Source organism: Lactuca saligna, chromosome 6 (assembly GCF_052625555.1).
Source record: "Lactuca saligna cultivar CGN05327 chromosome 6, ASM5262555v1, whole genome shotgun sequence".
Lineage (NCBI taxonomy): Eukaryota > Viridiplantae > Streptophyta > Magnoliopsida > Asterales > Asteraceae > Lactuca > Lactuca saligna.
This window is the reverse complement of record NC_136422.1, coordinates 176,304,130-176,376,113: the sequence shown is the minus strand read 5'-3', so window position 1 is coordinate 176,376,113 and position 71,984 is coordinate 176,304,130. Positions and strand designations below refer to the sequence as shown.

Genomic DNA, 71,984 nt, shown 5'->3' with positions numbered 1-71,984 from the left:
AATTATCTCCCCCTTAGGATGATTACGTCCCAGAATCATCAACGAAATAGGACTTGTATAATGATTCCATACGTTATCTCTTCATCCTAGGTAGTAATTATAAGTTCTATGTTTCCTCAAAAGAGGATCTAACTCTTGGACTTCTCGATAGCAGGTAGTGCTTAATCCTACATCTGCTCTTCATACTATGTTTGACTTTCAATCGTAACCTTCAAGTTACAAAATAAATCCTTATTGAGGACTCCTTCTTCTTGTTAGGATAAGTACTTTCCCTTATCTATTGTAACAGACCGATGAGTCATGTTCTAATGACCTCTCATCGTATGATGCAACGCTTTGACTCAAGTCTCTTAGAGTCAAATTCCAGAATGGAATATGTTGGAATAGTGTCTAAGGCTGTAACTATATTCGGTTGTGCATGGTCCTTTTGGGTTGCCTTCACCATAGCAACTTGAAGGATGATTTGTTAAGAGAGAGTAAATATTATAAGAAATAATATTTAGCTATTTGATTAATATAAGTCATAAATTAATTGGTATTAATTTGGTGACTTAAAGAGATTAATTAAATAAGAGGGTATAAACTGTCAATTGTTTGATAGTTAAGCTTTAGACTGTAAATCCATTAGGGTTGACCTTGGACGGATTCTAGGAGCTTTAGGATAGCTCAAAATCGTCCATAGGGTTATCTATGGAATGGATTTGGATAGCCTTAAGAGAAGATTATCCAATTAGGGTTTAGGGTGAAACCCTTAAGGAGTCTACAAGTATAAATAGACCCTATGGGTGAGGGAATTCGACACACAACCTTAAGCAAGGATACTCTGGCCGAATTCCTCCCCTCTCCACTCTCCTAAATCATCTTGCTTGCTATTGGTGTTTGTAAGCCATTAGAGGAGTGACAATTGTGACTCTAGAAGCTCCAAGACAAGAAGATCAACAAGGAACTCAAAGGTATGATTCTAGATCTGTTTTAATGTTGTTGTTTAATCTAATTAGCCATTAGAAGTCTTGGATTCAAAGCATGTTTATTAGAAATCCTAGATCCAAGCAATAGGGTTTTGCATGCGCACATAGGAAAGTTCTTATGGCTAAAACCCAACAGTGGTATCAGAGCCTAGATTGGTTTTCTTTAAATTGTTGCTTGAATAACTGAAACAAACCTGCAAAATTCGAATTTTTGGGTTTTGAGTCACTGACTCGTCGAGTTCCAAGGTGGACTCGTCGAGTAGGCCTGACTCGGCGAGTCCCTTTGTGCACTCGGCGAGTCCAAGCGTCAGGAAGGGCCAAATTCGGGATTTCTTTGTGTTTATCTTATCCAAACTTTCCATAAACTAATTAGATCAATATGAATCCGTTTTCTTGATAAATATAAGTGTTATCTTGATCTAGTTAAAGGTAATTATCAACTAATTAAATATTTAGTTTCCTTATATGATAATTAATTAATTATTTTGATTATTTTTGGTAATTATCTTCAAAGAAATCAAAGATAAATCAAATAAAGATAATTAAGATATTAATTGTTAATTGAAATTATTTGTTATTTGATCCTCCATGTTTTAAATGTTTAAAACCTACCCTATAGTTTTGAAATTTATATTTGTGATTAAAAGTTCTAATTTAGACAACTTAAATTTCAATCCCTAGATTTTAAAAGTTTAAAATACAACCCTATACTAATATGATATTAATAGTATAATATATATATATGTATAACTAAATGCTAGTCTTACCGTTAGTAAGCCTCATTCACGAAGCCGATCTATAAGGTGGGTATAAGGTTGCGGCCTATAAAATGGCGCTTAATGGGTGTACACTCACACCCACCGCTCGCTTGATTGGTGGAGGGTCGTTAGCCGAACGGGTAGGATAGGGCAACCTCATCCTCTCATTAAAAGTATAATAAGAAATACGAAGTAACTAAACCTTTTTTTTTTAAATTTCCCAATCTTAGTTACTTTAGGAAAAGTGAATTGATGCAATCCCATGAAATTACACTTTGCACCTTGCTAAGATGTTAGTGGAGCGTGTGTGGTTTACCGGCACACTAATTGGTTCTAAGCGAAGGTGGCAAAGGGTGATTCATTGTTTATCATAGTTCGATGGAGCGTGTGTGGTTTACCGGCACATCGAATAGGTGATCGTAACAATGAAGGCACCATGTAAATTTGCATGGTAATTCACACCCGCTTTGTGATCCTCGGCATCCCAGTCACAAAAAAGAGGGGCATATCGAGATTTAAACATGCCATTGAATAGTTCAATGAATCTCATCCGAACCTAGGAATTCTCAAAACACTTAGGACCAAAAGTTTAAGTTTTGTGATGGAGAATTAGTGAATCGTCATTCACTTACCTTCAATTTATTTGCATGTTGGACTACGGCATCCCTTTTCTAGTATGTAAATGTTATTGTTGGATCCTAGCCCTAATTTTTCTTATTGGGTGATAATTAGGGATTGTTGTTCTAATCTATCTTTGTCCTTTCTATAGATGTCAAACGCAAACAACGCTGCTGCTAGTTCTTTCACGTTGATGAGCCTTTGCCAAAAGGTCACCTTCGATGGAACGAACTTTGGCGAATGGATAAGATACATTCGCACCATTGCTCGCTATGAGGATAAAGAGTATGTCCTCGATGAGAAGCTCGAGAAAATCAACCCCGAAATTGCTACTCCCGCCGAAATCACCGCGTTTGAAACTCATGAGCGAGATGCGATGAAAGTACATTGCATCATGATCGCCACCATGAACTCCGAATTCCAAAAGTCCTACGAGGACATGTATCCATACGAGATGCATCAAGACTTGTTGGAGAGGTACCACCAAAACGCGAGACAAGAGCGTTACGAGATCTTCACTAACATGATTTCCGCTAAGATGGGTCATGGAGAATCTCTTACCGTGCACTTGCAAAAGATGCAAAGGTATGTCGACCGCCTTCGCAAGTTAAATGTTGACTTCGGCGAAGACTTGGCGATCGACATGGTGCTTCACTCTTTGCCTCCAATGTATAATCAATTTAGGATGACCTGCCACATGAACAAAGAGGAGGTCACTCTAAGTAAACTCCAAGGTCTCTTGAGGGTTGCTGAGAGCAATTTCAAGGACAAGTCTGTTGCACCAACTCCCAATCCGTCTGCTGCTCCTGTCTTGGCTATTGGTCAAGGGAAGGGAAAGAAGAGGAAAGATTCTTCAAATAACTATCGAAAGGTGAAAGCCCGAGATGGTTCCTCTTCTAGTGGGACCAAAGTTGATCCCTCTAAGCCCTGCTCTAACCCGAAGGAGGCAGAGTGCCACCACTGCCACAAGATAGGACATTGGAAGCGAAGCTGCCCGGACTACCTGCAAGCCATCAAGGAAGGAAAGATCAAGCCATCTTTCGCAGGTATATATGCAATCAAATCTAACGATTCTAATCATGCTATTTCTTGGGTTCTTGACACCGGTTGTGGTTATCACATTTGTTCTAATGTGCAGGGACTAAGAAGAAGTAGGGATGTGGAGCAAGGAAGGATCAATCTAATCATGGGGAACAGAAGATCGTCGCCTGTGACCAAGATTGGAGTGTATTCTTTAGTGCTTAAGAATAGTTTAGTTTTAGATTTGAACAATTGTTGCTATTCGCCAGAAATAGCTAGAAACATCATTTCATTTCATGGTTTATATAGACAAGGTTTTAGATTTTCTTTTAATAATGAGAATGGTTCTATTTTGGCTTATCTAAATGGTGTCTTTTACTTTGAAGCTATACCATGTAATGGAATATATGAAACTGTTATGATTGTTGATAACTTAGGAAATGATGTTTTGAATATTGATTCTTCCACTAGTATGGATAAAGCATCCTTGTGGCATTGTCGTCTTGGACATGTCAACAAGAAACGCATAGCCCAACTCCAAAAGGATGGAGTGTTGGAGTCATTCGACCTTAGGGAAGATGACACATGCGAGTCTTGTTTGCTTGGAAAGATGACTAAGTCACCCTTCACGAGCACTTGTGAAAGGGGTGAGGGACTATTAGACCTAATACATACCAATGTATGTGGACCTTTTAGATCAACCACGAAGGGTGGGAACCGCTTCTATGTGACCTTTACCGATGATTATAGTAGATATGGGTATATCTATTTAATCAAGCAAAAGTCAGAAACCTTTGAAAAGTTCAAAGAGTTCAAGAATGAAGTGGAGAATCAATTGGGCAGGAAAATCAAGATGCTTCGATCCGATCGAGGAGGAGAGTACCTAAGTCTTGAATTCCACGATTATCTCAAGGAGTGTGGAATAGTTTCGCAATTAACGCCTCCTAGGACACCGCAGTTGAATGGTGTGGCAGAAAGGCGTAATCGAACCTTATTGGATATGGTTCGCTCTATGATGAGTCGTGCTTCACTACCTATCTTCTTTTGGGGGTATGCCTTAGAGACTGCCGCCCATATCCTTAACCGAGTCCCTACCAAGAAGGTTGCCAAAACACCTCACGAGATGTGGACGGGGAAAGCTCCCTCGTTGGCACATATCAAGGTTTGGGGTTGCGAGGCTTTCGTAAGACGAGATACTCACGACAAGCTTGAACCTCGAAGTGAGCGATGTATTTTCATCGGCTACCCGCAAACTTCCTTTGGATATCTCTTCTATAGACCGAAAGATAATGTTATCTTTGTTGCGAGGAGAGGAGTTTTCCGAGAGCGAGAACTCATAAGCCAAGGAGACAGTGGGAGGCAAATCGAACTTGAAGAGATTCAAGAATCGATAGATGAAGGAACCTCTACCGCTGTTATTCAACCTGAGGAGGAAACTCCGGTTGAACCGATTGACGAATCCTTACCTCTTAGACGTTCCGATAGAGTTAGAGTTCAACCCCAGTTTTATGGTTTTCATATTACTACCGAAGGGGACACGTATATTAGTGATGGTACACTAGTAAATCTTGATGAACCTAATAGCTATAAGGAAGCCATGGCAGGCCCGGAGTCTGCGAAATGGAAAGAGGCGATGGATAGCGAGATCCAATCCATGTACGATAACCAAGTTTGGAATTTGGTTGATTACGTGCCCGAACGTAAGACCGTAGGGTGCAAGTGGATCTCAAGAAGAAGACCGACGTGGATGGGAACGTACACACATACAAAGCGCGATTGGTTGCGAAGGGCTTTACTCAAACTCCCGGAGTTGACTATGATGAGACCTTCTCACCAGTTGCGAAGATTAAATCTATTAGAGTGATGCTAGCGATTGCCGCATTTCATGATTATGAGATTTGGCAAATGGATGTCAAGACCGCTTTCCTTAACGGAAAGTTGGCTGAGGATGTTTACATGGCTCAGCCAGAGGGGTTTGTGGATCCGAAGCATCCGAATAGAGTGTGTAAGCTTGAGAAGTCCATTTATGGACTTAAGCAAGCGTCTCGCAGATGGAATCTTTGCTTCGATGAGAAAGTCAAAGAGTTTGGATTTGTACGAAGCGAAGACGAATCTTGTGTATATGTCAAAGCCAGTGGGAGTGTAGTAAGCTTCCTCGTTCTATATGTCGATGACATATTACTCATAGGAAACGACATCCCGACTCTGCAGGAGGTTGAGTCCTGGCTCGGGAAGTGCTTCGCTATGAAGGACCTCGGAGAGGCTTCTTACATTTTGGGAATAAGGATAGTAAGAGAAAGAAGTAAGAGACTAATTGGACTTAGTCAGAATACTTACTTAGAGAAGGTACTAAAACGTTTTAGTATGGAAAACTCAAAGAAGGGAGAACTACCGATACAAGGAAATGCCAAGTTGAGTAAGACTCAAAGTCCGAGTACCGAAGCTGAGATAGCAGAAATGAGCCGAGTACCATACGCTTCCGCAGTTGGCTCAATCATGTACGCTATGACTTGTACTCGCCCTGATGTAGCCTTCGCTTTGAGCATGGTTAGCAGATATCAAGGGAACCCTGGCAAAGCACATTGGATTGAGGTGAAGAACATCCTTAAGTACCTTCGGAGGACGAAAGAATGGTTCTTAGTCCTTGGAGGGAGTGATGACTTGAAGGTGCGAGGGTATAGTGACGCCAGCTTTCAGACCGACAGGGACAACTACCGTTCGCAGTCGGGCTGGGTCTTTACCCTAAATGGAGGAGCAGTGACATGGAAAAGTTCCAAGCAGGAAACCGTAGCTGATTCAACGTGCGAATCAGAGTACATCGCAGCGAGCGAAGCGTCGAAGGAGGCAATATGGCTGAAGAACTTCATCGGTGATCTTGGAGTTGTGCCGGCCATAAAGGAGCCCGTGGAGATTTTCTGTGATAACGAAGGTGCGGTTGCCTTGACCAAGGAACCGAGGGATCATGGTAGATCTCGACATATCGACAGAAAATATCACTTTATTAGACATCGTGTAGAAGAAGGACAACTCATAGTGAAGAGGATATCATCAGAAGACAACCCAGCAGATCCGCTTACGAAGGGACTGAGTAGGGTTAAGCACTTGCAGCATGCTAGGAGTATTGGGCTGAAGGATGATATTAGTATAGATTAGATAGTATTAGAAACGTATAATAGATAAATGTAATTAACATTTGATGATTAAATAAAGGAGTTTTATTTATGAGTAAAGTTACTATCACATGTTAGTTGTTTAACTATTGTTTCACTTTGCATGTTTTGACTTCCAGAATAATTGAGTTTATTAGGAATAATCGAATTATTCAAATGGTCCACAATCGTTCATATGTTGGGAGTAGGTATGAATTAAGATTGTCATGAATTGGTGTGTAGAATGTCTAAATGGTGTTAGACATAGCAAGGGTTGCTGCAACGTTCATGAGTGCTTATGAACTGGTTTTGAGCATTGGAATAAACCCGCGCTTGCTGGAATCACCTTATGGAATACGATATAAAAGGTGATCGCGAGACGATAATATCATATGGTCTTAAAACCTAGATATATGGTTTATTATTTGTTAATTGATTGTGCATTGATAATGCGAAAACGCATCAGTAACTTGATGTTATAAAACGCATTGTTGTGTATAGTTGGTTAATGAATAAGTAAATGTATATAAGTCGAAGTTTATCTGTAAATTTTATCCTAAGAGGATAGAATAGATATCTTGGCCACTCGATGATTTGATTTGACTTATGTGCCGGGCCCGGTCAGAACTGAATTGATGTGTTCGATTAAGTTCTATGTCAAATAAATCGAAGATCGAGAAATCTAAATGCTGGACTAACCATTCCATAGGATTGTCAGCATGATATCTAACAGAGGACTGTACGATCCCTTATCTAAAGGACAAGATTGATTAGATCAGAGTTGACAGCGTCTTTGAGAGCTACGATTGCAAACCGTATTATACTTGTATAGTTACTAGACTTATCCAAGTGGGAGACTGTTGGAATAGTGTCTAAGGCTGTAACTATATTCGGTTGTGCATGGTCCTTTTGGGTTGCCTTCACCATAGCAACTTGAAGGATGATTTGTTAAGAGAGAGTAAATATTATAAGAAATAATATTTAGCTATTTGATTAATATAAGTCATAAATTAATTGGTATTAATTTGGTGACTTAAAGAGATTAATTAAATAAGAGGGTATAAACTGTCAATTGTTTGATAGTTAAGCTTTAGACTGTAAATCCATTAGGGTTGACCTTGGACGGATTCTAGGAGCTTTAGGATAGCTCAAAATCGTCCATAGGGTTATCTATGGAATGGATTTGGATAGCCTTAAGAGAAGATTATCCAATTAGGGTTTAGGGTGAAACCCTTAATGAGTCTACAAGTATAAATAGACCCTATGGGTGAGGGAATTCGACACACAACCTTAAGCAAGGATACTCTGGCCGAATTCCTCCCCTCTCCACTCTCCTAAATCATCTTGCTTGCTATTGGTGTTTGTAAGCCATTAGAGGAGTGACAATTGTGACTCTAGAAGCTCCAAGACAAGAAGATCAACAAGGAACTCAAAGGTATGATTCTAGATCTGTTTTAATGTTGTTGTTTAATCTAATTAGCCATTAGAAGTCTTGGATTCAAAGCATGTTTATTAGAAAGCCTAGATCCAAGCAATAGGGTTTTGCATGCGCACATAGGAAAGTTCTTATGGCTAAAACCCAACAGAATATACCTTCTTTCATATTCTAATGTGATCTAATCACATTTTTACATGTAGCATTTATAGCTACAAGCTTCCTTAACAACGAGCGCAATGCTATAGATCGCATTGATTTCAATCTTCTGACTTGAGTCAGATGCTACCTCGAACTTGGTTCTATGAACCACGTAACAACCTCATCGTAGTCGGACTCAATTTGATATGACCGCTAGGGTCAGAATATCAATCATCTTCTTAGTCACTACTGAAACAATGGTAACGACATACTTGAATAAAAACGGAATCAATCACTAGCTTCTTGGTAACCTTGTGACTTTCCCTGATCCAAGCATGAGTCTTATGATTCCAGTAGTATAGATATCTACTACTATTCACACCTACTCATACTCGTCCCAACTATTGTCTCGCAGTCCCCAAGTCCTAAAATCACCAAACAATTTAACACATACGAATGTGTCCAATTAATCATACAAATTCTCCTAGACTCTACTAGGACTTCTTCCATGCGTATCTTCAATCATTAATTCTACTTCAACTCGGTTGGTGATAGAAATTCCAGACGATGGGGCATCTTCAAGAATTACACCAATTGTTCCATCATCCTGCCAATCGAAGGTGTACTTTAGACGTACCGTACTCCTCTAAACGTTCCGTTATTTTATCAGACAAACTAAAGGCAAGACACCACTCTTACGATATCTTCCGATAGGTGCCATTCACTATCATAAGCCTTTCATTTCCTCCATTGACTCAATTCTCTAAGAGTCTACACCATAATGTTTTGTACACCCAAGCAGACGTTCGGTGTACCGGGTAAGAATGTAAGATAAGAAATCTTTATTTACGATAGACGTATAAATCCCCTTATCACTCCAAAACGTTTACATGCTATTTCTAATACCGTATTCGTACGCTTAGAATCCTAAACACATAAGGTTTCCAGACCCGGTCGGCAACAGACCATAGATCCGAACAATCAATATCATATATGGCAAACATATAACATTTAGCACATAAAAGCATTTTAGGCATCTTTCCTAAAATATACTAGTTCTTGTGTCTAAAATATGGTAGACACTCATCTCACAATCATCGCTTAGCAATTTAAGTTTAAGTCTAGAAATCCTACAAATTCCTAGTTCGCTTAAACTAATGCTCTGATACCAACTGTGACATCCCCATTTTTACGGCCAGAAAAGACCGATTTGTTTATGCTTGTTTTAAAATCAGAGTAATCGTTTACAGAAAACAGTTCTGGAATTTGTTCCCAAAACAAAATATGATAAGAATTTATCAAATCATTTCCTTAAAGAAGCACATTTTTCATTAAATAACAAAATTTCGGGATGTCATGTTCAAATACAGACCAAAAGCATAAACAATATAAAATAGACCTTACAATAGTTATTTATAACTACTGATCTATAATCCAAAATCTCTCATCAAGTCCACCAACTTATACCCTTGTGCCATTACCTGTAATGCAAAGAAAACTAGTGGGTCAGGCTTGGGAGCCTGGTGAGCATATAGGGTTTTCAACACACATTAATATAATTATTATATTTAATCATCAAACAATCAACCCAATTACCCATCCCCATTATCTTCGTTTAATCTTCCCTAAAGATATTATCCTAAGGGTCATCTCCTATATCATATTTACCTCTCATCTCCTTACATCTTATTTCCTTATATGTTTGTTCCTAAGAACTTTTCCTAAGGATCATCGCCTACATCGCATAGATAATACTAATTCGGGGATCAATCCCTCAATATGTGTCTAGTAAGGGTTAGGGTATCATCGCATGATTACGTAGCCACAACATCGTCTGGACTCGTAAATCATAATAAGGGTTAGACTATGATCGCATGAATACGCAACCACAACATCGCCTGGACTCGTAATTCATAATAAGGGTTAGACTATCATCGCATGAACATGCAGCCACAACATCGCCTGGACTCGTAATTCATAATAAGGGTTAGACTATCATCGCATGAATATGCAGCCACAACATCACGTGGACTGGTAATTCATAATAAGGGTTAGACTATCATCGCATGAACACGCAACCACAACATCGCCTGGACTCGTAATCCATTACCTATCTATCATCACCTAATTATCATCACCATTATATCCTCACGTATCTCTTATCACATTATTTCGTCACATACCAACTATTTCATCTACCCACGTTCTACCCAACATATTTATAGATATAAATTACATATACAGTTTAAAACTATTTAACAAAACCTGTATAAAACATTCATTCAACATTCATCTCAAGTAAACAACAATATATAAACACATAACATGTATTTCATAGCAAATACTTCATATCTTTGTGTTAGAAAAAAATAACCACACACTCACACATATAAACAACAATATATATATACACATAGCACGTATTTTATAAAACACTTCATATCTATGTGTAAGATGAAAGTGACTATACACTCACTTGATCAGAAGATGACCAGACAGCACTACGGCTCTAAGAGTAGTACTTCTTCGGTGAAACCGGGATCACTTCGCACATCGGGCTTCTCGCGGGCAGAGCTTCAGCTCGAAAACTCTTTTCTTCTCGGGATCTTCGGGCTTCGGGACTTGATTCGGGTATCGGGATGATACCAGGGATTCGGGAGGTTAAAATAGGGCTTAGAGATGGTATCGGGAGTGGGAGAGAAGAGATTGAGCAACCAAACTTGGTTGGTCCTTGAATTCTATTTATAGGGCTGATTTTATGGATTCACGTCGTGAATCTCAAATATTCACGTCGTGAGTTCAGTCGTCACTGCATGCTTCATCGCAAGTTGCGTCTGTCAGGCTCCAGAAGTCATAAATACTGAGTTCACGTCGTGAACACGGTATTCACGTCATGAACTCTGATAGTTTTGGGGTTTCGCGCCTCGAACTTCAGAAATTCATAAATTTCGCATACGAACTCCGTTTTCAACGTTCTTTATATCGACGCGTAGGTAAAAACAAGATCTACAACTTTTATTTAGACTTCGCCGGCTAATTTTGAATTTATTTTTAATATATTATTTTTAGTAGGTCGGGACAGGAAAACTTCGTTCGAAATTCATAACTCCTTCATATGAACTTCGTTTTCGTCTGTCTTTTTAACGTTGGACTACTATTGATGAGATCTTCAATTCTCATTTAGAAAGTTTTGGCTAAATATCACTCGATCTCAATCTCGAGTTTCGGGTTGCATACTGCAAATGCTGAAACTTCAAAAAATCATAACTTCCTCATACGAAGTCAGATTTAGACGTTCTTTTTATGCATGCTCTTGATTTAACGTATTCTATGACTTTCATAGAGATCGCTAATGCCAAATATCGCTCTAATGTAAATTCACTATTTACGTCGTTCAGCGTCGTGTCGGTTCTGGTGCGAAACTTCGACAGGTCGTAACTTCTTTGTTATAAATCGGATTTCGGTGTTCTTTATATGTACGAAATCCTTGTAACATATACTATAACTTAGTTAAGATTAATACTTCTAATTAATATTCTATCAAAAAGTCATTTTTGATGCTTATCGTCTCTAAATTGACTACCAGGATCTACGGGCGTTACACCTTCCGTTTGGAATTGGAATTACCTGAAAACATAAACATAAAACCATAAACACATAGCTTAGTGAGTTCCCCAAAATACCACATACCATATATACAATTGGGCATAGTCCGTACATTGGGTCTAACCCATACAATGGGTCTAGCCCTTCCTAGTCAACGGGCCCAGCCCCGCATACAAATAGGCCTAGCCCAACATACAACGAGCCCAACCCAATCATGCAAATAGGCATAGCCCTACATGCATTTCAATGGGCCCAACCTAACACATCAGTGCATGAGTCACAAAGACATCTTACATCCTACATAACACATTCTAGTGGGTTGATATTGGTGCCTTCGACCCTAAACATACATTGATGAGACTTACCTGAATATGCAGATAACTGATCACACACGCGTTTTCGCTACAAAAGCTCCTCAAACTGAATATATCAAAACCAATCCTAATCAATAATTAGGGTGATATCCCATCATCAAAGTCCATTTCTTATTCTTTTTCACTAAGGGTAAAAGACCATTTTACCCTTCCAAAGCTACCCCCTCCCTAACTTGGCCCAAAGCCCAAAATGACATATTTCTAATCTTGGGAGTACGCCATGCGTACACCATAACTATGCCCTGCGAACCACGAATCTACAAAAAAGAAAACAGGCATAACTCGTTACACCCTGCGTAATCCAACTAATGCAAAATCGAATTTTTAAGTTATTACCTTAAGACATCATGTCCAACTCTTAGATCTGACTCTAAGGGACGCCTAAAGTCATAAAGTTCCTGAATTTATGAGTTTTCATGATTAGGGAGAGCCCAAAACCAAGCCCTAGTTTCATAACTTCACAAAATGACCAACAATTCATGCATGGGTGAAATGTAACCATCAAAGTCCGATCTTTAAGCGGTAGGAACCTCAGAAACATCAAGAAATGCTGAACCTAAGCTCCGGAGTAGCTTCTACTCACAAGAATCAAGCCATGGGACCAAAAGCACGAGACTTTCTAAGCTAACCATGATCTAAGCAAGAGAATTATAAAGTTTCAAGCTTTATACCTCCTGAAGCTTGAAAATATAATAAAAGTTCTGGATTTTCAAGCTTCAAGTTCATCAAGGCTTCTCTGATGGATTCTTTCTTCACAAGAAACCACACTAAGGCCTTAAACTCTCACAAATAGGTTTAGGGTGACGAGTTGACAGAATGAGGGAGTAGAGGTTGAAGGTAAGGCAAGTCTCAAGGACTTAAGGTCCTTTAAGTAGTGTCTAAACCCTAAAAATTAGGGTTTTGGGTTAGCTCGAGTACCCCCTGCGTACTGCATGAAACTTGCGTTCATTTAATGATGTATGTCCTGCATCCACCTCATGTACGCCCGACGTACTACTAACTTTCATTTCCATCTTAACTTTGAATAACCATAAATTCTTTATTCCAACTCCGATTTTGGCGTTATTTATATCCATGGAAAGGTATTGAAGATCCCCACAATCCTATCTCATTACTTTTAATTTAAAACATATTGAACTAAAATTCTTTATACACACAAGAATCCTGATCTATAACTTTTCCCATTTCTTCCCTTTCGGATCCAACATACAAATCAAGGGATTAGACCTTACAACCGATATTATCAACCTTTAATAAGCCCCAACTTTACTTTCTCAAAGCCCAAAGCCTTTACATTATCGAATTCCAACCCACAATCCCGAATTTAGAAACAACCTGAAACAGGGTGTTATATACATGTTAAAATCACAGACAACCATTACATTTTATGTAGCATATCCCTTTCAACCAATGTACTTCGCTTCCTCATTTTTTTGGAACTGATGCCTTTATATGTGTCCCATCTATAGCACAACTGCAATCATTGAAAGAATGATATCGAGGATTGTTTTATATATATTTGGGAACATCATCATTATAATTTTCGGCTAGATTGATAATGTCGCCACTCACCTTAAGCATGGATGCCAAAACTAAATCGAAATGCATATGAATCATTTCTCCAGAATGATTTTAAAATTCTTGAACAAATCTATTGCTACATCCATGAGCCAAAGTCATCAAGAACATGCCTACTGATTCCTCAATAGACATATTTCGTGTTTGTTCTAATCCGTAATTTGTAACAAGATGTGTGCATAATTGTCTAAAAACATGCCTACGAGATAGTAATATCCCTTTTAGAGCTAATCCACATAACATTTTGAATTCTATATCCTCTTCCACCTACACTTCATTATCATCAGATGGATTAGAGTCATCACTATCCATCCTACATTAGTAAAAAAAATGTCGATTACATTATGGAAACAAAATAACCTATAAAATAAAATGTCGATTACATTACGTCAAAAGATAACTGAGAACACATAATGCCAAAGGATAACACATAAATTCATAACACATAAACTCAAAACACAAGATGTCAAAGGATAACACAAGTCATTATTTTATTATTAACTTAAGGAACTCCATCTTCGCTTCATCAGTCGTGACCACCAGTTCTATTCCCTTTATTAAATTAACGATAACACATAAAGGATAACATAAACACATAAAATAACCCAATCTTATTGAAGTGACCATCGATTCTATGCCCTTTGTTAAATTCAATCACACACACATCAACAAAATCCTTGAAGGTTTGACTATCCCATACACATTTTGTTCTATTCTTTTCTTTAGATGGTTCATAATCAACAACATTAGTGTAGTACTTTTTGTTCATTATCTGAGAACTACTTAATAAGAAGATGTAAACAAACTAATAGTTAACACAACTAACAATTAACAAACCAATGTAATTCACACACATATAACCAATTTCATAGTTAACACAACTAGTAGGTAACAAACTAACAATTAACATCAAACCAAGGAAATTCACACACATATAACCAATTTCACAGTTAACACAACTAACAGGTTCATCAATTTCACAGTTAACATCAATAATCCCTCTCCAATTTCATCAATTTCTCAAATTTCTCAGTTTAACTTATTCCAAAAAAAAATGGGGGATACAATACCCACTATGGGTACCGAACCAAGAAAAAAAACAACAATGAAACTGTTTCTTCACCATACCCACAACCCACTGCATTTTAAATGGTGAAAAACCATACAAATCGAATATGGAGTTGATGAACAAAAAAAAAAAAATCGGAGATGCAATGTCCAAATGAATCAAATATGAGATGCAATGTAAATAAGAAAAAATCGTAGCTTTTACCAAATCGGAAGTGGAGGTTGAATCCGAAGTCGACAACGCTGAACTAGAGCAGAATTCAGAGGAGGATCGTTTCTGAACTGGAGCAGAAATCGGAGCAGAAATTGGGTGCTTTTCTGGTGAAGAATGAGAGACACATGGGAGAGATGAGATGAAAGAATCTTAATATGGGTGTTTTGACCTGTAAAATTGAATGCGATGGATGAGGGTATATTTGTAATTTTGTGGTTAAAAAGCTAAAACGCTCTAATTCTTTAGCTTTTAAAACCCTTTCCATTTTGCCTATTCAAAAAGCTCAAAAAAATTGTTTCAAAAGCTATTTTTTAAGATCCAAGCACATTTTTAACTTATTAGGTTTTTGAAAAGCTAATAAGTTAATAAACTATTTGAAAATCTATCCCAAACACCCACGATCTACCCCTCTATTTTTTTAAAATATTTTGTAAAATTTTTCCAACCATCTACTTTTTAAAATGTCAATTGACATTTCCATTTTTAATTTTGTAAAATATCAATTCCACGCCTTCCTATTTCTAAAATTTCATGTTTATTCCCCCTATTATATATAATATGATTTTTCTTAGTAACTTTTGATTGTTAATTAAAAAAAACTAATCTTTTAGGTGCATACTTTTATATACACGTCGGTATAAATTCAAGGCAGTTAACATTTCGATGTAAATTTAGACTTTTTTTTGTTATTTAAAAAAAAAACTAACTTGTTTTTTTACGTACATGTTGGTATAAATTCGAGTTTCGACGTAATTTTTTTACGTATCAATGCTTATTTTTGTTTACTCTTTGTCGCTTCTTACGTATGAGCTGTGTCACATGTAAGATGTTTTTTTATTATTTGATATTCTATTCGTTAACTTAAAAAAAAAATCTTATTTATTTATCTTTATGTAAATGTTGGTGCAAATTTGAATTTCTTTACGTTTCAACGTCAATTTTGTATATGTTTTTTGTGCTTAATTTTATGTAAGTTTCCTACGTATAAGTTTAGTCACATATAATATGTTTTCGGTATAAAGTTGGGTGAATGTTTTCACCGATATTTGTCACCCTTCGACTTTGTGAAATGACACTTTTCAACATTCTACTTTGTACAATGTCACTTTTAGTCCCCTTAACTTAAAACTTACTAAAATATCACTTTTACCCATCCATTTTCTAAAGTTTCGTGTTTAACCCGCATAGTATACATAATATAATTTTCCTAGAGTTAACACTCCTCAACGTTGTCAAATGTCACTTCAACCCCTTTTTGCCTCTGAACTTTGTATAATGTCACTTTGACCCCTCGACTTTCTAAACTTTCGTGTTTATCCCATCAACCGTTAGTTTTGTCAGTGGTACCGACCGTGTATATGTATTCAGCAACAAATGCAACTTTATCTGACTTTTATCAATATAATTGTCATAATTCAATTTACAAAACGTATCAGCGTCAGCACAACATGCAGTGGGCAAAATACTAGTTCAATATAAAAAGAAATACCATACATATAATACTCGGATAGTGGTTACATTAGAAATAAGAATAAAAGGATTTCTTGTGACATGCAACTATACAACAACAGCAAGGCCGCCTAAAATGGCGTTTACCCTCTTTACAAAAACAATATTATGAGATGGCAAATCCACGATTAGAGCAAGGTTGATCAAAGTATATTGGTATATTACATATCCTTGTAAACTGTAATTGTAATGACAATCATTCTTCGTTTTAAGATACTATTAGAGGTGAGCAAAAACCGAACCGACTAAAGAAAAACCGACAAAACCGCAGTACACCGCAACCGAAAAACCGAAACCGTTGCAAAAACCAATGGTGCGGATTTAATTTTTGCAAAAACCGAAGGTCAACGGTGCGGTGCGGTTTCTATCCTAAAAACCGGTCCATCAAAACCAAATCGCACCGCAAGTGTGTATAGTAATAAATCAATCAATGTATATTATATACATTCTATTTAAAATAGTTATAAACGATAATATATTTATTATATGTTTATTTTGTGTTTGTATAAAACTATAGGAGGTGCAAAAGAAATGTTCTATTGTTAGCCAAACGTACTAATCGATTACATGTAATAAGCTTGTAACAAATTAACTCAAAATCAACCAACCTTCAATCATTAATTAGTTTGTGAGAGTAGTGACAAGTTGTATTTTAAGCGACTTACAATTTTTGATTATGTAATTTTGTTTTGAGCTGAAAATGAATGTATTAAAAAAAAACAACACAATACAAGCTTACATGCACATGGTTTTCAGTTCTTACAGTTTTAAAAAACCGCACGAAAAAACATAAGAAAACTGCACGAAATTCTTAACACGGTTTAAAAACCGAAACCGCACCGATACAAACCGAAACCGCATTTAAAAACCGAAAAACCGAACCATTGCAAAACCGCACCCAACGGTTTTAAGAATGCAAAAACCGCACCATGCGGTTTGTTGTTCGGTTTGGTCTGAAAACCGCACCAAACCGCACCATGCTTACCCCTAGATACTATATTTGTTTTGTTATTTGTTTAATTATCTTAGAAAAAAATATTATATTGAGAATATGTGCGGTTTATTATTGTTATTATTTGAAATTAGTGAGTGTAAATTTCATGACTAAATATGTTTAAACCACATGAATTTAATTACAAGCCCATGCCAAGCAAGAGATTAGATATTAATTTTTAAGTGGTTAAAAAAAAATTAAAAAAAAATAGATTAAAATGTTCACTATGTTTTGTGTTAAAAACTAACATATTTAATGATACGTTTGATGTTTCTCCAAATTAATGTGGGGGTGCTTTAGTGTGTCAATAAGTTGCTAAAATACTTAATGTAACACTAAGGTTATTAAGATTTTTGAGTATGTTCGGTTTTTTCAGGTTACCATGATATTAAATTCGCAAAAAAAAAAAAAAAAAAAAAAAAAAAACCTCATATTTGCCAAAAATATTTGGTTTTACCCTTGACACCGCCACGGGCTCTGCCCCTTGGAACCATGTATCCAAGGCGCTGCCCCAAACCCCCGTATTCCTGATTCCACATTTATCACTCTGAGTGTCCACTCCACATGTTCAGTCTCGGTGAGTAAAGTGAACTCATCATGTCTCGATAGTAATAATAACTACAATAAAATATATTGGTAACACTAAAATCATCAACATAAACTGCACTAGGAAAAAAAATTAACCATCGGTATTTAGAAAGGCTAGGATTTAATATATTTTATGATGGAACAACAGTCCAAATAGTTAACTAACACACAAGGAACAATAAATTTACATAATCTATCCTTGGCCAAAAAGTTACATTCTTAAAGTTGTGCATGATATATATGTATATTTTTGGTTTAACTGAGATCGAACTTGGAGGAATTTACATGTTGTAGTATTTATTATTATTTTTTTTTTAAAACGACAAACATTCACCCTTTACACTACTTATAGGCTACTAACATTGTTAAGACTTAAATCCTTAATCTTTCGTTGAAGACATCACTTGATACAATCCTGATAGCATTTATTTTAGAAAAGTCCAAATCCAAATCCTTTTTGAGAATTGGCCCAATACCCAATCATTGGACCAATCCACTAGGCCTCGCGCAGAATTCATTTTCATTGTGTTCAAGCTTTTTGAAGATGGTCCAGGAAAGTATTTTTAACCTTTGAAATTAGGAGGAAACAAGTCGTGTTAACAAAGGGGAAAAATAATCTGTCTGGTTTTCAAATCTCAAATTCAAGAAAGAATGGCCGAAAGCAAAGAGATATCATCTGCGTACGATCTTAATGCAAAGTGGGATGCGTATCTTGATTTGGGTGTTCGTCGATTCGTATACTCCTCTGCCACCGGCGCTCTTGCTGCCCTACTCCTCTTCCGTAAGTTCTCCGCCAGTCTCAATTCTCAATTCCTTCAAACCCATTTCCCCCTTTTGTGATTTCACTGATGTTTGCCCTGCTTTCACTTTCACTTTACTCCGTATAATTGTTGGATTTCTAATGACCAAAATCCACTAGTAATAGATGCATATCGACTACATTTTGTTTGCTAATTGAATTGTTAGTGTGTTCTATAAGTATCCATAAGGGCTTTCTGGAGAGACAATTTTGAATTCCACGCATATCTTACATGAATAAGAGAAACTAAATTAGCAAAATTGACCTCGGTAGTTGATGGAGGCTCAAATCGAATCAACGAGTAACAAATTCGTATTTGTAGATGTTGATTGTTCTAGAATTATCGCCTTAAAATGTGTGATTTTTATCGCCTTATATGTATAATTGTATCCAAATCCCATCAAGTGTTGAGGTAAAGAGTTGAATTCCTTTGTATTTTCATATCATTATAAATGATGATTTTGTAACAGGTTCTCCTGCTACACGTTGGGCATCTGTTGCTTTTGGTGCAGGAGTGGGTATTGGATCTGCATACTCAGAGTGTTCTCACAAGTTTGATGAAGGCCAACAACAATCTCGTATCTAAGGTTTGGGTTTTTAGTAATTTTATGATTCAATTATAAAGAAACTAAATATATTTTTAACTAGTTTGTTGTTATAGTTTCATTATTTACACCAAAAGCTTTAGTACTTATGAACACAGGTGTACTAAAGTTATCTTTTTTGCCAGGATGGATGCCCATGAACTTGTCAGGGATATTATGGTAATTACCTTGTGTTCAATGCCTCAAGAATTTATTTAGCAAACTCTGTTGAGATCTTGTAATTTCTTATCTTAATCATTGTGAAATGCAACTGGTGTATGTTTGTTGCGTGAGTTACAAGATTGGTATAAAAAAAAAAAGGTATTTGATATGTTTTGTGTAGGTAGTTATGTTGATGTTGATTATGGTTTTTTTTTTTTTTTAATTGTTTTCAACAACAAAAATCATTAAGAGACTCAAAAAGAGAATAAGTATGATTATAGCAACATAAATCAGCTATATATTAAAACTAAAATTATATCTACAAAAAAAAAAATCAGTTAAATAACTAACTACCAAACTTCACCATCTTCAGCTTCTTTTTGATCATCATACTCACCACGTCTATTGTGATCTCTCTTGTATCTCTTATGTCTGCTCTCATACTCCACTGATGATTGTTGCTCCAACTAACACAAAATAGAAAAATACTTTCATTCATTCATATAACATAATCCTTCTTCAATAAATTAAAAAAAAAAAAAAAAGAATTGAATAAGAGAAGAAATTACCTGTTTTACCCTTTTGCGTTCAAGACTATGTCTGTAAGAATCCCTAGACCGATCTTTATCATCCTCATGATCCAAACTCCTGTCACGTTTTCTATGCTTCTTTTCTTTATTATTACTATTATTATTATTTTCTCTTACAGACCTTCTGTTACTATTATTATTATTATTATCATCATGACTGAATGAGTCTCCAGCTCTTTCCCCATTATCACTATCTGAATCATCTTTTCTACGTTTATCTTTCTTACTACTTCTATCTTTCTCCCTTCTTGATTTCTCCATTCTCCTATCCAGACTCTTTTTCGCCTGATTACATTAATCGATTAAGACGTTTTTTTTTTTAAATAAACTTTTTGTTTATTCAGACGTTACCTTATCCTCCCTGTGCTTCCTCTCGTCTCTTGCTTTCTTTAATTCTGTTACGTGTTTGTCAAATATCTCCTTAAAAAAACTTTCTTCTACTGTAAACCTGTATAACAAAAAAGTTACATCAAAAAATATATCATATTTATTCCTTTTAGAACCCAGTTTTATAAATGTAAGAAAATACCCGTTTTCTTGTCTGGCTTCAAAGTGTGGCTTAAAATCATCCCATCTTGAAGATGAAGTAATTTCCTGAAGGAATACCATGTTTAATTAAATTAAAACGAAACAAATTCCAGTTTCATTTGACATATTATTTATATAAAAATCTAATCAAACCAAAACCAAACCTTGGAATTACTCAAAGATAAATAAAAGTCATCTCCAAGACGTTTACGCCTTTTTGCTTCTTTCTCTTCCCTCTCACGAACTCTCTCTTGTAACTCATCAAATACAATCTTTTTTTAAAAAAACAAAAAAAGTAAAACTTTTTTAATTATTATCCACAACCATCAAAATTAGTTTATGCTGGAAAAAACACACACACACACACCTTTAAATTAACAGCTGAAACTGTAGGTGAAGAAGTAATGTCTTCAGCAATTGCATTCTTGAATTCTTCAAGAGTCCATGAAGAGGACATGGACACCTTTCTCATTTTCACTGCTTCTTTTATTCGATCCCTATCCTCAATGTACTATTATTTTATATAACAAATATCAGTAAACAATTCAAAAATATAGAATATATTTATGTACACAATTAATTCAATAGAGTTTTTTTAAAAAAAAAATACCTGTTTCTCTAGCTCCTCTAATACATCTTCAAAAAGATCTTTTGGGGTGGCACCTGAACTGTTTGATGAAACTGCTAAATACGCAGGTAATTCTTTTACCTATAATAACACAACATTAATCTTAATGTCTTTTTTATTAAAAAAAAAAAAAGATAAAAACTTTATTGACTTACTTTATTGCAGTATTCACGCCAATGAGATTTTGAAGTCAGCATTCCTGAAGCAATATGCCCTTCCATCAACTTGCGAAATTCATCACGATTTTTTCGCTCAGTTTTTCTTATTTCTTCCTGTATATATATAAAAAAAAAATAATCACAAAAAAAAATTAAGGATTATTATTCATTAGTGAATTTAATTTTATACCATTCGGAGTTTCCTTTGCTCTTCCTCATCCTTCTCTAGATCATGTATATATTCCTGAGACATAACGAATAATTTAATAAAACGAAATGATTCCTTTTTATATTTAAAAAAAAAAAAAAAAAGTTTAAAAGATATACTTGAAAAATTTCTAGGCGATCGACTTTTTCAAGGCGCAGACAACTTTCATCAGCTTCTAAACGATCTTGCACTTTTCTCCATTGACTACTTGCCTAAATATATATATGTAAATTTTAAATAAAAAAGGAATAAAGAAAATATATATTTTCAAATAAGTTAGAGAAAATACTGTGAGAAAGTCGCAAGATTTCAGAAATTCAATGTATTCCTTTTTGTTTTTCTTGTGCTCCTCTAAAGCCTTAGACTTTTCCTGAGAATAAAGTCATGCCATATGCATATTTAACATACATACATATATATACAATTATATAATATAAATAAATAACAAAGAATCAAAAAAAATCTTTGACCAATTGACCTTTTTCTCAAGTTCCATTATATGATCCTCAAATAACTCCTCACGCTCTTTAAATCTTTCAACAGCTTTGAAACGATCATCATCCTCAAAGATTGCAATTGCTTTGCTACATCAAAGTTTCAATCAAAAGTCAATAATAATAATAATAATTGTTTTATAATGAATAATATATCATTTAACATTTACCTCCATTTAGTGGTATAAGTAATCTCTTTAGATTCCTGTGAATAATTTCATAAAAACAAGATTGATTGTAAACAAGAATAAAATAATTTTATAGATACAAAACAATATAGGTGACTTACTTCTAGCATTTTTTTAAACTCCTCACGTGCCTTTTTCTGTTTATTCCTCCTCTCTTCTGCTTCATGTTTTTTCTTTTGTCCAATAAACTGAAGCATTAAAATTAAATCAAAAATATATCTTAGACAAGTTTTAGTTTTACTTTACCAATTATTAAAAATTAAAATCACCTCATTGAAAGCCTGCTTTCGTTCTGAAAGTGATCTAAGAGCACTATATCTTCTGTCATTTATAATCACTCTCATTGCCTATTACAACAAATAAAAATCTTTAATATATATATATAAACACAAAATATAATTTTTAACAAACAGTCAACAAGTACCTGATCCCATGTCCAATCAGAAGCTACATTTGCATTTTCCAAAAGAGCCTTGAATGCATTCTTTCCTTCCTGAAACAAAAATGTATAAAAAAAAATAAACATATGACTAATATTTTTGAGTAAAAGTAAACAAATAAATAATTAATTAAATACCTGTTTGGTTTCATAAACTTGAGTTTCCTGATCAACTGTTTTTTCTTCTAAGTTAGTTACACTGCTCTTTTCAGGTTCCTGTAAATCATTAAAAAAGAAAAAACTATATCAAATAAAATACTCATAATAACTAACATCAACTGTAAAAAAAAATGAAAAAAAATTACCTCTAAGTTACCAATAGGAGTTCCATTTTCAGCATCTTTCACTGAAACATCCTCAGTGTTATTATACAATGATGTGGCAACATGATTGGGAAATGTTTCTTCAGAAGCTTTCACTTCTTTAGAAGACTCTGTGGGTCCCGTTGCCAGCTCAGCAGTCAGCAAAGTTCCTGATTGGACTAAAACTGGGCTTGACACTGGTTCATGAGGATGAGAAGATGGGCTATTTTTTACACTAGAAACCAAGGGTTCAATTTCATGTTCTTTATCAACATCTTTTGTTTTTGTTAACTCTTGATCAGTGGTTTTACTTTCAGTTTTCACTTGTTCACGAGCTAACTGCATATTCATAACTCAATTTGTCAAATCAGTAATTAAAAAAAAAAAAAGGTGTATAAAGGACCATGGATTGTTGAAAATTGAAAAAGAGAAAAGACCTTGAGTTCATCTGGTATTTTCCACTTTGATTGCTTTGTAACCTTGTTGTAGTAATATCTATCAAGATTTTAAAAAAAAAAAAAATTAGAACTTGATAACTCGTAGATAAAAGATAAATATAAATAAAAAATGGAAAAGAGGGTTGTGGATTATATATACTTTCTTCCATCAGGAGCAATGCATTCCTTCCAATCTGTAGATGCATCAGCCCTCTGTTCATAATTGAGATTATATAAAAGTTTTAACATATAAATTATAAAGAGGAAGCAATAACTCAAATCATTTATTTACATTTTACACACCTCAATTGGGCTCATTAAATCAAGAGGCTTCTCCCAGCTAGACATCTTTGTCTTTTTATTGTGATAATATCTGAAACAGAAGCAGTTATTGATACTTTATAAATGATCTAAAGAAAAAAATATATAGTTTTTTTTTTTTTATAAAAGTATCAAAATCATACCTTTTTCCACTGCGAGAAGTATGTTCAATCCAATCTGATGGAGCCTTTTCAACAGGTTTCAGTAGATCACTTGTCACCTAACATTTTAATTTTTATAAAAATGTCGAATCCAAAAACATTAAAACGAAAAAGAATCCTTAATTTGATCCTTACTGAAACAGAAGGTGCATCTGGTGTTTTTTCAACAGGCTGCAACAGAGGAAAAGTAGGTAGAATGTTGTTTAAGGATGATGTTGGCTGATATTGGCTAGTTGCTTCTGCACTTATATGCACTTGTGAAGTTGCTGATGTCTGTTATAAACAAATAAATTCAATTAATTCAACAACATATGATTTACAATTTCAATGATGTTTGGTTGATCTTAATTCTTACATTGTATGTTATAGAAAAGGCCACCCTTGAGCCATCAGGGACTGAAAAAGCTTGGGCGGCAGGTGGTGGTGGGGGAGGTGGCACCATGCCATGTGGCGGTAGATGTTGCATTGGCCTCCCTACAGGAAGAAACTGTTGGGACACCAATGGCATGTATTGGGGTGGGGCCCTTGGTGGACCTGTTGGCCGAAACTACATCAAAATAATAAAATATTACTTCAGATTGTTAAAAAAAAATGGAGAATTTACAGAAAGAATATCTGAATTCTGAACATGAAGACTTACTTGCATTGGGACTGATGGATATGAGTTTTGAGGTGGGCCCATTGGAGCAACAGGAGGTCGAGGAGCCTGTTGTTGTATCATAAATCATAATGAAAGTGGAAGAATAAGATCATTGAGGGAATAGAATACTTGTTTAATTTTATAAGATTGATTTTTTTTTTTATAACTTTATAAACTACTGCTACTACTACCTGTATGCCAGGATATTGAGAATTATTGGCCATCTGAGCAAATAGAGTTTCTGAAATGTCATATGGTAGCAAAATATTAACAATTGGATAAAGTTTGTATCTTTGACATTTCCTAGAAGATTTTGGAAGCTGTGAATTAGGAAATTTGAAACAAAAGTATATGAACTAAGCCCTTTTTCTGATACATGATCAGATAGTTTCAGTTGTATTAAGCAGCATTGATCGGTTTCAAGATACAAAAAAACGTTAATTTCAAGAATAGGAATAGTGCTGGAGTTTACAGAGATTTGGGCAACCTAAGTATGGAAACTGGGAACTAAATAACGGAGTAAGCATATGTGAAGGATTTGGAAATAGAAATTCTGTTCAGCATAAACATTGTGCTAAGATCAAAAAAATCGGCTTTGGAAACCAATCGTAGTCGACAACATTCAACTAAGATTTTTTTTTTTGTCAAATAGTTCCTGATCAACAGAAACCCAAAGCCGGTCTAGCGATTCTCAACAGTTTTAAACGAATTAAACTAATTTCAAACAAAACCCTTGATCGAACAGGACGGAATAGAGTTCGGGTATCAGTAGCAAACAACATTGATCAATACCTGGACGATATCACGGAGCAGTTCCGATAATTTTAAATTTCAAGAAGTTATATGAGAACTTTGATCAATTAATGTAGGATTCAACGAATCTACTTGCGTTTTAGAGAGAAATTGGCTGCAAGAGAGCTAACTGGAAGTGTGGAGCACGCTCCAATGGCTCCAAGGGAAGAAACCGAATGGCAAGAAAGGTTTTGTTAACGAAGGAAGAAGGGAAGAAAAAGGTAAAGGGTGGTCCGGTCTCCGTTTTGCCCTATTTTTTTTTTTTTTTTCAAGGACCATCATCCCATTTTTCACAGCAATATTAAAACCATAATATGTATTTTAATTTAATTAAAGTTAAATTTAACTTTTTTTTTTTTTTTTTTTTTTTTTTTTTTTTTTTTTTTTAATTTTATTTACTAATTTGAGCTTTTGACAAATATGATCTCAGGAAGAAACTTTTTCTTATAACTTTAAATTGGAATATCAATATTTTTTTTTTTTTTTACCAATGTCAAACATATATAAGACCCGTCGGTGTGCGGCGTGAATGGGATGCGGGAGCTGTTCCTGCACATCGGAACACCACGCCATGCCTGCAAGAAGGAGGGTGCATGAAAGAGATGAGGTAGCCGCTTGCCGCACTCTTCGATTCCTATTGGCCGTTTTTTTAAATGGTAATGTAATTGGAAGTGTGTGTATATAATTTATTTATTTTTATATCCTCCATTATCTGTTTTTGTGAAATCGTTTATATGTCCGAACAACGAACAAAATAAAAAAAAATGTTAAAGAGGCACAATAGTCGGCTAGGAAGGAAGTGAAGTGAACATTTGGTGTACTCAAGAAACGTTGGCAAGTACTAGCAGTCGGCGCACAGTTATAATATGATTTTTGAAGGCGAATGATGATCGATATGTTGATACAACGAAAACAAAATTTTGACAAATATCGAAGGAGTAGTCGTTGGTACGCAAGAGTATAGAGCAAATAGAAAATAAGTATACAATCGCGATATTCATCACGTCCTTCATGTGATTTGGTGGAGCACGCTTATAGACTCACATTCAACCGCCGACAGAGTATTGATACAATGATTTGTTTGACGAATTAGATAATGATTCAGATATGGTCATCGAGAGCGATGATTCCGATGACGAGAATGGTGATGACGTAGTGATGTATTTTGGTTTTTTTAAAATTGAATATTAATTTTGTTTTCTAAATTGTGTTTTTTTTTTTTTTTTTAATATTTATTGTTTTCTAGTTTTTTTTTTCTTGCTTGTTTTAATGTAATTTTTAAGTAATGAAATGGTTTTTATTTTTAAGTAATCTTTATGTTTATTACTCCTTTTAATATTATTTTCATTTTAAAATAAAATGAATGAAGATTCCCGCACATACCCTGACGTTTGGTGAAGAAAAAAAATGAGATAAAGAATGACGTGACAAACAAAAAGAGAGGGAACACACCCTTCGGGGCCTAACTAATTTGTTGGTTTGAGTTTAATTATTTATATAAACAAGGTAAAACTGCAATAAAATCCTTACATATTGGTCTGATAATCGATTCAGTTTTTATATATTTTTTTTTATTTAATTAAATCCAAAAAACCGGTAATGATATTCAATTTAACTTTTTTACCCTGTCAAAAGGTCATCCAACTTTCAAATTTTATTACAAATTGGGCCCAAAATTTATACTTTTGGTATAGATTTTAAATTTTATTATAATTTTGGTCCAAAATATACTATTTTGACTTAAATTTTAGAATTTTGTTATGAATTCACCTTAACTTTAATTTTTTTTATAACTTTTTTTTTTCTCAAAATTTTGTTTCGAATATGTTTTTTCTTTGTAAAATCATATTAAAAAAAACATATTTTCACATAAAACAATTTTATATTTTCTATATAAAAACTTTTTTGTATACTAAATATTTATTTATAAAAATAGGTATTTATTAAATATATAAATATATAAAAATCCGTTATTATAAAAAATGTATACAAACACACACTATTCTTGAACTTCAAGAAAAAAAAATCAACTCAAAATTTTACAAAATACTTTGTTTTTTTTTAATAAAATCTTACAAAACAAAACAACAACAACAAAAAGAAAACAAATAACAAAAAACAAATAAAAGTATATACAATATAAATGCTTACATTTAATTGAAAAGCCAATGTTAAATATATTTTGAAATATCATCCGGAACATAAGGAATTTTTTTTTAAAAAGTACTCTATGCATATATATAAAAAAACATATTATATATTTTAATTCGTTTATTATTAGCTTATACATCAGTTGAAAAAAAAAAAAGTAAAAGTAAAAAGTGTAAACAAATTTTTTGTTCAAATCCCTAGTCCAAAATTGAGTTTTTATTTATTTATTTAATAGTTAACCTTTAAATACACACCTGTTAGTTCCCATTTCTAATTTTTTATTTTTTATTTGATTGTACTATATACATATTTTAAAAACATATTATATATTTTGATTGGTTTATTCTTAGCTCATAAATTATTTTCAAAAGTAAAAAATAAAAATAAAATAAAAAGCAAAAAGTGCAAAAAAAAATTGTTCAAATCCCATTTTTGAAGTCCTAAACTTTTTTTTTTGTTAACATAAGCCTATTAATTCATACCTCTGTTTATTTATTTATTTATTATTATTAAAAGAAGTGTTTTCTTGATCCAAAGGATTTTCTAACATATATCTTAAAAACGTACATAAAAAACATTAGTTGAACTATTATTTATGATAAATATTATCATAATTAAATATAAAATTTATTAATTATACAAATTTTTTTTTCATAATTAATCCATTTCGTATTTAATTATGATAATATTAATGATAATTAATAGTTTTTATATATATTTACGGTGATAATATAATAGTTTTTATGTGTGTTTTTAAATGATATACTACAAGATAACAGATAAGTTCGTACGTGACGCGCGATTCTTGACGTCTTATCCGAGTACATATAAATAGCACCAAACGTGGACTTGGACAATAATTTCAGCATCTTCTCTAATAACTTAAAACCCTAGATATACCTATTGTCAGGTACTTTCTTTTCTATTCTGGAATTTTTCTACTTAAATGTTCGTTGCTTGATCAAGATCATAGTATAATTGATCTTCCAGGTAGGGTTTACAATGATCTAGATGGACTTTGATTTTATGATCTTCCAGGGTTTACAACGATCTAGAATTGCTTTACTATGGGTTTTCGTATAAACGATAAAACAGAGCAAAAAATAATAATTTGTAGATCAATTTTGTGGATCGAGTTTGTCAGCATTTATTTAGCATCAGATCTTTGATTTTATTTGCATCTGTTTATTACAAGAACATATTTATCAAGTCTTTTCTAACTGAGTTTGAAATTCTAAATATATAGCTTTTTATACGATGGGGGGAAGTTCAATTTCAATCGATGACGATTGGGAATTCGCTGCTCCTTTGAATGGTCTTCGAACTCTGGTTTTGGTCGGAAGGACAGGGAATGGAAAAAGCGCAACTGGGAATAGCATCCTTGGGAAGAAGGAGTTCCTATCAAGGGCAAGCTCAGCTGGTGTAACCAGTACTTCTGAGCTCAGAACTACTGTACTCAAAGATGGCCAGATGCTTAATGTCATCGATACTCCTGGTATTTATTGATAGAATCGTATGCTGGTTTTTATCTTGATATAACCTAATCCCTATCTCCATTACAGGACTCTTTGATTCTTCTGTTGATACTGAATTTATTGGGATGGAGATTGTTAAATGTATCAATATGGCTAGGGAGGGTATACATGCTGTTCTTGTTGTCCTTTCAGTCAGGAATCGGTTTTCAAAAGAAGAAGAAGCTGCAATTAATAGCTTGAGGGTTTTGTTTGGTAACAAAATCAATGATTATATGATAGTGGTTTTTACTGGTGGTGATGAACTTGAAGAAAACGAACAGACTTTGGAAGATTTCCTACAAGACTGTCCTCTACCTTTAAAGGTGATTAATCACATGCTATTTTCATTTTTCATGTTTGGTTTTGGCTTATCTGACAAATTTTTTCTTATGTGTAACCTTTTTGTGTCTTATTTGAAAATGAAAGATGGTATTTTTCACATGTTTTCCTTTCTAAAGCAAAAAGTAGTTGTTGTTGTATCCTTTTATTTTACTTTCTAAATCTTTCTAATTGAAAAGGATTAGCTAACTATTATTCGATTATTTTGTTCAGGAAACCCTTAGCCTATGTGGCGACAGATGTGTCCTTTTCGATAACAGGACAAAAGATCAAAAGAAGAAAGCAGATCAAGTGAATAAACTTCTCTCTCTAGTCAACATGGTGTTGACCAAGAACAATGGAAAGCCATATACGGATGAGATTTTCAATGAACTGAAGGTGAAACTCATTATTCTTATTTACACTACAACAATTCCAACTCCACTTGTTAACTATATATATTTGTAATTAACAGAGAGGTACTAGGAAGCTTCATGAACAAACAGAAGAAGTTCAATCTTTGCAAGGGTATAGCAAACAGGAAATATCTGAGCTCACAGAGCAGATGAATAAATCATATGAAGAGCAGCTTAAGCGAATCACTGAAATGGTATTCTTAATGCTAATTGATTTCTTGATATTAATTTGAAATTGTAATTTGTAAATGTTTTTTTTTTAATTGCTTTAAAGGTTGAGTCGAGGCTGAAGGAAACAACTTCCAGACTTGAACAGCAATTGGCAGAAGAACAGGTTGCAAGGTTGAAGGCTGAAGAGTTGGCTTCTGCTGCTCAAATGAAATCAAATGATGAGATACGAAAGCTTAGAGAGAATCTAGAAAGAGCTCAAAAGGAGACAGAGGAGCTTCGGAAGAGGGCTGAAAGTGGCAAATGTGCTATTTTGTGATTCTGAAATGTTTATATTTTAATTTTAAAAAAATAGATCGGTATTTTTAATGGTTTGTTTTAAAACACTTGGATTTGGTATTAAGTTATATTTGTGTATATGTTTAAAGATGATATCTGTTTCTGCAAAAAGGTTATTCTTCTAGCAACCATTGAGACTCAAAGTCTTGCTTGTTTTTGTTAAGATACCATATTGGACTTGATGAGCTTAATGGGTTAAGCTCTTAGTGTAGACTCTTTGTTTTGGACTTAATATGGAGAGTGGCTTAATGAGTCAAGCCAAAAAACTTGGCATAATGTATTACGGCATCAATCGTTTACCTATTTGCCTTTATTCCAGATCGGGTCAAATTAAAATTCATGAATGTTATTAGAATTGATTTTATCGGTCTAGACGTTAATAGCCATGAAAGACAAATTGTTTTCTGTGTTAAAAACGTGCGTTGTTTAATCGAAGCTAAGAATATTAATATATGTAACCGAACTATTAAAATATATAATTTTAGGATTACAAAGTTAAATTTAATAGAGAATTGGTTTATACTTCCACATGGTTTACCAAAAGGAGTGGGTTAGTTTTGTGATCATCATACTAAAATTCAGTAGTAAAGTAACACTTTTTAAGATCAATAGAACATTTAGATATGCAAAACAAACCACTTTCGACAATTTATATGGTTATTTGTAATAAAAATTAGAAGTATATCTATAGTGAAAGGCTCATTTTCACTATTTTAGTATTCCATTTTCATCATGTAAAATAGGGTTAAATGCTTGTTTATGAATAGTGTTTAATGCTTTCTACAATTAATTTAACAACGTAGTTTTCTCAGATGAAATATGTAACAATGTTTTATTATTAGGACCAAAATATGTATTATTGCAAGTGGGGAACCATATACCTCATTACGTGACAACCTTTAGGCTATCCGGAGTGGGGGGTTAATTCACGCGTGAGATCCTATGTGGCAAGTCAACCCACGCGTGAACACCATCCCTGATTCTGGTGGGTTGGCTGTGAAATGATTGCCAAGACAAATGAAGACGAGTAAGATGATTGGCCAATGGTTATGACACTTTCCAATTTATCTCCTTCTCTCATCATTTTTTCCCCTTCACCATCAACTCACCGGTGAACACCATTTCCACAATCTAGTGGGTTGGTTTTGGAATGCTAAAATACTTACATGGCGTTGAGTTGGCTAGTGGTTTGACTGTAACCACTCCCAATAGCCTTAGATGCTTATTTAAGCAATTATGTTGCAAGTTGGTCCTAGAATAAAACATTTTTGAGGCATATTTCGTCTTAAAAGTCATATTGTTGCATAAATTCGAAAAATAATGGTTCTGTTAGATTAGGTGTCTAAGCCTATAACTATATTTGGTATGTACTTGACCCAATGGTAGCATGGTCCTTTTGGGCTGTCTTCACCAAAACAACTTGACTGGATGAATAATGGAGAAAGAGGTTATTATGGTTTATTATTAATACATTATATGAATAGTATATTAAAGAATAAATCATATTTGTTTAATTAATATTGGTCAAGAATTAATTTAGAATTAAACTTGGGGGACTGATATTGTAATTATAAGATAGTTGCAATATGGGTTGTGGATCCCTTAACAAAGGGATGGACGATTTCATATGGGAGCCCGTATAGAAATCGTCCAAGCTAGGGATTCTAAAAGGATCTTGTGGGTTGCTTAGAGCCTAAGCAACTGGATTAGGTCTTTGACTGAAACCCTAACTTTGCAGCTATATAAGGGACCATTAGGCACTAGAATTTGACTACCAGAAACCCTAGAAGGATTCCAAGAGTCGATTTTAGCCTTCCCCTCTCTTTCCAACATTCTCCAATTGTTTTGGTGTTTGTGATCTATTAGAGGCATCACATTTGAGGTGCTAGGTTTTCAAAACTCAAGGATCTTCAAGCTACAATTGAAAGGTAATTTCCTAACTTTGTTTTTAGTTATGATTTTTGAGTTTTGTATGCTAAACATAGGGTTTATAAGCTTTAGATAATTGTTGCATGTACAAATAGAAAAACTAGATCTAAAGCCTTAGGGTTTGCATGTGTAACATAGGATTGTTGTTTTACTCATAAGCCAATAATGGTATTAGAGCCTAGGATGTTCTATTGTATTTGATGCAAAGGTTAAATTTTCAAAGCTTGAAATTTCGTTTTTTGGATTTTGTCTGGACAAACGACGTGACACAGAGCCTGTCACGATATGAGTTCAGCTCTGTTGCTAAATCTCGAAAATTTTGCCCTAATTTGAATTGGATAATTACCATAAATTGTTTTTCCAAATTAAAATGAGATTTTTCTGGTATGGTAATTGATATCCTAATCAAATTAAAGGATAATTGCCAAATTAAGATAATTAATTGTTTTATATGATAAAGATTAATTATTTGTATTTTGATTTGAATTATCTTTTCAAGAAAAGGATTAGGTCAAATTATATGATAAATATTTATTATATGATATTTAATTATTTTTCAAATTTAATCTAAAAGATGTTTTGAAAAGTTCAAAACTTGTCCTCAAGTTTTGGAATTTAATTTTAATTAAAAGTTTTAATTTTGAAACATTTAAATTCTAAACCCTAGAATTTTACAAGTTTAAAATTCAACCATTATACTATTATAATATTATAAGAGTAATGATTATACATATATATAAGATAAAGCTAGTCTCACCGTTAGTAGGTCTCATTCACGAAGCCGATCTATAAAGGCCGCGGGGGGGGGGGGGGGTATAAGGTTACTGCCTATAAAATGGTGGTTTGATGGGTGTCCACTCTCACCCACCGCTTCCTTGACTGGTGGAAGGTCATTAGCCGAACGGGTAGGATAGGGCAACTAATTCCTCATTAATAAGTATAATAATTTTAATAAAGTAACTAAATGTTTTTACAAAAATCCCAATCTTAGTTAGTTTAGGTAAAATGTGAAATGATGTTATTCTATGAAATTACACTTTGCACATTGCCAAGTCGTTAGTGGAGCGTGTGTGGTTTGTTCGGCACACTAATTTCGGACTAGCAAAGGTGGCGAAGGGTAGCTCGATGTTTATCATAGATCAATGGAGCGTGTGTGGTTAACCGACACATTGGTTAGGGGGTAAATGACATTGAGAGTACCAAGTACATTTGCATGGTTATTCACACCTTGTTTGTGATCCTTGGTATCCTAGTCACAAACTTGAAGGGCATATCGAGATTTAAACATGCCATTGAAAAGATCAATGAATCTCAAAAGAATCTAGGAATTTCAATTCATTTAAAACTTAATTGTATTTTTCGCTTTTCATGGTGGAAATTAGTGAATCGTCATTCACTTACCTTCAAATTATTTGCAATTAGATTACGACATCCCTCTTCTGAATTGTAAATAATTGTGTTGGGTCCTAGCCCTAATTTCTTATTTGGGTGTTTAATTGGGGATTCTTATCTAATCAAACTTTGTCTCTTTTCCTTTTCAGATGTCTACTCCAAACAACAATGCTTCTGGCTCAACTCCTCCCGACTCATTCTCACTCATGAACTTGTGTGGGAGGGTGATATTTAATGGGTTCAACTTTAACGATTGGACCTGAAACATTCGAATGGTCACCCGTTACGAGGACAAAGAGTATGTTCTCGATAAGGAGCTGAAGAAGATTGACACTTACACTTTTACTCCTGAAGAGATTGTTGCCTACGAGGCTCATGAGCAAGATGCTAAAAAGGTTCATTGCATCATGCTCGCAACAATGACTGTTGAACTCCAAAAGTCCTACGAGGACTACTATCCGTACGAGATGCACCAACATTTGATGGACATGTACCATCAAAGCGCTAGGCAGGAAAGGTACGAGATCATTGCTGTGATGATCATTACCAAAATGAAGGATGGAGAGTCCATCACGACCCACCTGCAGAAAATGCAAAGGTATGTGGACCGCTTGCTAAAGCTGAATGTCAACTTTGATGAGGAGTTGGCCATATATATCATTCTACACTCGCTGCCTCTTTGTTACAACCAGTTTCGTATGACCTACCACATAAACAAAGAGGAGGTCACTCTAAGCAAGCTTCAAGGCCTGCTAAGGACTATTGAGAGTAGTCTAAAAGGAAAATCTGTTGCATCCACTCCTACTGCTGCTGCCCCTGTTTTGGCTATTGGGCAAGGAAAAGGAAAGAAGAGGAAGGCTCCTTCTAAGAGCCATCATAAGGGAAAGTCCCAAGATGGTACCTCTTCTAGTGGAACCAAGGCTGGTTCCGCTACTCCCTCTTCAAACCCAAAGGATGCAGATTGTTTCTACTGCCACGACAAAGGGAATTGGAAACAAAGCTGCCCGAAGTATCTACAAGATATCAAGGATGGGAAGATAAATCCATCCTTCGCATGTATTTATACTATTCATTCTAATAACTCATCACATGCTATGTCTTGGGTCCTCGATACAGGATGTGGTTTTCACATTTGTTCTGATTTGCAGGGTCTAAGAAGAAGTAGGGATGTGGAGCATGGGAAGATAAACTTGATCATGGGGAATAGGAAAGTGTTGCCTGTCATCAAGATTGGAGTTTACTCTTTAGTGCTTAGTAGTTGGTTAGGTTTAGATTTGAATAATTGTTTCTATTCGTCAGAAATAACACGAAACATTATTTCTTTTCATGTTTTGTATAAACCAGGTTTTAGATTTTCATTTAATAATGAAACTGGTTCTATTAATACTTTCTTTAATGGTACTTTATATTTTGAAGCATTGCCTTGTAATGGTATATGTGAAACTGTGATGGTTGTAGACAACTTAGGAAATGGTGTGTTGCATATCGATTCTTCCAATGGTTTGGATTAAGCATGCTTTTGGCATTGTCTTCGTAGACATGTCAACAAGAAGCGTATAGCCAAAATCCAAAAGGATGGAGTGTTGGAGTCATTCGACCTTAGGGATGATAATACGTATGAGTCTTGTTTACTTGGAAAGATGACCAAGTCACCCTTCACTGGTACTTGTGAAAAGGGTGAGGGTTTATTGGATCTCATACACACCGATGTATGTGGGCCCTTTAGATCCACCATAAGGGATACGAACCGCTTCTATGTGACTTTTACTGATGATTATAGTAGATATGGGTATATCTAGTTAATTAAACACAAGTCAGAAACCTTTGAAAAGTTCAAAGAGTTTAAATAAAAAGTGGAGAATCAGTTGGACAGGAAGATAAAGATGCTCTGATCAGATCGAGGTGGTAAGTATCTTAGTATCCAGTTCCACGACTACCTCAAGGAATACATAATTGTTTCACAATTGAGACCACCTAGGACATCACAGTTGAATGGTGTGGCTGAGAGGCGCAATCAAACCTTGTTGGACTTGGTTCGTTCCATGATGAGTCGAGATTCGTTACCAATCTCATTGTGGGGTATGACTTAAGGAATGCCACCCATATCCTTAATCTAGTCCCGACTAAGAAGGTTGCCAAAACACCTCACGAGATGTGGATAGGGAAAGCTCCCTCGTTGGTACGTATCAAGGTTTAAGGTTGCGAGGCTTTTGTAAGACGAGAGATTCACGACAAGCTCGAACCTCGTCGTTAGTGGTGTATTTTCATCGGCTATCCACAAAATTCCTTTGGATATCTCTTCTATAGACCGAGTGACAATGTTGTCTTTGTTGCGAGGAGAGGGATTTTTCGAGAGCAAGAACTCATATGTCAAGAGGACAGTGGGAGGCTAGTTGATCTTGAAGAGCTTTAAGAATCAAGTAATGAAGGAACCTCTAACACTGACGCTCAAACCGAGGAGGAAACTCATGTTGAACCGATTGACGAGTCCTTAACTCTTAGACGTTCTAGTAGAATTAGTGTTCCACCCGTATTATATAGGTTCCATATAACTGCTGAGGGTGATACGTTTATTAGTGATAGTACACTAATAAATTTGGATGAAGCTAACAACTACAAGGAAGCCATGGCAAGCCCAAAGTCTGTGAAGCGGAAAGAGGCTAGGGACAACGAGATTCATTCCATGTATGACAATCAAGTTTGGAACTTGGTTGACAATGTACCAGGTCGTAAGACGGTCGGGTGCAAATGGATCTTCAAGAAGAAGACCGGCATGGATGGGAAAGTACACACGTATAAGGCGCGATTGGTTGCGAAGGGCTTTACTCAAACTCCCAGAGTTGACTATGATGAGACCTTCTCGCCAGTAGCGAAGATTAAATCTATAAGGGTTATGCTAGCCATAGCTACATTTCATGATTATGAAATATGACAGGTGGATGTCAAAACTGCTTTCCTTAATGGGAATTTGGCTGAAGGTGTTTATGTAACATCCGAAAAATACAACCAATTTAAATTTTTCAAAACAACCTGATTTTCATTCAAATGTTTACAAAAAGGTTTTCAATACAAGTCATTAGAGTATTCCCAGAATCACATTGCTACAAAATCATGAGGAGCGGTACGATCGCGCCTTCGCCTTGCCACAGTCTCTTGAAGAACCTGAAAAACATTAAACCACAACTGTAAGCCCGAAAGCTTAGTGAGATACCCCCAAAATACCAACCACGTATACGCCCTTCCAGGCTACGACCTTCCGGTCCAAAACATATAAAACATACATAACATAACAGAACATAGAACAACCATGCATATCGGGTCTACTGTGTGACTGGTCCGCCGTATCGGGCCTTCAGTCCAACGGATCCATCCTCCAGGTCTAGTCATGTCCTTCGAGTCTATAGTGGGGTTGGTCCGCCCGCATCGGGCCTTCAACCCACCTGGTCCACCCTCCGAGTCTACAGTGTGACTGGTCCGCCCGCATCGGGCCTTCAGTCGGCCTGGTCCACTCCCCGAGCCTCGGCACGTCTGGTCCGCCCTCGTGGGGCCTACAGCCTATCCGGACCGCTCGCTGGGCCTTCGGAACAACCGGTCCGCCCTGGGTATCTTGGCCTACAGCACAAAGCAGGACCCGCCTCAACCCATCTCCAGTCCAAACAACCATGTGCACAAAACATACATTCATATAACAGTCATAGTCAACAAACCGAACAAGCAGATCACATAGCATATCATTACCCTAACCGGGTTACCGACCTAACCGGTCACTAGCATAACATCACTCTGTATATCGGGAAAACTGACCTTAACAAGGCCTCCTAGCATGTACCATCCTAGCTACCAGGATGCAGACACATCAGACAATAACATAATAACCATAACCGAATCTCAATACAATAAAGGGCCGGCCTTGGTGCCTTAGACCCTGTTGATATAGTGAGGATAACTCACCTCGAAACTGTCGGCTGAAAGGATAAGATCCCGCTGCTCCGAACTCTGACACAAACTCCTCCACTGAACATCAAAACATACAACTCAATAAATACCCTTAATTACCAAAATACCCCTGGAAGACAACTGGTCAACCACGGACAAGTCAAAGTCAACCCCTGACTGACCCTACTCGCCGAGTCATCCCGATGACTCGCCGAGTCCTTATGCTCAGAACTTCCCTCAATTAGCGACCCAACTCGCCGAGTCACCCCAAGACTCGTCGAGTCCAACAACTCTGAGTCCACTTGCACCCAACTCACCGAGTCATCCCTTGACTCGCCGATTCATCGACTCAACCAGAAATATTGGGACTTCCTCGACAAGACTCGCCGAGTCCAAATGGACTCGTCGAGTCCAAGGCCATCTTCAACCTACTCGCCGAGTTGTTCTTCCAACTCGTCGAGTCCCAGGCCATCTTCAAGCAACTCGTCGAGTCCACCCATGTGACTCGTCGAGTACCACCGTTCTGAATCCATACAGAAGCATCTCAGGCCATGCAATTGATCCAAAACATAGATCCAACCTCCTACAATCCATCCATCACGTAAAGTGGCAAACTTTACGTGAATCTAACGAGATCTAAGCCATTTTCACCTTAAAACCAAGGTTTGGGACATGGTGACTTCACTAAGCACACAAACACAGGAACTTTAATGCACTCTAGGCCCTCAATATTCCAGATCTGAGGTAGCAACCTCAGATCTATCCTCCAAACTCCAAAACATTCCAAGACATACTCCCCACAAACCCCAAAATGATGAAACTAGGAATGCACAGCCTAAGGACGAAGATATTACCTCCAAAAGATGCCTCAATAGCAGCCAAACTCGAACCCAAGCAAAGCCCTTTGATCCAAGCCACTTCTCCTTCAAGATCTCTTCAAACAACACCTCTCCAAGCTCTAATTTGCTCCACAAATGATCTCTCCACGAATTTAGGGTTTCTGGAACTCAAGGGGGGAATAAGGGAGGCTATGGAGGGGTATAATGCTCTTTATATAGGGCTCAACCCCGGAAATTAGGGTTTTCTCCATACAGCACCTACTCGCCGAGTCCATCCTAGGGACCGCCGAGTAGGCCACTTGACACGCGACCATGACCGCGACCTGACTCGCCGAGTCAGCCATGGACTCGCCGAGTCATCCTCTAAAACTTACACTTTTAGCCCTTCAACTCTACTCTTGCGATTCGGGGATGTTACAATTCTCCCCCACTTAAATTAGGCTTCGCCCTCGAAGCCCTCGGCATCTCATCTTCAAATTACTTCCCACGACGCACCACTTGACCTTGACCGAACCAAGTCCCTCAAGGTACAACCATAGAACTAGAAGCTCACTTTCTCCTCCCATACGGTATCCCCATCACCTACTCAAACCGAGCACCAGCTGAACCCTCTGATAACCACACTCAACAACCGAGAATTACCCATGATGCTTTACTACTCCAATTCTCATCCTTCACTTGACTCATATGGCTATACAGCCACGGACCATCGGATTCCCGATCCGAATTCCACTCTATCCATCCCATGACGACCGAAAGACCCATTCTTCCATTTCGGAGCAACTCCTCCGGGTTCTTCTCTCGCAATCACACACACACATCCTGATCTAGCTCTAGCACCCTCAGGTTTGGAAAAACTGATACACTGATGATATCCTCGAACATCCTTCCAGGATGAACCGCTAAAACGTAGCCAAAACCCTGATCAGAATCACACTGAGAGTCCAAGACTCTCCCTCTGCATCCCTTCCGAACCCCTCTCCCTGGCTCTACACCGCGGTATTCCCTCTGCGCCCAAAGCAACATATCAAGTCGAATGAGCTTTTATTCCACCGCCGCAACACACTACTCAACGACCATTGACGGACCACTCCAATCATAACTCTACACTGCCGCTTTCACTTCCGTGAATTCGCACTCCCTTTTCGGAATTTCATTCCTCCCTCTTTCCTTATCAAGGAAACCACTCGTCCGCCCAGTCACCATGACAGGCACCATGGTGCTCATCCCACGCTACATTACCTCTTTAAAGCGTACCCAACATCTATGCATCACAACTACTCTGACTCTCATCACAGGGACTCTCAAGCCCAGGCACTACCTTCACTGCTCAAGATTGCTACCCGGGGCCAGACCTCCCAATGTAATCACACTGCAACATACGCAACCCATAACCTTAATCCGATCCAACAATACTCGCAGAGTCTTCAGCATGGCCGGACCGCCTCCCCAGGCCTTCAGCCAATCTGGACCACTCTCAGAACCTTCAGCCAATCTGACTGGACCGTCCTCCGAGCCTTCGGTCTGACTGGTACGCCTACCGGCTTACAGTCTATCCGGACCGCTCAACTAGCATTCATCACTCCGAACCATCCCTTCGGGAAATCCTCCCGTGCATACCGTTCTAGCCCTCTAGGGGTTCCGAACTCTATCTCCATCATACATGCTCGATCCCGGCCTACTCCCATGCCTTCCTCAATCAACTGCTCTAGGTCTGTATTCCGCCCCGCACGCCTGTTACTCACTCATACGAGCCTGCTCTCGACTGATAGAAATACCGCTGAATTCCCCAAGCAGCTAAACAACCTCTCAGGCCCAACGATCACTCGGAGAATTTCCAATTCTCCCCCACTTAAGACACTGACAGTTAGTCACCGGTCGCCATCACCGATCTCCCCAAGAAACCTTGCAGGAATCAACACATGCACTCAAAAATGTTTTTCACCAGCACCAACAACTTTCATACAATCATGTTCCCATGCTGCACAACCTGCTCGAAAGGAACCCAATCTTCAACTATCAATTCCTCAGACTACAGAATCTAACTGGCCTTCAAACCAACACCGCATCCGCCACCAATCCTCACAAAGATAATCAACGATAACTCGAAGTACAAATCCATAACCATAACGATCCTTCAGGGAACAAAAGATACTAAAACGAAATCTCGATCACAACTCGCCAAACCCTCAAGGAACAACGGATACCACACGAAAACCCGAAACGCAATTCAACGAAACCAACAGATAACAATACTCCAAAACAATCATAAATAATCAAACATCAAAAAGAACCATACCCGCAGCAGCAAGCTGAAAAACACGACCCTAAGCCCTTGGGGGCTCCGCTCCACTCTGATCTCCACCTGTGATCCTCAACGTAGCCGGTGCTGGAGCCTGCACCGGTCCTACAGCAAGCCGTGGACAGTTGACCTTCAAATGTCCAACCTGATGACAATGATAGCATATCCTCAAATCCTGAACCGGCACTGACTGCCGACAATCCCTCGCATAGTGTCCCTCCTTTCCGCACTTGCGGCATGCTCCACCGGACCGACAAACCCCGGCATGACCCCTTCCACACTTTCCACAGACGTGGCCACCCTGATCTCCCATCCTGGAATCAACGATCTTAGATCGTTTCGTTGCCGGCTGCGACTGAACCAGAGCTTGCCTCAGCTCACGCATCTGTAACTCAATCTCTAACTCACGCCGCCTGGCGGCCTCCTGCAACTCCAGCAAAGTCTCGCACCTCTGCGCAGACACAAACTGTCTGATGTCTCTCTTAAGCATACTCAGATACCGGGACATCTGAGCCTGCTCCGAAGCGAACTCAGGGCAAAACATCGCCCTCTCAGTAAACATCCTGGTGATTTCCGTCACCGATTCCGAATCCTGTTTCAGCTCCAAGAACTCTTGAGCCAACCTCTCCCTCTCGACCTGCGGAACATAACGAGTGCTGAACATCTCTCTGAACCGATTCCATGAAATCGCAGCCCTCTGCGCATCCGAGTACGACCCCGTGGTCAATCTCCACCAATCCTTTGCTCCGAGCCTCAACAGGTTCAAAGCACACCTCACCCTCTGATCAGCAGGGCATGAACACGTGAAGAAACATCCCTCCACATCTGATAACCATCTCATAGCAACGATCGGATCCTGAACTCCATCAAAAGTGGGAGGCTTCGTATTATCGAAGTCCTGATACTGAAAACCTCTACTGGCTCCTCCCCCTGCCGCTACTACTGCTGCGGTAGCCGCCGCGGCAGCCGTCTCCATGAGAGCCGCATAGCGCTCATCAAAATACTCCACCATGGCGGTCTTGATCGACCCAAACAACTCTGGCAGCTCAGCCCGAAACAATGCAGCAACCTCATCATGTAGGACCTCACGAATCCTTGCATCCAACTCGTGCGTACTCATCTGACTGATAACCTCCGGCTGTACAGACCCACCCGGAACTCCCTCTCTTGCTCCTGATCCTGACCCGGATCCACTCCCAGCGTGCCCTGAAATCTCCATACTGAAAATAAACACCAAATCTCAGACATATTCCACTATCCCGGGAACCAGCTCTCATCCCAACCCTAGAGGTCATGGTTTCCCTGATACGCGTATGAGTCCGTGATTTCAGTAGTACGGGCCCATACTACCTTCCACACCAACCCATATTTGTATGAAGTACTCCCACAACACCCTAGCAACACACATAACAACGCTCTATCCTCACAACTAGAGAAACACTAGAAATCTCTCACAAGGAACCCTAGGCTAGAAGGCATCATAAATCAGGCAACTCATCAATAAATCCTGAAGATCCCAAGCCTAACTCTAGCATGCTGTTCTCTCAAAGCTCAATAAAACAATTGTCATGTATGGTATTTTGGGGTTACTTACTGGCTCCGGCTGATCGTACCTCCGCGTCCTCCTTTACTCATTTTGAAAACCATTTTAAATTCTCTTTTTTGAAAACTCTCCTCGATTTGAGACTGGAGTCACACAAGTGTTTCTCCAATTCACTCAAACCAAGGCTCTGATACCAACTTGTAACATCTAAAAAATACAACCAATTTAAATTTTTCAAAACAACCTGATTTTCATTCAAATGTTTACAAAAAGGTTTTCAATACAAGTCATTAGAGTATTCCCAGAATCACATTGCTACAAAATCATGAGGAACGGTACGATCGCGCCTTCGCCTTGCCACAGTCTCCTGAAGAACCTGAAAAACATTAAACCACAACTGTAAGCCCGAAAGCTTAGTGAGATACCCCCAAAATACCAACCACGTATACGCCCTTCCAGGCTACGACCTTCCGGTCCAAAACATATAAAACATACATAACATAACATAACATAGAACAACCATGCATATCGGGTCTACTGTGTGACTGGTCCGCCGTATCGGGCCTTCAGTCCAACGGATCCATCCTCCAGGTCTAGTCATGTCCTTCGAGTCTACAGTGGGGTTGGTCCGCCCGCATCGGGCCTTCAACCCACCTGGTCCACTCTCCGAGTCTACAGTGTGACTGGTCCGCCCGCATCGGGCCTTCAGTCGGCCTGGTCCACTCCCCGAGCCTCGGCACATCTGGTCCGCCCTCGTGGGGCCTACAGCCTATCCGGACCGCTCGCTGGGCCTTCGGAACAACCGGTCCGCCCTGGGTATCTTGGCCTACAGCACAAAGCAGGACCCGCCTCAACCCATCTCCAGTCCAAACAACCATGTGCACAAAACATACATTCATATAACAGTCATAGTCAACAAACCGAACAAGCAGATCACATAGCATATCATTACCCTAACCGGGTTACCGACCTAACCGGTCACTAGCATAACATCACTCTGTATATCGGGAAAACTGACCTTAACAAGGCCTCCTAGCATGTACCATCCTAGCTACCAGGATGCAGACACATCAGACAATAACATAATAACCATAACCGAATCTCAATACAATAAAGGGCCGGCCTTGGTGCCTTAGACCCTGTTGATATAGTGAGGATAACTCACCTCGAAACTGTCGGCTGAAAGGATAAGATCCCGCTGCTCCGAAATCTGACACAAACTCCTCCACTGAACATCAAAACATACAACTCAATAAATACCCTTAATTACCAAAATACCCCTGGAAGACAACTGGTCAACCACGGACAAGTCAAAGTCAACCCCTGACTGACCCTACTCGCCGAGTCATCCCGATGACTCGCCGAGTCCTTATGCTCAGAACTTCCCTCAATTAGCGACCCAACTCGCCGAGTCACCCCAAGACTCGTCGAGTCCAACAACTCTGAGTCCACTTGCACCCAACTCACCGAGTCATCCCTTGACTCGCCGATTCATCGACTCAACCAGAAATATTGGGACTTCCTCGACAAGACTCGCCGAGTCCAAATGGACTCGTCGAGTCCAAGGCCATCTTCAACCTACTCGCCGAGTTGTTCTTCCAACTCGTCGAGTCCCAGGCCATCTTCAAGCAACTCGTCGAGTCCACCCATGTGATTCGTCGAGTACCACCGTTCTGAATCCATACAGAAGCATCTCAGGCCATGCAATTGATCCAAAACATAGATCCAACCTCCTACAATCCATCCATCACGTAAAGTGGCAAACTTTACGTGAATCTAACGAGATCTAAGCCATTTTCACCTTAAAACCAAGGTTTGGGACATGGTGACTTCACTAAGCACACAAACACAGGAACTTTAATGCACTCTAGGCCCTCAATATTCCAGATCTGAGGTAGCAACCTCAGATCTATCCTCCAAACTCCAAAACATTCCAACACATACTCCCCACAAACCCCAAAATGATGAAACTAGGAATGCACAGCCTAAGGACGAAGATATTACCTCCAAAAGATGCCTCAATAGCAGCCAAACTCGAACCCAAGCAAAGCCCTTTGATCCAAGCCACTTCTCCTTCAAGATCTCTTCAAACAACACCTCTCCAAGCTCTAATTTGCTCCACAAATGATCTCTCCACGAATTTAGGGTTTCTGGAACTCAAGGGGGGAATAAGGGAGGCTGTGGAGGGGTATAATGCTCTTTATATAGGGCTCAACCCCGGAAATTAGGGTTTTCTCCATACAGCACCTACTCGCCGAGTCCATCCTAGGGACTCGCCGAGTAGGCCACTTGACACGCGACCATGACCGCGACCTGACTCGCCGAGTCAGCCATGGACTCGCCGAGTCATCCTCTAAAACTTACACTTTTAGCCCTTCAACTCTACTCTTGCGATTCGGGGATGTTACAGTTTACATGAGTCAGCTAGAGGGTTTTGTCAATGCAAAATACCCTAATAGAGTTGTAAGCTTGAGAAATCCATCTATGGATTGAAACAAGCATCTCGCAAATGGAATCTTTGTTTCGATGAGAAAGTCAAAGAGTTTGTTTTTTTAGAAGCAAAGATGAGTCCTGTGTGTATGTCAAAGCCAGTGGGAGTATACTTAGTTTTCTCGTATTGTATGTGGATGACATAATTCTCATAGGAAACGATGTCCCAACCCTACAGAAGGTTAAGTCCTGGCTTGGGAAGTGCTTCACTATGAAGGACCTCGGGGAAGCTGATTATATTCTTGGGATAAGGATATTGAGAAATAGGAGTAAAAGGCAAATAGGACTTAGTTAAAGTACTTACTTGGAAAAGGTGTTGAAACGTTTTAGCATGGAAACTTCCAAGAAAGGGGAGTTACCAATCCAAATCAATACTAAGTTGAGTAAGACTCAAAGCCCGAGTACCGAAGCCGAGATAGAAGAGATGAGTGGAGTGCCTTATGCTTTCGCTATTGGCTCGATCATGTATGTTATGATGTGTACTCGCCCTGACGTCGCCTTTGCTTTGAGCATGGTCAGCAGATATCAAGGGAACCCTGGTAGAGCTCATTGGACAACAGTAAAGAACATTCTTAAGTACATAAGAAGGACTAAGGAATGGTTCCTTATCCTCGGTGGTAGTGATGACTTGAGAGTGCGAGGGTATAGTGACGCTAATTTTCAGACTGACCGAGATAATTTCCGCTCTCAATCGGGCTGGGTCTTTACCCTAAATGGAGGAGCAGTGACTTGGAAAAGCTCCAAGCAAGAGACCGTAGTTGATTCAATGTGCGAATCAGAGTACATAGCAGCAAGCGAAGCATCAAAGGAGGCAATATGGCTGAAGAACTTCATCGTAGACCTCGGAGTTGTACCGACCATAAAAGAGCCTATGGAGATTTTTTGTGATAATGAAGGTGCAGTTGCCTTGACCAAGGAACCCAGGGATCATGGTAGATCCAGGCATACCGACAAAAAATATCATTTTATTAGACATCGGTTAGAAGAGGGACTCCTCGTAGTTAATAGGATATCATCAGAAGAGAACCCAACAGATCCCCTTACAAAGGGATTGAGTAGCGTTCAGCACTTGCAGCATGCTAGGAGCATTGGGCTGAAGGAAGATATTAGTTTTAGTGATTAGATAGTTTTAGAAACTTGTAATAGATAAATTGTAATTAACATTAGATTATTAAATAAAGGAGTATTATTTATGAGTAAAGTTACTGTCTTGTGTTAATTATTTACTATTGTTTCATTTTGGACATTCTGACTTCCCAAATAATAAGATTATATAAACTATCCACAGTCGTTCATACATTGAAAGTAGGTATGAAAGAAGATCGTCATGAATTGGCTTGTAGACTATCTAAGTGTTTAGACATAACAAATGTTTGTTGCAACATTCATGAGTGCTCTTGAAATAATATTTGAGTATTGGATTAAACCCGCACTCACATGAATCACTTCGTAGAATTTAATCACGAGTGATTGTGAAACGGTAATATCATATAGTCTTGAAACCTAGATATATGAGTTGTTGTGTACGAGTTGGTTGTGCATTGATATTGTGTACGATTTGATGAGTAAATAGTACAAGCATATAAGTCGAAGTTTATCTGTTCCTTTTATCCTACAAGGTTAAAAGCGATATCTTGGGCCCCTCGATGATTTGGTTTGAATTATGTGTCAGGCCCGGTCAGGACTGAATTGATCTGTTCAATTAAGTTCTGTGTCAGAAAAATCAGAAATCAAGAACACAAACTGCCGGACAATAAGTATGACTATGTTCCATGTATTTGTCCACACGATATCTTGAGAAAGGAGGACTATACGATCCCTTATCTAAAGGATGTGTCAGAGTTCAACAACGGATTTTGAGAGCTACGATTGCTAATCGGATTTTGAAGTCGTACTTGCATTTATAGTTATTAGACTTATCTAAGTGGGAGAATGTTGGATTAGGTGTCTAAGCCCATAACTATATTTGGTATGTACTTGATCTGATGATAACATGGTCCTTTTAGGTTGCATTCACCAAAGCAACTTGACTGGATGAATAATGGAGAAAGAGGTTATTATGATTTATTAATATTATATGAATAATATATTAAAGGAGAAATCATATTTGTTTAATTAATATTTGTCAAGAATTAATTTTGTGGTAAAAAAATTGATTAAACTTGGGGGGCTAGTATTGTAATTATAAGATAGTTGCAATATTGGCTGTAGATCCCTTAACAAAGGGATGAACGATTTATATGGGAGCCTATATAGAAATCGTCCAAGCTAGGGATTCTAGAAGGATCTTGTGGGCTGCTTAGAGCCTAAGCAACCGGATTAGGTCTTTGACTGAAACCCTAACTCTACAACTATATAAGGGACCCTTGGGCATTAGATTTCGGCTACCAGAAACCCTAGAAGGATTCTAAGAGCTGATTTTATCCTTCCCCTCTCTTTCCAACATTCTCCAATTATTTTGGTGTTTGTGATCTATTAGAGGCATCGCATTTGAGGTGCTAGGTTCTCAAAAGCTCAAGGATCTTCAAGCTAAGGTAATTTCCTAACTTTGTTTTTGGTTATGATTTTCGAGTTTTGTATGCTAGACATAGGGTTTATAAGCTTTGGATAATTATTGCATGTACAAATAGTAAAACTAGATCCAAAGCCTTAGGGTTTGCATGTGTACTATAGGATTGTTGTTTTGCTCATAACTCAATAGGTTCGTGGTTTCATAAACAAATATTTAACGCTTTAACAAGCATAAAAATCAACTTATATATGGGAAATGTTAATGTTGTATATTTATTCTTAGAGTCATCTAAGTGATATCACCAATATATATTTTCGAGCGTGACCAAAATGATCCTAAATCGGTGCCAAGCGGTTTGATTTGCTACCAATCTCATAATTTTGGTGATAAGATGATGTATGCATGGTGAATATGTACCGATCATGTAACGTACGATTCTTGGTATGCATTTAATTCTCAATTTATTCATTTTGGTATAGAAAGTCGACGGGTTGGAGGTCCCAAACTCGTCGACTAGAGATGGATTTGGACACGGGTTGTGAAGTCTACTCGATGATTAGAGGAGTCTCAACTCGACAAGTGGGACTGGCAGAATGAAACCCTAATTTTCAGGGTTTTGCATCATATTTAAACAACTTAACCCCCATAAGCTGGATTAATTAACAACCTCCATTTTCCCAAACCTTAGCCACGAAACCCTAATCCACTTTTGAGAGTTTTGAGCCACTTTTGTACATTATTTCTGATTTTGAAGAAGAGGATACTTGAAGAAGGAGCAAGGACGTGTAAGATAAGAGTAGATCCAGAAGTTGAGCTTCATTTCTGGTTCATCTGAGTTATAAAGCTCCTACCTTACTTATAGTATGTTGAGATCTAGTTTTAGGAGGTTTTCTCCATATTTTGGTCCAAGAATATTAGTCTTTGGGACTTGGACGTCCCATAAGGGCAAATCTTTCAGATCTAGGTGAAGGGTTTTGAGCACTGTAACATCCCTTATGGTGCACATACAACCCTAATGCTTTGGATCTAAGTTTTCTCTAGTTATACATGCAATTTTCTTTTTCCAAAGCATGAAGCCTAACTAGCATACAACACTAATATTTGAAACATAAAACAAGTTAGATGATTACCTCTTTGTTGTAACTTGTAGAACTCAGCCTTACAAGAGCTTAGCACCTCAAATAAGTCACAAAACACAAAGAACAAATGGAGGATTATGAAAGAGGTTTAGGAGGCACCAAAATTGGCTATACTCTCCTTAGAATACTTGTGTGTTGATATTAGCGATTAGGGGTTACATACATAATGTAGAATTCCAAGGGTCACTTGTAAACCCTAATATATTCACTTAGGATTTTGATCCATTAATTCATTTGGACTAACACTTCATATACTCTCACATAAGCTTAGTCCATCACTAATCAATCATGGATCATTAGCCTAAACTATATGTATCACTGATTTACATAATTAGCCACTATTAATTTAATCAGTCTCTTTTGATCACTAAATTAAATCCAAATTAATTATTGATCAATACCAATTAAATAATATGATTTCTCAATTGATATATTGTTCTTATAATATATTAGTAAATCTAGAAATGTTGGTGCCAATCTCATTGGAAATATAACATCTCTCATCGAATCACCTGTGATCTCTTTCTCATCGGTAGATCAAAATCCCTCGTACTTGATGTAGTTCGCGGGACCAAAAACGGAGAGCTCATCTCGTCTTCCCTATCTATAGTTCTAAAATAATCACTGATATAAACAGGGAAAACGAGTAGATGAACGAAAGACTATATATATATATACACACACACACACACACATCGAGTTCTCAATATCTTTACTGTGATGATGCTTTGTCGTTGGAATGTTAGATCCACCTATTTCTCACTGGTGCACAATGTTGTCACCTTGTCTAAAAACTCCATTGAAGATCTCCACTCTCTTTCTCCTTACCCTATACACTCTATCTTATCGATTTCATATGGAAAGAGGATATGCTGATGTGTAAGAAACGTAAGAAACATGAAAGTAATCTGAGCATTTCACCCAACTTTCAACATTTATACTTTAACCATTCCTTATAATATGTAGTCAAAAGATAAACTATCATCAAATATTTTATAATTTTTATTAGTTTAATTATATTAATTAATTATTATTATTATTATTATTATTTTATTTTTAACTTACTAAAAGGTCGAAAGTTTTAGCCCCATTTGTAATTCTCGATATTCAATGATTGGTCACTTTGGTACAACACATATGAAAGGGTTTACCCCCAAATAGAGGGGATGAGGATTTAATTGTATTAAAAGATGGTTATGAACCAATTAATATTCACCCTATAACATCCACACTCTCACAAGGATGAAATCGAAAGGTTAATTTAGGGAATGTTGGACCAGAGAGTGATTCAACCTAGTAAGTGCCTGTTCTCATGTCCTGAGTTGCTTGTCAAGAAGAAATATGCTTGTTGGAGGTTCTATATCGACATACGGGCACTTAATAAGAACAATATTTCGGATAAGTTTTCGATTCCTGTGATTGATGAGATTTTGAATAAATTTCACGACGTAAATGCATTTTTAAAGTTGGATTTAAAATCGGGATATGTTAAATGCATTTTATGCATCTTTTACTATGTTTATTTCATAAATTTACATTGCACTTAGGTGTTGCATATTTTTGATGATTTTCAAAATGTTTGATGGTTGGAATATGCTTTGGATTATGCTAGGAGGCTCCAGTTCAAAGTTTAGGAAGACCGGAACAAGAATGACAAAGTTGGAAATTTTGAAGATTGAGACATTCTGGAGAATTACTGGGTCGAGTCACCGTTTATCAAATACAGAGAATTACTCGAGTGAGTCACCTTTCCTCAATGGGCTGTCTCGATTATGATGCGAAGAAAAATCATGAAACCGACATGGGATGCTTGAATCGGTTGCGTCACTCTTTGCCTTTGATTTGACTCGGTCAAGTTAGGTCAACTGGTACTTTTCATGTCTTCAAATACCCCCCCTTTTTTTAACTATTTTTTTATATTTTTCTATGGTTTTTAGTTTGACGTTCCTTTATGTGCTATTGATTGCAATGGATTGAAGTTTGGTTTTATTTTTAAAGTACTTTAGTTTTTTACTTTTTTCATGATTGACCACTTGAATAAGGTTGATTCTATAAAGCTATTTAATTCATCATATTCCTATTTGTGTTATTAATTAAAACTAACAACAAACATTGAATTGGTTCTTCATTTGGATTTAATTTCATTGTTGAAATCACATGTTTTTACCCTTTTGAATTTATAAGAAGTATTGAAAATAGTTAGAAATACTTGTAATAAACTTAATGCAAATTTTCAACTAATTAAAATCTAGGAGCTTGTTTGGAGCTTGTTTGGATTAAGTTATTAAAGTTAGGTTTAGTTAAAGATCTTGTTTTAGCTAAATAATTTGACAAGTGACAATAGACTTTGTTAGTATTGGTTAATACCCACTACAAGAAATAAGGGTAATAACAACAACGCCATTAGCGGCGACGCACACTATTAGCGGCGACATGTCATTTGCGCGTTACTTGTCGTCGCTAATAGTGTGCGTCGCCGCTAATAGTAGAAAACGACGATCCGTGTCAAAAAGAACTGGTTAACCGTGTTCGTTGATTTGGACCAAATCGAACGGCCGAAAACGGTGTTTGCTCGATGTATTCGCGGCGACATCAATGGCGGCAACAGCATCGCCGCTAATGCTCCAAAAAAAGGCGCTATTTTTTCCCTCGTACGGGTGTCGCTGCTAAAACCCTAATGTCGCTGCTAATACCTCCATGTCGCTGCTAATAAGTGTCGCCGCTAATGGTCATCGCAGATATACCCCTCTTCCTACACTGCTTTCTATAATCTGTTTTTTTTCACTTGCTGTCGACGACTCATATCGAAGAAAAATCACCGGCGACATTAGGGTCTATCACCGGCGAAGACAAGAGCACCATCACCGACAACGGAAGCCTCATCACCGGCGACAGGTAATTTCCGATTTTTTCTCTCGATTTATTTTCTGAACATCGACTATATAAGTGATTAACTAATGATTTCGGTGTTTGATTGTATGTATTAAGCTTTGTTGACCTTTAATTTCGGGTTGTCATCACCACCACTAAACCACTGGATTTTTTTGCCACCACAACACGCCCACAACACCACCATCATTCTAATTTCATTCCACTCCAGGTTCTATTCCATTTCATGAAGTATTCTGATATAATTCTTCATATTATATGCATCATGTATGTATGCAATTTATTTGATGAATGGAAAAAAAACTTGTATAATGAATGTGAATAGAAAAAACTGAAAAAAAAAGTAGGATGCAATAATGGAAAGAATGAAAAAAAAAATATGATGCTATAATGTGTATTTGTATGTATATTGTGTGTTTAAGTGTATTTTTATGTATAATGTGTGTATTTATGTATGAAAAAAACAAAATAGGATAACCTATTGACCCATGTATTTATGTATAATGTGTGTATTTATGTATAAACCACTTGGGTTGTGGTGACTTGGTAAGGCATGTGGAAGATATGGTGGATAACCTATTGACCCATGTTCAAATCCTGGCACCACTCAGCCCTTGTGGCCATGGAGGTTCGCCTGCAGTGACTCCAGGGCATGAGGCAAAGCTTTATGTTTGCAGCGGGGGATTAGTCGGTGCGCGAAAGCTGGCCCGGAAACCCTCGTTAAGGAAGTTCCCTTTCCAAAAAAAAAAAAAAAAATAGGATGCTATAATGAAATGTGTATTTATTTTATTATATGTGTAATTGTATGTATAGAAATTATGTATGTAGTTTGTGTGTTTGTATTTAGATGTTATAATGATATAGATGAAATTGTATGTATAGAAATTCTTCATATTGTAATTGTATGTATAGAGATTATTTTATTATATGTTTATTTATTTTATTTTATTATATATGTAATTGTATGTATAGAAATTATTCATATATATTGTAATTTTGCAGGTTCTATATGGGGTTTAGTTGGACGATATCTTTTACGTGATGGTAGATGTTACGGGCTTAGGACATGGAGGTGATGGAGCCAGGGATCCACCACCTCCTATAGGCTTTGGTCGTGGACAACATGAACATAATGGTAAGTTTTATTATGATATATTCATTACCTATTTTTATCTATTTATTATAAGCTGTTATAACTAATATTTTTAATTATATTTTTCAACTGAGCTTCCTAAAAAAAGAAGAGGCCTAGCAAAAAACATCCAACTATCAAAGTCGATACGGGCAAAGGGAAAGCCTGTAGAACTGGATTTCGACAGGGAGATCACATATTCCCCTGTAGGGAACCGTGGTAATTGGTTTACCCGTGAGATTGGGAAGTATATGTGGATGAATATCCCTTTGAGTGTATTTGGTTGGGAAAATGTTTCCCTCGCTTTAAGAAATGTCACAGTGGTGCATCTAAAGGTAACTTGGTTAATATTTTAAGTTTAGTTGTGATTGGTATTTAATTAACTAATTTTTTTTGAATTTTTAGAATAAGTTTGATTTGGATAAGGTTAACTTGGATCCCAAGCGTGCTCAGTTATTGCAAAGCAGTGTTGCGACTTTACAAAGAGTTTATAGAGGTCGGAAAAATAAAGCACATACTTTTTTTCAGAATGTCGGGGGCTTACAGATATCCCAAGGGCATTAGCCAATCCCCCCTGGGTGGTATGTCACATGAAAATTGGGCGCAAGCAGTCGAACATTTTCAAACTCCTGAATTTTTAAAGCGTTCAGTGTCAAACAAAGGAGTTCGTGCACAACAACAAGTTGTAAATAGAGGGAGGTCGTGCTCGTATAGCAATGCATGTTTTAAAGAAGTAAGTTATGATATATTTAAATATTTATTGAAATTATAATTAATCTAATTTTTAGTGTTAAATAGGATATCACTCAAATCGAAGCATTTCGTAAGGCTAATACTGATCGTCAAGGGGTAATACTAGTTCTGCAGTCGAGCAACAATACGTAAGTGCTTAATTTGTATTTTTTTTTTCATATAAGTGTTTATATTGTCAATGGGTATTTAGTAATCTAATTTTTATGATGTTTGTCATTTTTTGAAAATACAGAATGCTTTACTCCATGAGATCAGTCAACAAAATCAAGCGTCTTCTGAAGCCAACGGTCTAACACCAAAGGATACACAAATTTGTTTTGAAAGAATATTTGGTGTTCGATGAGGCCATATTATAGGCATTGGGCGTAAACCTTCTACAGTTGTGTCGATGTACGATCAGGAACGACCACTGACACAACCACCACCACAATCACAGGTGACAAGACTATTTAATTTTGGTAATTGCTTCAAATGTTGGTAATTGTTGGTTTAGTATTAGAAATGTTGGTGATTGTTAGTTTGATAATATTTTATATGTTGGTAATTGTTAGTTTGGTTATACTTTGATATATTGGTATTTTGTAGTTTGGTAATTGTTAGTTTGTGAAAGTGCAATGCTATAATGGTATTTTGTAGTTTGGTAATTGTTAGTTATTGTACAATGCTATAATGTGTTATATGCAATATGTACATTTGATAATTGTTAGTTTCTGAAAGTACAATGCTATAATGGTATTTTGTATATAGAATGTTATAATGTTGGCTTAACTAATTATAAGATTATGTTGTTTTCTTTGTAGTTGGAAATGCTTCAAACGATGTTAAAAGATCCGACATGTAGTGCCGCACTTGAAGATTGGTTTCGTTCGTTGCCACAAATAAATAAAACTGAAGGAAACGAGGAGCGCAACGATGACGAGCAGCTAGTTGTATGATTTTTGTATGTTTTGTTTGTGTAAGCATTTTAAACTAGTATTTTTGATATTTTGTATTATGCTAAATTGGATGATTATTTTAAATGGATGTTGGATTAATATTTTGGAATGGAAGGATATAAGATTATAATAATTAATATCATAGCAGTTTTGTATAGTTTTTATACAGTTTTTTTCAATTATAATATAAAATATTAAAAAAAAAACAAAAAACAATACTAGCGATGCCTTTAGTTGCGAAGTCGGTTATTAGCGGCAACAACTCGTAGCAGCAGCGACATTTCAATTATCAGCGACGATGCATCAACTTCGGCCTTTTAGCGGCAACATACGCTACTATTAGCGGCGATTCGTATCGCCGGTAATACACTAATTTCTTGTAGTAACCAACTTAGATTAATAATGATTTAAACATCAATACATAATAATTTGCATTATAGAAGAATAGAACATGAAACAGAATTATTTCTAAACTTGATTTACAAAAACTTAGTTTTTATTGCATGCTTCTTTTAGTCTTTTAAATATTGTCTCCTTTTTTTTATCACTTATTCCCAATGTTAATATCGAATATCTTACACGAAAAGGTATTTAACAGTTGATCTGTCTCTCTAAACAGTGAAATTCAGGGAAGACGAGTAGGCAAACTACCTAGCATCACTACAAGAATAACAGTCAATAGCAGCGACACTTTTAGCAGCGACGATCACTTTTAGCAGCGACATCAAACAAACGCGTTTTTCGTCGCCGCTAAAAGTGTCCGTCGCCGCTAAAAGCTTATGTTGGCGATCCGCGTCATTTCAACCCTAACCGTTGATTTAGACGATGATCCAACAACTAGGAGGACATAAAAAACCCCGCGTTATTTTCCCTCCGGTGTGTCGCCGCTAAAGGCTACCCGTCGCCGCTAAAAGTGTCGCCTCTATTGCCTGTTCTGGCGATCCGCGTCATTTCAATCTCATTCGTCGATTTAAGCAATGATCCAACGATGTAGTAAACCTCATATTGTTTTCCCTCCGATGTGTCGCTGCTAAAGGTCGCCCGTCGCCGCTAAAGAACATCGACAATAAAATCAGCTTCGTCTTCACTTTCTTTCCTGATCTACTTCTGTGTTTCCATTCTTCCTCTCCATTTCCCACCTTCTTGCCGGAGTATACCGCCACCACCACTGTTCATGACGAAAATTTGATATTTTAGATGTGTATTTGTATGTGTATTTTGTGTTTGTAGATGTGGATATGTATTTGTATTTGCATTTGTATGTATATGTGTATTTTGAGTGTATTTTTATGTATGTATATGTGTTTTTGTATGATCATTTATATGTATGTGTATTTTGTATGTAAATTATGTATGTGTATGTGTTTTTGTATGTATATGGGTATTTTGTAGGTGTATTATGTATGTATGTGTATTTGTATGTATATAAATACATATAAATAGCGACGACACCTTTAGTGGCGACAGATAGTATTAGCAACGATGCGTCTTTAGTGGCGACAGAAGGCAATAGCGGCGACCAAAGAAGCATTAGCGACGAACCAATAGCAACGACGCTTTAGCGGCGGCGTGTCGCCGCTAAAGGTATTAGCAGCTAAAATTTTTGACCTTCAGCAGCGATGCCCGTCGCCAGTAATACTCTAATTTCTTGTAGTGCATGTTTGTTAGGGGTCCGACTCATTGAGAGCTTTCTTGTTCTGTTGTTCATATAAAGTGAACATTGAAACTCCAAGTTATCTGCATTTGAAGTTGGGACTTCCTTTTATGCGCTCTGCATCATTCACCGATATAATCATGTCTCAAGAGCAACATGTGATGAAATTTACAACAGATACTTAACACATTGTTAGGTGGCCAATGCCTACAAGAAGCCCCAATCATATCCACATTAGAATTTAAACTCTAATGTTGTGGATGCAGGGATATGAACCCTTAAAGAGGGTACCAAGATATTTTGTTGCATGTTAGTTGTAATGAAATAACTCCAAACTGAGAACATTGTAACTATACGTGAAATTATTACAAACACATACACATGTTTAGAAGTAGCATTGATAAAAGGAGATTACAAAAGATCAAATGACACAACTTATTATTGCTCACAATCTTGTTAACGACAGAAATAAAATCCAAACATCACATTCAAGCCACATAGAAACAAACTTTATTTGGCTACAACTTTGGTCTCACCATAAGTACACGATGCATCAGTCTAGATGTTAATTGCCACATCACCTGAGAAACAATTGTTTGTGTTAAAAATATAGGCAGAGAATATCCACGTATGTAGCATAATTTTTTTTAACGATAAATCTAATTTACTCCTAAAACAATTTATGTTCCGAATAAGATTTGAACCTTCAACCTCAAGGAGAAAATAGATTAAACACCATTTGGTATGTAGCACAGCTATAAGATATATATTATTAAGATAAAGACACAATAAAATTCGTATATTAGCGAGCTTTGAACTAAGCGAAAAAGGCTCTACATATATATTGTTTACTAAGATTTGTTTTGTGATGATCGTATGATCTTTAAAAAAATAATAAAACATTAACGTACGTAAAATGAAAGATTTTGGACTACTTTCAATGTTTATTTTGTAACGAAACTAAAAAGTATATATCTACCGAGGCGAATAGCTCATTTCACTACTTTAGTATTCCATTTTTCATTTTGGAAAAGGATGAAATGTTTGTTCATGAACAAGGATTACACATTAATTCTTTATAGTTTCTTTACCAAAGTGGGTTTTAAAATGAAATATGTAAATGTATCTTATTTTTAAGATCAAAATATGCATGAATAGAACCAGTTACCTCATAGCTCATGACATAACACCATGTTTATTTATGCAACACTGTTTATGGACTTTACTAATTTATACAACAATAATGTATTTATTTATTTATTTATACCAATTTATGCAATTGACGAATTACATAATTATGTTTAACCGGTGAAAAAATGTTTCAAGTTGGTCTTGAAGATTTGGTTGCATATATTGTTGCATGACCAAACATTTCAGTCTTTAATGTATATAATATTAATTTAGTTATAATTAATAGAAGTATATTATTTATATATGATATGATGCGAAAACTTGATTATTAATTTGTTAATAAGTTGATTTATTACACGTACCCAATGTGGAGAGACTTGTTGGGAAGAAGGGGGTAAGCAGAAGGGGCATCCTCCAAAGGCTCCATTATATTGAGCTGAAGGGAGTTCCTCGCAAGGTATGCTTGAATTGCGTTGTACTGCTCAGCACCATCTACTTCATGTTGCTGCACCCTCTCATTCTCAGCAATCTGTCATCCATTGATTTCGACACTTATCAACTTATGTTTTTGTTATCAATAATAAACCATCATTCTTAATTACATATATATTAAAAAAAAAAAAAAAAAAACACTTGGGTTTTATTTTTCTCAATTAAAACCTATATACAACTTTTTCATTTTGCCCGGTTATTCGGTCTGCAACTTAATTTTAGGTTGACGTGAATTTAATTAATAATAGGATGGTGACCTATTGACATTTTAGGGCTCTTTTTTAGTGAGGTGTAAGTGAGAGAAAGAAACTAACTAATGAAGTTGCATGCATGGATTCAAATAGGAATACGATCTTAACGTGAATTTAAGAATCGGATGGTGGGTACTATATAGGGTTAATACTATATATAATAATAGGTTAACACTATATATAATAATAGGTTTAGTATGAGGTTAGAACAATTTAGTGGAGATGACCTTAGTCTTCCGAAATACAACCATATTTGTATGACCTTTTACCATTTCAAAACATAAAATTATCAAATACCAGGTATCCTACAATCATTTTCGTTGTAAAAGACAATTATTGATGTTTTTCGTCCAAAATCATTTGATTTTTATATCATATTCGATTAAATTTGAATTTACTATTTCGTTATATAATATTTACCTTTGAACGAAGGAATGTGTTGTGATGTTCCAGCTCGACCTCCTGTTATGATTGAAGAAAAAGTAAAATGTATGCAAAGGGAACCTTAAATTATTATTGTAGTTGTTGTTGTTGATTAGATGGATTGCATTTGCAAGAGACTTACCCTTTTCTGTAAGAACTCCATTTCTGCGAGTATCATGTCTTGCTGTTGATCAAACAGAAATATTGATATATGAAAATATTTTAAAAAGCAAGAAAACATAAACAAAATTACAAGAAAGACATCAAACAAATTACTGTAAGACCAAATTCAGGCCAACTATGGATATTATGTTCCAACTTATTTCCTTATTTCATTCTTCCAAAAGCAAAATCGTAACAAAATGGCTACAACAAGAAACATTCAACGCTAAGACTATGATGGTGTTTGGGAAGAAACATTCAATGCTAAGACTATGATGGTGTTTTCATTTGGCTATTGTGTAAGTATTTTTTAAACCAGAAATGACTATATTATCCTTAAGGAACTCTTTCATTCTTATTTTCTTCCATCGTTTTTTATGCCCCTTTTACTTAGGTATACATTTTTTTTCCACCACAAAAGCTTTTGATTTTAGCAATTTTAAACTTCAAAAAACAATCCAAACACCCCTATGTTAGACTTTTTCTATGCAAAGTAATTATTATATATCTAAAGATTATATTACAGATCGATAATTTAGTTTTTTTTTTAACATACAAATAATCCAACTAGGTACTAACAAAGGGCCGAAAACATTGGCAGCAACCACCGGGCCTAAAATGCGACAAGGTAATCTGATTGGGCTTCATATTTGAATTTTCATAAGTTTTAGAAAGTTTTATTATTATTATTATTATTTTTATAATGTGACCTTAGAGACTTGTATCAATCACACATTATCCTATCTTAGAAAATATATAATAATTATTACCTTCTTGGATCTAATCTTTGAGATTCCTCTCTCAAGTCTAGTCTCCAGTTGCTTTAGTTCCTTCATGTTTAAACAATCCAACCCTTCGCCCATAAGATGCCTGAAACCAAAAATAAATTCAACAATGTACATTTGTTCCTGAAAAATGTAAAATATTAAAATCAAGTTTACAATATTCATAACGTGATTTGACACTACGATCAATGAATTTGTAGATGCGAGGTTTTGTTTTTTTAGATATGAAGTTATTTATATCTAGAATTTTGTAGATCAAAGTTTTTTTTGGATACTTCTAACTTCTAGCTAAGCACATAAAAAAACAAATTTACATGTACAAGCAAAACTTTTTAGGGAAAGTAGTTAATTAAATTAAAATGATCAAAATTAACTGACAGTATTTTGTAATTAAACTTGAAGTAATTAATAATTGTATGAAGGCTGTAAAATATTAAATATTTTTATGTTTTATTTTATTAGGGTTGATCAAATAATATATAATTAATTAATTAAGATAAAGTACCAAAAACAAAATAAAAACCTAAGTTTCCAAATCTTATACAGTAAAATCAAGCCAATATTTTATATCTAAATTTGGAACAATAACGTACATCCTAAATGATTATACGTTATTTACTGTAGTTTTATAAAAAAAAAAATCAAATTAAAAAATCAAAAATTAATTTAGATAACCTGTTAGAATCTTGACGCATCTGTATCTGCTGGCGAAGCTTCTTCGCCTCCTGCTGGTAAAACTGCAGGCACAAATGTACGTAACTTATATATCAGTAACTTTTATATATATATATATATATATATATATATATATATATATATATATATATATATATATATATATATATATATATATATATATATATATATATATATATATATATATATATCAAATGAAAAAGAAAAAGTACAAAAGATGCACGGAATATTATATATCTATGCAGTTAATTCTTACTTGAGCATTCGTTTCTTGAAGTGAAAAAGTGTTTGGTGTATTTGAAGTCGCCTTCTTGTACTTTTCTATAGTTGATCTCATGCTGTACATATTCAAATGTATGCAACCAGTTATTATAGTTTTTGAGTTCCAAGAGGTCCATACATAGACAGACACAAATTAGGGTTTTTACCCTACCTAGTGTACATGTTCCAGTTGATAATTAACTCTAGGACTCTAAAAATGGAAAGACAGAAGACCAATTGTAGATGACAAATATTGGGAAAGTTTACGTTTCCAACATGATCATCAACTTTTACTAGCATTAGCCATTAGCATGCATGGGTTCTCTAAAAGCAAACGGCTTTAATTTCTTTCCCTACTCATGTCATCATGTGTTAACTCAGAGTTCACTTATACCAGAAAGGAAACTAAATATCATATATATTCAAACACTCATCTCTCAAAGACACTTCGATTAATTTTCTACTTCTCAAACGCTCCATATTGTTACCTTTTGAGTAAATTACACGAATAGTGCCTATGGTTTAGGTTAATTTGCACTTTTGATTCTTAATTTATTTTTTTAACTCAGAAGGTTTTTATTATTTATTTTTGGTACACACTTGATCCATGTCTTACCTAAAAAAAACTATTTTATCATTGATTTTTCAATTTATTTAAATAAACACACCACAAATACACAAATTACTCCAAACCATAAGGATCATTCGTGTAAAAGTACACATCCTGTGATTTCTCGCATATATTGTAAAGACAGCCATTTTTTTTTAATATGAACAGAAAAGTAAATAAAAATAGTATAATATATTTGCTACGTTTTTTAATGGTTGATAATATTGTTGTAATTATAGTTGTTAATCATTAATGACATATTTTTCTATATAAAAATATTTATCTTTGTTGTATATATTTCATAATATATTTTACGTAGTTAAAATATCTTTAAAACTTAAATATGATTAAACGGATAAAAAATAAAAAATATTATTAGAAGAATGTCACATCCTTTTTATCCCCAATGCAAATAATTAGCCAAAATTGTGAGTGAGTCGGACAATTTACAATCTTTGTTACAAAACCTCTCATTTGAAGATTATATTTGTAGTGATTTGCAAATTAATCAAGCATAAAGAACTATTTTAAGGAGTCTTTAACCTATAAACAGATATATCTATTTTGCGCTCATGATTTTCAGCATGTCTAAATACTAAACAGTTTAGAGTGAGATGGATAGATCGATTTACTTAAGGGTCTCTTGTAATATGTATCTTTGTTTGAGGGCTAGCTTCTAGGTTGTTTAATAAATTAAATTTGATTGATTGTTAAAAAAAATCAATAAATAAATAAGATGGGTGGAAAACGAATTCAATCCATACATTTATGTAAAATCTGCATAAAAAGTCGAGTAATTTACTTGTTATTGGCATACTCATAGAGTCGTCCACGAGTGGAGAAGACAATCAAGGCGATTTCAGCATCACAGAGAACCGAAAGCTCATAAGCTTTCTTGAGAAGCCCATTTCTTCTCTTGCAGAAGGTCACCTGCCGATTCGTGTTGTTCTCAATCCTTTTGATCTCGATCTTTCCTCTCCCCATGTTTTCCTACACTCGAGTCGTATATAAAATCAATCGTGAATCAAACACATAACTAATTTTAACTAGATATGCTCGTATTATCAAGATCTCTCAATAAAACAGTATGCATAATTAGATTATTAAGCTCAGCAGGGAAAAGATCTATAAATCAAGTGTGTATTTTGAAAGTTCATCCCCAAAATCTAGAAATAAGTTACAGTATGGATACATGCTGTTAACAGTTATGTATTCGAGAGATCGAGTTACATGAATAGCAATCGGATCAAATATCCTAATATAATTGGTCATCATCCCTAAATTTCTAAGCTATCTAAACGTAGATCAAGGTTAATTAAAAGAAAAAACGTTTTGAATATCTTCCTAAACTACTCCCTCATAGGAAAGAAAACGCATTTCGAGTGTTATAACTACAGAAGAAAGAATCAAAGTTTGCAATTTCTTTTGTTTTCCAACGACGAACAGATCATTTTATTGCAAATCAACTTTATATTTCTTAAACTTTTAATAAACAGCACAAGAAATTGCAAACTTTATGAGTTTCTCTTTTCATTTTACACACACACACACTCTCTCACTCTCTAATTCTCTCTCTAGATCTCTTGTAGTATGTCCAACCTGATGAAGGTGAGAAATAAGCTCGGCCATGTTGTTCTATGGAATATTCTTATGTACTGCTTGCAAATAAAATATATATGATGAAATAACTTCTTTAATTTGTTTTAGAAATCAGGAATCTATAACCACAAGAAGAGAGTGAAAGACGTGTATACTGTATATGCAATATAATCTATTGATGAAAGTAGAAGAGATAGAATCTGTATGAACATGTAAATGGGCATATATAAACAGACCAAAAACAGTACCTTTGAAGAAGAAAGAACACCCCTTTCAAGGAAATCGATCACCTCTCTTTAATCTCTCTTCAATGGAAGGTAGTCTTAAAAACCCTACAAACCATGCCTCATCTCATCATGTTGCATAGGGAGCTGGCTGAGACAAGGACGTTTTCCATATTTGATGTACAAAACGTTGGTTGTCCAGAAAAGCAATGGAGGGGGAATTCAACCCTAAACTGGTAATTCAATCTACCCTCTCATTTTACCATTCTACCCTTGTTCGTTTTTGTTATTCACTTACAAACCACCGAGTACTACCCATTGCTGCATGCACAACATATACTTAATCGCATTAGATGTTGTACAAGCCAGACCTAATTAATTAATTAATACACATCAAGATGAAACCGTGATCACTAGCTAGGATTTTATAAACGACTGGTATATCCTCTCCATCTATACTAATAAAACAATAGTTTTCTTTTAAATCGTTTGCCATTATAATATAATTCTCCATTTATATTATGCCTGTGATCACATATCATATTGTATTGCCTCTCCATTTTAAATTTAAGTTTCCCACCTCCAAGACAATTTCAAAGATATATTTGGCAATTAATTTTCGTACTAATGTGTTAATGATTTTGGATAATCTAGAGTAAATTACTGTTTTGGTCTTTATATTTTGGTCATATTCGTATATTCACTCTAGCATTTGAAAATTTGACACGATACATCCATGTGGTTTAAAGAAATTACATTGGACATCCTCAGTTTATTTAAAAAAACCATTTTACCCTTACTTTTATATTTTTATTTTTCTTTTATTATTATATATATATCAAGGTTGTAAAAATCGAGATTAATCGTTTGACGCTTTCCAAGGCGCTTAATGGAAATTAGAGATTAATCGGATTTGGTGGGATTAATTGATTTTGGCGAGATTAATCGGTCAACAAAAGTAAAATAAAAAGTCAAATTTTTTTTCAAGATATCAGCTATTTTTTTACTCCAAAACTTTTAATATTTCAAATATTATACCAAAATGTTCATATTTTTGTATTTTAAAATTTTAAAATTTTAAAATTATAAATTTTCTTATTTTCTAATTTTGAAGTACTTGTATAAATATTTGATTAATTTTAATATTTTATTAATAATCTATGATCTCCAATTAATCGCCGTCAAGATCGATTAATCTCTTAAACCCAATCGACCGTCGAGCTGCTTTCGAACGAATTTTATAACCTTAACACACACACACACACACACACACACACATATATATATATATATATATATGTATATGTTAAATATTTTTAAATATTTTACTCATCATTTTATTCTATTTGTTATATTTTTTGAAATTTTATTCGAATATATTTTTAATGTTTTTTATATTTTGTTCAAATATATATTTTTTAATGTTTTTTTTTATATTTTTGTAAAGCGTTTTATAAATAATTTTTGTATAAAAATATAAAAACGTTTGTTAAATGTGAATTTGATTAACACATATTAGGTATAAAATTATTTATTTTAATAGGTTATTGTATAGTTAACCAAAATTCGAAACGAGTATTAATGGTTTCGAGTTCAATTTTTTTAGTTTTACAAATGCTAGTTAGAATTCCTATAACTCAAACACATGTGTTAATATTTTCGAGTTCAGTTTTTTGTTTTTAGAAATTTTGTTCGTTTTCGATTTATATAGTTTCCAATTAGCCATTATATAACTTAAAACATGTTTTCAAATTCCGGTTAGCTTATATATTAATCCTATTAAAAATATCTACATAATCTATGTTAATAATATTCACATTTAATGAACTTGTTTTTTTACATTTTTTACAAAAAATATAAACATAATGTCAAAAAATAAAAAAATGTATTCAAACAAAACGTAAAAAAACTAAAAAAATTATTCAAAAAAATATAAACAAACAAAGTGTAAAAAAACATTAAACATTATATTCGAAAAAAAATAATATCTAAATAGTAAAAAATATAAATAAATAAAATAAAATGTAAGCGAAAAAAAAAAATTAAACAACAACAACAACAATATATATATATATATATATATATATATACACACACACACACACACACACACACACACATAAGGAAAAAAATATAAAATTAAGGGTTAAATGATTAATCGGTCCATGATGACCCAAATCGAATCCACCCGTCGCGGTGTTCGTGACAATTTGGATATGAAGTCCATCATGATCTCCTCTAATTTCCAAATGGAAATACCCAACGACTCCATTTTTCCGTGAGATTGCTGGTGCTCGACCTTGACTTTCCTGCAAGTCAAGCACCTCTCCATGTACCAAGCCACATCCCGCTTCATGCAAGGCTACCAATAATCAGGTCGAATATCTATTTACATTTTTGTTGCACACGGATGAATAGAAAATCTTGACTTGTGTGCCTCTTCCATTAAAATCTACTACACACCCCTGTAGTATGGAACCCAGACTCTTCTATGTAGGGTCAATAATCCCCAGCTATCATAATAAAAAGAAACCACCTGACACACTATACACTCACTCTTCTGGTTCTCCTCTTTCACAGCCTCAACGTGAGCCTCCAGTATCTTCTCTAAGAGTGGGGTAATTACAGTCATCCTCAGATAAACATCCCTGATGGGGGTACCGGCCGCCTTGTGGCTAAGAGCATCGGCCACCAAGTTGGCATTCCCCGGGTGATAAAGGATTTCACAATCATAATCCTTCACCACATCAAGCCACTTGTGCCACCTCATGTTCAGATTTTTTAACACCCCAAAAATCATGACATAATTTTTTTCCCTTTTTGATTAATAAATCGTAAGTACATTTCTTTCTCATGAAACCAAGGTAACCAGGAGTTATCAAAAAAATTATCAAATCAGAGTAATTCCTAGATTGCAGAAAACATGTGGTGTGTGCCCTGCAATCGTTCCGAGCTCTTTCATTTGAAACCTGGAATACCTGAAAGATAAAGTGAAAACTATAAACACAAAATTTAGTGAGTTCCCTAAAATACCATAAACATACAACTATAGAATATCATGCAACATACATATAATTGCCCTGGTCTCCCCCACGTGGTCTTTATCTGGAATGTCATGGACTCCCCCATGGTGATAGCCAACTGCCTCAGTGCAATTAACTTAAAAATCAGAACGATGTGCATTATAGTAAATAACTTCTAGTTTCTTATAAAAAAATCCATCATTTTGACTTCCATTTAATTTAGATATACTCATTTCAAGACGGTCTGATAATTAGTATTTCTACTATTAAAGTTAATCAATTTTTAAACCCAATATGTTTTATTGTAATAACAAATACACACAAAAAACTTAAAGTTGAAACATGATATAAGTTGCAAATGTGTATTGATCTGAAATCATTTGAGTACGCTAATTAGCCAAACCACAAATCAGGGACCTCAATCACAACCAGGAAGACAAGAAGAGTAGAATGTGAAATTGAGAACTATGTTGCTGCTGGATTATTAAAGGCTTAAATACAAAGAGTTTGAATACAAGAAGAGTATAATGTGAAATTGTGAATCATTTTTGCGGGACTATAAGAAGATCGATTAGGATTGAAATCTTGTATGAATTGTTTGAATACAATTACCTTGGATTTGAATCATTTTAATCATTACTTTTATTTTCAAGCGTATCATCCTCAGAATAGGGAAATGAATTTCCTTCAAGTCACTACTTGCAAATTTTAATTCAAGCTTCCTAGTGTCGAGTTCTAATTTCCTGAACGAATAAGTGAACTTGATTAACCTAAACAAGGATTTGGGCTAATAGAATACTATTAAACACAGATAAAAATGTGGGGCCCTTAGTAGAGGATGGACCCAGTTCAAGGGAACTTCTTAAACACCCTTTAGGTTGGCCTTCGGGAGCTCACTGTAGTTTGATGTGGTTTGACATATATGGGTGAGAATTTAGGTTTGGGAAAGTGTAGTAGCTATAAGTGTATGGATGAACAAGGGCGACGTGAAGATTACAGTGTATCCTGGATAGGAGGGTGGTGAGGGGATTGATGTGGAAATTTGTTTTACTTCATCACAACATATGATAGATATTTAATGCGATGAGAAATTCATAATTGCTATAAGTATTAAATGATATGATAAGTAAGAATGTCAAATATTCACGAATGAAATTTCCATGTTAGATGTGGCCTGTTGGATCCTTTGAAGTTGTTCCCATTTTCGAATCACCAACCGACAGTTTACTGCTTCTCTTGTTGTCAATTTCGTTTAATTTTTTTAAGTTGTAATTTACTTGAGAGTAAAATACAAAGATAGTTCTATGGTTTGGTGAACATCCCGATTTTCACGGCCAGAAAAGACCGATTTTGTTTATACTTTATAAAAATCAAAGTATCTCTTTCAATAAAAATGTTGTGGAATTTGTTCTCAGAAAAACATGATAATTTCATTATCAGAACATTTCCGAAGAAATGTATTTTTATTCCTTTTAAAAAATTTGGGATGTCATCGTCAATACAGAAACATAAGCATAAACACAACTTACATTCATTTACACTAGTGATCTATATCTCCTTAATCTCTCAGTGTGATGTAACTTCACATCGCCATCTGTGATACAAGTAAACTGAGTGGGTCGGGTTAGGAAACCTGGTGAGTACATAGGGTTTTCAACCCACAATAATATAGTTATTATGTTTAATCATCAAACAATTAATCCAATTACCCATCCCTATTATCTTCTTTATTCCTAAGTACCTTCCCTAAGGATTAATCCTAAGGGTCGTCTCCTACATTGTGACATCCCCAAAATCACGGCCAGAAAAGACCGATTTTGTTTATGCTTTATAAAAATCAGAGTACTTCATTTTATAAAAAGGTTGCGGAATTTGTTCCCAGAAAAACATGGTAAATACGTTATTAAAACATTTTCGAAGAAACGTATTTATTTCATTTTAAAACATTTGGGATGTCATCGTTAATACAGGAACATAAGCATAAACAGAACTTACAATTATTCACACTAGTGGTCTACATCTCTTTAAATCTCTCAGTGTAATGTCACTTCATATCAACACCTGTGGTATAAATAAACTGAGTGGGTTAGGTTGGGAAACCTAGTGAGCACATAGGGATTTCAATCCCACAATGTTATACCATATATATAGTTTAAAATTCACAAAATATACAATTTCACCATACATATATATAAACAACTCTTATCCCACCCCGTCGATCCTCGCAACGAGGCTATCCATACTCTCGGACCTAAGATTAGTCGTTTTACCTACTCCATACTCTCGGATCAGAAATGAACGAATTTACCAAATCCATACTCTCGGACTAGGGACGAATGACTAATCCATACTCTCGGATTAAAGATGAATGATTATGCCTAATCCATACTCTCGGACTAGGGACAATAGCTAATCCATACTCTCGGATTAACGACGAATGATTATGCCTAATCCATATTCTCGGACTAGGGACAATGACTATGTCTAATCCATACTCCCGGATAAGTGACATATACTAACTTCTATTCTCTGAGTTTAACTCACTTGTACTCGTAAGAATATACTACCCAATATTCCTCATATTTAATTTAGGTCTACTCTTTATCCTAAATTATCAAATATAATCAGGTATGTTCTTTAACACGAATTTCAAGCAACATCAATTAACTCGCATATAAACATATAATTAATACTTCAATCAATATTTGTATTAAAATCATGTTCATGAAAGGGACTATGCACTCACCTGAGAAGGTGGTGACTCGGTACTCGGACAGCGCTTCGTTTACTTTAAAATAATTTCCTTCGACGAAACCTAGTATTATCACCAATAGATTTTAGTCTATTATTCGCCGAGACTAATTAATAGTCTAGCTATTATTACTATTATATAAGCGTTAAAAAATACTTATATAACCCATAATAATAGCCCAAGTATTTATTATATGCTCTTAATAACGTTAATATAATTAAATAAAAAACTATATTAAAAATAGCGTAGGCGTAGCTCACTTACAGCGGGTTTTATAGAAAACCAGGCTTTGCTTGGAGCAGCGTTTCCGAGCCGAAAAGCTCTTCTTCTCGGAGCCGTCGAGCACTCCGGGGCTTCCGCCTCGTGCTAGGGAGGTTCCCTAGGCTTTTCGGGGGATTTCGGGGCTAGAGAGAGGTTCTAGAGAGAGAGTAAAGAGAAGAAAGAATGGGAAATGTGTGAAGAAAATGAGGGTGGGAGAGGTGGTATTTATAGGGTGAAAATGGCTGAACTTGGTGCCACATGTCACCATCTAGTGGCAAGACTTGGGGAGAAAGCAATGGCCAAGATTGTGCCACATCACCCATTTTCGCACAACACACTTCCGACTTCTAAAATCCGTAACTTTCACATACGACCTCCGTTTTTGACGTTCTTTATATCCACGCGTAGGTAAAAATAATATCTACAACTTTCATTTTGACTCCGTCAGCTAATTCTCGACCGATCTTAATTTTAACAGTACGAGGCGTTTAGACTGTTAAATGACCGCGAAGAATTCGTAACTCCTTCATACGGACTCCGTTTTCGTCTGTCTTTTTACCATTGAGTTCCTATTAATGAGATCTTCAACTCTCATTTATTTCACGTAAGCCAAAAACCGCTCGAACTAAAATTCGAGTTTCGGGCTGTACACTGCTAAGCCGAATCTTAGAAAAATCATAACTTCCTCATACGAAGTCAGATTTGGGCGTTCTTTTTATCGACGCTCTTAGTTTAACATATTCTACGACTATTGTTTAGATTGCTAAGGCTAAAAAGTCTTCTATCGTAAATTCACTATTTACGTCTTCCGGTGCTGTGCCGGTTTTGCCGTAAAACTTCGGCGGGCCATAACTTCTTCGTTATAACTCGGATTTCGGCGTTCTTTATATGTACGGAAACCTTGTGACATATTCTAAAACTTGGTTAAGACTATTCATTCTAAATAATCTTTTGTAGAAAAGTCATTTTTGACCCCTATTGCCTCTAAATTGACTAGCCCGGATTTGCGGGCGTTACAATTATCTCCCCCTTAGGATGATTACGTCCCGGAATCATCAACGAAACAAGGATCGTATAATGACTCCATACGTCATCTCTTCATCCTAGGTAATAATTATAACTTCTTTATTCCTTCAAGTCTATCTCTTAGACTTATTGACTATAAGCAATACTTGATCGTGCACCTGCTCTCTACCTCATATTAGACTCCAAATTATGACCTATCATCATGTGATGTACGTTTAGACTTAGGTCTCTTAAATTCTAAAACAGACTAAGCCTTCCTTCATGTTCTAATGTGATATAATCATACTTTAACATGTAGCATTTCTAGCTACCAACGAGCGCGATACTTCTATTGATCACTTTGATTTTTAATCGTTTGGTTTAAGTCGGACGCTATATCAAACTTGGTTCTCTGAACCACGTAACCTACTCATCGTAGTCGGACTCAAGGTGATATGACCACTAGGGTCGGGATAACAACAATCTTCTTAGTCATTACCGAAACAATGGTAACGGCATACTTGAATAAAACGAAATCAATTACTGGCTTCTTGGTAACCTTGTGACTTCCCTGATCCAAGTGTGAGTCATGTGCTTCCGGTAGTATAGGCCTCTACTACCATTCACACCTACTCATACTCGTCCCAAGTATTGTCCCGCAGTTTTTTCCAAGTCACCATACAAGAAAACCATACAACAACTTAACACATCAGATAACAAAACAAAGGTTTTATATTATTTCTTGAAACTGTTACATAGGTGTTCAAGTTCACCCTAGACTATGCCTCTAACGGGCTACATTGTGAGGTACTATCTACACGATTACTCCATAACTCGATCCTCGGATGTCAAGCCTTCACTCTTGAATCCTTGCATTATCATCTGCTTCGTCAAGGATCATTTGAAATGCTCTCGCCTTTGGCTTTGGTGGCACATTTGGCTTTGTAGCCCCTTCTCTCTTTGGGCAGTCTTGTTTGAAGTGTCCTTCTTCTCCACACTTAAAGCAGACTTCTCTCTTGGTTGTGCATTCGCTGGCGTAATGACCAGTCTTCCCGCATTTAAAGCATGTCGTATATTTAGAGCATTTCCCGATGTGCTTCTTTCTACACTTGTCACACCATTGCGTTCCTTCTTCAAACTTCGAGAATTTTCTCTTCTCGCTGGACCTTGAAGATCCTTCAAACTTTCTCTTCTCGCCAACCTCCATCTTGCTGGAGGCTCTTCCCTTGATCATATCTTCGACAGACTTGGCAGCCCAGATAGCTGCCTCTAGAGTAGGTGCTTGACGCACTGGCACCGCGTACTCCCATGGAAGTCCTTTTGCGTACTTGTCGATTTTCGTCAGCTCATCCGGAACAAGACGCAAGGCGAACTCCATCTTCTCTGTGAAGTTGTTGGTGTATTCATCGATTGACATGCTTCCCTTCTTCAGGGTTAGAAACTGGTTCTCTAGCTCAAGCAGGTTTTGAGTTGAGCAGTACTTTCGTTTGAATTGCACCAGAAATTCTGCCCATGTCAGTTGCAGGGGCTCATTAGGGCTCAGACTCTTCCCCAAGGTATTCCACCACCATACAGCGCCTCCTCGAAACTGACGCACTGCAAATGTGGTATGTAGCTTCCCTCTACAACCGCATGTCATGAAGGCTAACTCCATCTCCGAGATCCAATCCATGACCCCGATCGGATCCTCCTTTCCAGTGAAAGTCGATGGCTTGCAAGTCAGAAAATCCTTGTAGTTGCATCCATTCCTCTCGACCTCGTCATCTTGGTTGTTTTGTCGAACTATTGGTGGGTTGACTTGACCAACAGTCCCACTGTAGTTTCCTTCCTCAGTCTGCCCTTCGTTCAACTCGGGCTGTTCGATCTGAATAGTGGCTTCCTCACGATTTTGCTGGAGCAAACGTCTAGTTTCCTCCATTTGACGATCCAACATCGCTTGGATCATCGCTTGCACTCCGGCCATTGTGACTGACTCAGGGGCAGCTTCCATCACCGGTATTTGCTCAATCACTGGGGGTTGGTTTTTGTTCCCATTTGCATTCACGTTTCCGCTACGGGCTCTTGCCATCTTGATCTATACACCAAATAAGGTGAATCTAGATCTTTACTTAAGATTGACGGTTAAATCATCCTTATCACTCCGAAACGTTTATATGCTAGTTCTAATATCGTAGTCGTACGTTTAGAATCCTAAACACATAAGGTTTCCAGATCCGGTCGGCAACAGACCATAGATCCGAACAACTAACAGCATATCAGGCACAAGTATTTAGCACATAAAAGCATTTTAGGCATAATTCCTAAAATAAGCTAGTGCTCACACCTCACAATCATCGCTTAGCATTCTAAGTTTAAGTCTAGAAATAAATCCATATTCCTAGTTCGCTTAAACTAATGCTCTGATACCAACTGTGACATCCCCAAAATCACGGCCAGAAAAGACCGATTTTGTTTATGCTTTATAAAAACCAGAGTACTTCATTTTATAAAAAGGTTGCGGAATTTGT

The 71,984-nt window shown here is 36.2% G+C and overlaps 3 protein-coding genes across 7 annotated transcripts; 1 reads left to right on the top strand and 2 right to left on the bottom strand.

Moving 5' to 3' along the window:
- Positions 1–19,807: 19,807 nt before the first annotated feature.
- Positions 19,808–25,695, bottom strand: LOC145000508 (pre-mRNA-processing protein 40A-like). Of its 3 annotated transcripts, none has more exons than XM_078959745.1 (27): positions 25,452–25,695; positions 24,848–24,900; positions 24,660–24,725; positions 24,375–24,566; positions 24,155–24,292; positions 24,002–24,078; positions 23,841–23,910; positions 23,698–23,750; positions 23,538–23,595; positions 23,104–23,439; positions 22,937–23,014; positions 22,784–22,852; positions 22,629–22,706; positions 22,461–22,547; positions 22,342–22,376; positions 22,156–22,261; positions 21,967–22,047; positions 21,797–21,889; positions 21,660–21,713; positions 21,467–21,583; positions 21,294–21,392; positions 21,051–21,194; positions 20,848–20,955; positions 20,685–20,749; positions 20,507–20,603; positions 20,135–20,440; positions 19,808–20,032 (listed from the first exon to the last, which is right to left on the bottom strand). In XM_078959745.1, the coding sequence occupies exons 2-27, from the start codon at positions 24,881–24,883 to the stop codon at positions 19,916–19,918; spliced, it is 2,760 nt and encodes a 919-aa protein (XP_078815871.1). In that variant the 5' UTR covers positions 24,884–24,900; positions 25,452–25,695; the 3' UTR covers positions 19,808–19,915. The 3 variants fall into 3 exon arrangements, with proteins under 3 accessions (XP_078815871.1, XP_078815872.1, XP_078815873.1); XM_078959746.1 differs by having other exon boundaries at positions 24,851–24,900; XM_078959747.1 differs by lacking the exon at positions 24,848–24,900.
- A 2,699-nt stretch (positions 25,696–28,394) lies between these two features.
- LOC145001224 (P-loop containing nucleoside triphosphate hydrolases superfamily protein) lies at positions 28,395–30,435 on the top strand. Of its 2 annotated transcripts, none has more exons than XM_078960579.1 (6): positions 28,395–28,512; positions 28,849–29,097; positions 29,165–29,439; positions 29,669–29,833; positions 29,910–30,044; positions 30,125–30,435. In XM_078960579.1, exons 2-6 carry the CDS (start codon positions 28,860–28,862, stop codon positions 30,335–30,337), a joined length of 1,026 nt encoding a protein of 341 aa, XP_078816705.1. In that variant the 5' UTR covers positions 28,395–28,512; positions 28,849–28,859; the 3' UTR covers positions 30,338–30,435. The 2 variants fall into 2 exon arrangements, with proteins under 2 accessions (XP_078816705.1, XP_078816706.1); XM_078960580.1 differs by having other exon boundaries at positions 28,474–28,592.
- Positions 30,436–56,136: 25,701 nt separating this feature from the next.
- On the bottom strand, positions 56,137–62,583 carry STK (K-box region and MADS-box transcription factor family protein). Of its 2 annotated transcripts, none has more exons than XM_078958995.1 (9): positions 62,213–62,394; positions 61,416–61,603; positions 59,999–60,080; positions 59,722–59,783; positions 59,032–59,131; positions 58,242–58,283; positions 58,097–58,138; positions 57,296–57,462; positions 56,137–56,383 (listed from the first exon to the last, which is right to left on the bottom strand). In XM_078958995.1, the coding sequence occupies exons 1-9, from the start codon at positions 62,240–62,242 to the stop codon at positions 56,380–56,382; spliced, it is 717 nt and encodes a 238-aa protein (XP_078815121.1). In that variant the 5' UTR covers positions 62,243–62,394; the 3' UTR covers positions 56,137–56,379. The 2 variants fall into 2 exon arrangements, with proteins under 2 accessions (XP_078815121.1, XP_078815122.1); XM_078958996.1 differs by lacking the exon at positions 62,213–62,394 and adding an exon at positions 62,461–62,583 and having other exon boundaries at positions 56,140–56,383.
- Positions 62,584–71,984: the final 9,401 nt, after the last annotated feature.

Bases quoted from the DNA above. Each gene is read 5' to 3' on its own strand.
- LOC145001224 (XM_078960579.1), top strand. From the start codon at position 28,860: ATGGGGGGAAGTTCAATTTCAATCGATGACGATTGGGAATTCGCTGCT. The intron at 29,098-29,164 runs GTATTTATTGAT...TCTCCATTACAG, and splicing joins TAATGTCATCGATACTCCTG to GACTCTTTGATTCTTCTGTT. The intron at 29,440-29,668 runs GTGATTAATCAC...TATTTTGTTCAG, and splicing joins ACTGTCCTCTACCTTTAAAG to GAAACCCTTAGCCTATGTGG.
- LOC145000508 (XM_078959745.1), bottom strand. From the start codon at position 24,883: ATGGCCAATAATTCTCAATATCCTGGCATACAGGTA. The intron at 22,548-22,628 runs GTGATTTTAATT...TTAATGCTTCAG, and splicing joins GAAAGCAGGCTTTCAATGAG to TTTATTGGACAAAAGAAAAA. The intron at 22,048-22,155 runs GTCAATTGGTCA...CTTTATTCTCAG, and splicing joins TAATGGAACTTGAGAAAAAG to GAAAAGTCTAAGGCTTTAGA.
- STK (XM_078958995.1), bottom strand. From the start codon at position 62,242: ATGGCCGAGCTTATTTCTCACCTTCATCAG. The intron at 58,284-59,031 runs GTAATAATTATT...TTTGATCAACAG, and splicing joins CAAAGATTAGATCCAAGAAG to CAAGACATGATACTCGCAGA. The intron at 58,139-58,241 runs GTAAGTCTCTTG...CAATCATAACAG, and splicing joins TGGAGTTCTTACAGAAAAGG to GAGGTCGAGCTGGAACATCA.